Source organism: Tenrec ecaudatus, chromosome X (assembly GCF_050624435.1).
Source record: "Tenrec ecaudatus isolate mTenEca1 chromosome X, mTenEca1.hap1, whole genome shotgun sequence".
Lineage (NCBI taxonomy): Eukaryota > Metazoa > Chordata > Mammalia > Afrosoricida > Tenrecidae > Tenrec > Tenrec ecaudatus.
Genome location: NC_134548.1, coordinates 151,284,892 through 151,348,922, shown reverse-complemented (window position 1 = coordinate 151,348,922; position 64,031 = coordinate 151,284,892). Strand labels below are relative to the sequence as shown.

Below are 64,031 nucleotides of genomic sequence, written 5' to 3'. Positions count from 1 at the left end.
AGAGGGGACCACAGGAGTCCCAATCACAGAATTCCTTCACGCGTGCGTGCGTGTGTGTGTGGGTGTGTGTGTGCGTGTGTGTGTACAGCATCCGTGGGAGAAGCCGGGCTGAGAGGAACAAGCATCTATGGAGGAGGGCCTGTAGTCAACTATAGTGGGTCAGGAGAGAGGGCAGCGGGAGTGTCGTTTCTGTCGCGCAGAGCACGCACGTGAGTGTCCTGGAGTTCTTCCCTGCTCCCTCTGGACTTTCCCTCTATCTTAGGGAAGGATCCAGTTGGGAAGAGGTCCCTGGAGAAAGACTAGAGAATGCCATGCAGTGTCGGGATAAACAGGCTTCAGCCAGGCCAACTGATATGGTCCGGCCTCTGCGAAAGGACGCCAAACTTAAGAGTTTGTCATCCATCTGCATTGCGCAGTCCTATTCCAGAGTCCTATTCCGAGCACCTTTGTTAAACTTAATCAAAACGATCTCACTATTTCTCTAATGCTCTCGTGCACTACCTCCCGAACCATGTGCTATTCTGCTTGGGCCAAACTTTGAGATGCCCTGTCTGTCAAGGAAAACTGCAAGACACTGGGTGGGACTCACCTACACTGCTCTCTGGGGAGCAGGGCACCGACAAGCCCTATTCCAATTGTGAACGTTAGCAGAAGAGGCAGCAGAGTAAACGGGGTACCCCTACTACGTTGGGCTTAAGAAGTGACATCGACCGCCACTCCATCGCACATTTCTTCGGCAGGGCTAGAGGAGAACAACTGGGGAGCGATCAGGGAGGTGGGCCAAAGCTGAAGCTCTGCTTCTTTCTGAGGAGAATCAGCGTGTAGGCCCAAAGAAGGAAAGCGACAGGGCTTCGGGGCAGGCTCAGGAAGAAATCCTATCAGATTGCTTCCCCGTGAGCAGGTCAGGAGGTTCTCCTGGGCATGGCACAGCGACTGTGGGAACAAGAGAGCCAAGTGCAGAAACTCCCGCCCATGGCCTGCCCGAGAGCCTTGGGGACGGTTGCCCTCCCTAAGTTCCCTAACGCTCTTGACACGGAGAGGATAGCTCATCCGCATGTGCAGGAGACAGTTCTGCCGAGTCCGCAGCTCCACTCACTGCGGCAAAACTCTCTCAGCCACTCCCACTGGTTCTCCCTGTGCTCAGGGCAACAAGTTCGGGATCCTCGGTAAGGGCCGCCCCAGCCTCCCCTGGGGAAGCCAGGGTGTGTTTCAGGTTGCTGCTTTCGCTACCAGCCTTCACGGCCGGGAGGTACACACGCTGACCAAAAGAACCTCTAGAGAACTGGTGTGGGGAGCAATCCTCGACGTGACAGTCACTGACCAACACCGGGGTGTCTTCAAAACACAGAGCCTTCACAGAGAGCTCCAAGGCTGTGCTCTAGAATTGCATCCTAGCCCTTATTCGAAGATCATGTCATTGCGGCAAGACCAAATGCCCTTCAGAGCCGTCATCAAACCGATAGTTAAGGAGACAGGGCCAACACGGTCCCAACCCTAGAGATCATACCAATGAAAGGGGGATGAAGAGCACTTTGCAGGGCACCCATCATCATCGGTGTGCAGGTGGCGTGCAGAAGGGCGGGAATGTGACAGAACCCAAACACCCACGAATGCTGGTCGTCTTGACTGCTTTCGTTGCAAAGAAAAAGAAAGCCAGGAAAAAGGGTGGAACTCAAATATGCGGCTGCTTGCAAATCCCTGTTGGGGGGAAGGCCTGCTCTGAGCACCATTTCCTTTGTCCTGACAAGTAGGTGTGGAGTGTTGACGTTCACGGAACTGACAGAGGCTCCGCGCTCCCCGCCTGCGCGTGGTTCGCCCCAACTTTGTGAAATGCGAAGGTGTAAAACGAATCATCCGAATTCTAGCTCGCAAGCCTGGATAGAGCAGAGGTTGTACACTGGTGCAGATAGGCACTGGAGGCACATGGGATCCAGGGCGGATGACACATTCGGGACCAGGGGTGTGAGGGGTGCTGCTGGGAGAGTAGAGGGTGAGTGGGTTGGAAAGGGGGAACCGATTACAAGGATCTACACGTGACCTCCTCCCTTGGGGGACAGACAGCAGAAAAGGGGGTGAAGGGAGACCTCGGACAGGGCAAGATATGACGAAATAATAGGTTATAAATTATCAAGGGCTCATGAGGGAGGGGGGAGCGGGGAGGGAGGGGAAAAAAGAGGACTTGAGGCAAAGGGCTTAAGTGGAGAGCAAATGCTTTGAAATTGATGAGGGCAAAGAATGTACAGATGTGCTTTATACCATTGATGTATGTATATGTATGGATTGTGATAAGAGATGTATGCATCCCTAATAAAATGTTAAAAAATTTAAAATAGGATATCATAAGAAAAGAAAATTACAAACCAGTAATGCTTATGATTTTAAAAAAATCTTTAAAAAAAGAATTAAAATTATTCTGACCATCAAAAACAAAACAAAAAAAAAAAAACCAAAAACCCCAAGGAATCATCACCGTGTCGCAGTAAACCTTGAGCTTAAGGTTTGGGGTGTGAATTTCAAACCTGCGTGGGGCTGGTGACCCTCAAAAACTATGAAAGATGTCTCCTGTTACGTGAGAGACCTTGTGCACACTAAGGCTCGCTCTCTGCCTGAAGCGCTGAGGACAAAAGGGACACGTGTAAGGCATCTCCCCCGTATGGACTCTTAGGTGAACAGTGAGAGTTGTTTTCTGCCGAAAGGATTTCTCACAGTAATGACACTGAAAAGGCCGCTCATCGGTGTGCGTTCTCTGGTGTAAAGTAAGAGATGCCATTCGATTGAAAGGTCTCTCACAAACATCGCACACGTAAGGCTTTTCGCCCGTGTGAGCCTTCATGTGTCTCTGCAAACTCGATAAGTGACGTAACTGCTTCCCACACTGGCTGCAGGTATAGGTCTCTCCTGGCATGTGAGTGTTCTGGTGTCCTACAAGGTGTGACTTGCGAGAGAATCGCTTTTGACATATGCTACATTGGTGGGGCTTCTCCCCTGCGTGGACACGTAGGTGTCTGGTGAAGTCTGACTTACGGAGGAACGCTTTCCTACACTCGGGGCAGTGATGAGGTGCCGCCGAGTGGACCGCCTGGTGCCCAGTAAGATGCGACTTTCGAGCAAAACGCTTATCACAGTGGGGACACTGGAGATGTTTCTCCCCGACACTCTTCTTCTGCGAGGTTTCCCCGGCCACAGGCTGTCCCCGGCGAGGGCTTTCAGGGTTTGCTCCTGCAGGGGGCCGCTGACCCCCGGGAGGCGCCGACACGCACGGGGGGCCGACGCATCTGTTTCCCGGTCCACTGTCTGTCTGTAAAACTCGAGCGTTCGCGTCGTTCTCTTCGCGCTTCTCTTCCCTGAAGTCAAAGGGACACAGAGCCCCGCGCTCTTTCTGTTCTGCGAGATCACCTTCGTGTTCTGGACGAGTCTCTGCATCTGAGGGAAGAAATAGAGACCGCCGGCATTATCACCTTCCGAGAAGGGCAGGAGAGCTCAAGAGTGTGTGATCTCTGAGCTCTGTGTGGAACATGAAGCGTGCCTTCCCTTGGGCGCCCAATTCATTCTTTCCCCCCAGTGTAGACCCTCAGGGGGCAGTAGCTAACGCGGAGGACATCGATTCCATCTTGTTTTCATAACTGACCTCCACGAGCTCCTTTCCCAAGGACAGCCTTCAAAGAGTGACCGAGCTTTGCACAAACGTCCATCGGAGGAATTTGTAGACGTCACGTCCGCGGGATTCCAAACGTAGCGCAGCAGCCCTCTTGGCGCCGTCCAGTCGTCGTTGGACTGCTATCCCGAAGGACAGTCAGGCAGAACCATCAGCTGCTCTGCCCGGGAGGGCTGAGGCCGCCTGCTCGCCCGAAGACTCCCACAGCCCTGGCAAGCCGCTGTGAGTCGAAAGGCAAGGCTTTCTACACCCACAGAGGTTGACAGCCGCGGAAACCCACTTGCACCAAGAGGGTCGCTCAGAGTGGGAGTGGACTCCACTGTGGCCAGTATGAGTGGAAACCGACTCCATGGCACTGGGCTTGGCCTCCCAGGTTTCAAGCACCGGGTTTGGCTATTGCTTGCCGTTCACCAACGGGCATGTCGCTTCCCGTCAGTTATTAGCCGATGAGCTACACAAGATGGCTTCCTCCTTCTTTTCATGTTGGTGATGAATATTTGCACGTGCGAGTACATAGATCGTCCTACGTACTCCCTTAACTCTCATCCACGTGCGTGGTTCCAAGGCCACTGCCATCAAGTCGGTTTTGAACCCGTCTTCCAAAGCTGTCAATCTTCATGGGTGCTCAGAGACTCAACTTTCTCATGCACACCGGTTGTTGACTTTGGACCTCTAACCTTGCCGTAAGCGGCTCACTGCTTATGCAGCAGAACCGCCAGGGCTCCACACACGTATGTGTTCTGTACCTACTCACCCACAACCTAACATTCTGCTGACAGGAAACACCAGGCAAACTTTGGTAGGCAATGGGTTGGCTTCTCCCACTCTCTTTTTCACTTTTCTTTTCCCCCTTCCACTTTGGCAGCATCTTGGGCTGTCCACTCCGTCTTGAATGAGCCCTAGTGCTGGGTCAGGAGAGCCCGAAGCCCTCTCCCCAATTGCAGCTAGGAGCCTGGCCTGAGAGGTGAGACTGTTTGCTGTGCCCTTGACCACAACAGCCAGCCAGGTCCCGGGAGAGGGGGCTCAATGCTTCTCCGACTGACAGCAGGAGGGGCAGGGAGAGCTTGAGGCAAGCACGGCAACCTGGGTGACCTGCACACCCTTCTTCACACATGCAGGCAGCTTGTCCCTGCTCCTAGAGGCCTCTCCTCTCTCCAAAGCCCCACTCTTACCAGGCTAGCTCCCACACACCCACCTGACATGTTTTAGCCTCGATTGCCATGGCCTTCATTTGCCTTTCTCCTCTGAACAAGCACTGGCTAGGTGGTCTTCCAGTGCACTGTGACAGCATCCGAAGCCACCCCCAGAGCCCATACCCGTGGCACAGTGCTACACTTCCTAGTTGCCGACCGAAAGGGGATCACCGGCTTCCTCCTGGCAGTGAGCTGGTTTGGCGTGGGTCTGAAACCTGCTTGGTGTCACCTGGACGGCTGTTAAATCATATTCACTTTACTACTTTTCGGTTTCTCTTCCACCAGCCCACAGTGCCTTTGAAGTGCCACGGTGCCACAGCTGTGTCGGTAGCACTTGGGGAGAGGCTTCAGCCCCCCACCGCACCTCTGCCCCCTTGTGCTTGTGCTTTCAAAGGGAGGGTGGGGACAGGAGCTCTGGCGATGAGGCAAGAAAACCCCACAGGGAAGAGACGCACAGGGGCAATGCGACTACGCAGCCCACGGCCCAGTCTCCATCTGACCACTCGCCTTCCAGCACTAAGTCACCGTGCAGGCAGTGTGTGGGATTCTTGCAGGTTGGCCAGAACCAATACCCACTTCTTTTGGTTGAGTCTGGGGGCCCACTGGTTACGAAAGCCTCCCTCTGTCACCGGGGTTCTCTCTAAGGTGGTCTGCTGGGCAGCTGCCCAGTGTGCAAGTCAGACATTTGCATCCCGTTAGCTTGTGCAAACATTCCTCTGCGCAGCAGCTTGTTCGAAGGGCTCCTATTAACTTTCAGTCCGTCCACAGGCATAAAGCAATTGGACGTGAATATGCTTGTAGTATTTATCTATTCTTCTCGTAACCCTTGCCGTAGCTTTGAAGAGATACTTCACCGCTATCCCCTTGCCTTTGTTACTTCCATAAACAAACCGATAGCGTAAAGCAACAAGGTGACCAACAACCAGAGGTTGACACGCTGTCTGTCATCCGTTTCAGCCGATGATGCGCAGGTCAAAGAGAGGAAGACTGCCAGGGAGGGCACCAGGCCAGATGCAATATGGCAACAGCTTAAGGCACACTTGCACTGTTTGCTGGGTGTCATGTGATGGTTTCCGTTAGTTGTTAAGAACCCTTTCTTATAACATAATCTGGTTTTGTGTACCACTTCTCTCGTCCTTCTGTAAGTATTAACTCGAGAGGGTACTAACCTTCCCTGTGGTCTTTTGTTTAAATTTTTTATTTTTGAGATAAAACGGTCATTATGGCAGTGAGCCGGTTGTGATGTTATTTGAATCGCACCACTGACTGGAGGGCTGGAGACAATGTGCAGCCCAGGGGCTTTAGAGGCCAACTTTGGGGAAGCAGGGTTCTCACAGGCTTGGACGTCCTCCCACAGATAGCTCTTTCACAATTCCCTAAGCAATGAAGCCCCGTGAGAGATTTGGGGAGAATGCATGTGACTCCAAGAATGAGGCTTGAAGGTCTTTACAGAAGGGAGCAAGTGAGGAGCAGCCAGGGAGATAGAAAGCCCACAGGATCGGATCGGTAACAATGATCAGCAATGATGACCAGTAACACTGATCAGACCCCCAATGAGTACATTTTTCCCAGGGCCAAGCCAACCTTCTCCAGATTTTCTCCCTTCTCCGTTGGTTTCCTCTGTAAGTTTCTGTAGTCCATGGATTCTGAGCAGGGACACTAAGCTCAATGGCATCTTGTGTCCCATTTTTCTCTGACTTGCTTTACTATCACCCCCCCCCACCCTCTTAATCTCTTTCAAAAGAGTGGGGGCCATTTGCAGTGAATCATCAGTGTTTCTAACCCCAGGCCCTACAAAAGAGTGCTCTCCCTGTCTCAGTGCACAAGCAGCCCCACCCCGACCCCTGCCCCACGGGCCTAAGCCTTACCTGTTTCCAGGGAAGGTGAGGAGTAATCCCCAACATCCAAGAAGTCCAGGTTCTGCGGCTCAACCGGTAGGACCCTTAGCTCTGTCAGGCAGGGCTCCTGGGAAGGTCCTGAGATGGGGCCCTCCCCTGAATCTCCTTGCATGTTTGTTTCCAGGTGCTCTGCTCTCACCAATTCCTGACTTCCGCCCTGCGGGAGAGGAGAGGGCAGCATCCGTCACACTCATGACCACACTAGTACTGACCAGTGGAATCAGACTTCGAACCACACATGTAACTTTTCACTTCCTCAAGTCCATGCAGGGAGGGGGGGGATGAATGGATGGATAAACCAATGAAACAAAAAGAAACAGTGTGGATAAACCAATGAAACAAAAAGAAACAGTGAGGTTCATGCTCAGTGGCATGTATTACGTAACCCAGAATGTCCTCAGCATCCCGAATCCAACAGATGCTCAGTGTAAGTTTTAAAGGAGGCATCCTACACACTTATTTGCACGAGTCCTTTGGGTTCTGCGTTTCAAGTGACCAAGTGTAACATCCCACTAGCGGCCACAGTATCAGGTTAAACAAATCTGACCCATACAAACCTGATGTCTCATTTAATGATCAAAGTCTGGAAGAGAGAAAGAGAGAGAGAGAGAGAGAGAGAGAGAGAGAGAGAGAGAGAGAGAGAGAGAGAGAGAGAGAGAGGTGGTGAACCCCTAAATCCTCCTCTCCTAGCACAGCAGAACACTCTGGAAGGCGCCTCCCCCTTGGGGCAGGAGACCTGCATTGGGACAGACAGCTACTGCAGAGCCCCAACGAGGCACGCACTGCTGGGCCCCTGCTGCCCACATAGCAGACCTGCGTGCTTCCCCCAGATGTCCTCGACTGGCCTCAGCTCAAAGGCCCCGCAGGCAGAGGTTTCACAGAGGGGCTCTCGGCAGAGGTCAGTGGCAGCCCCAGCTCCTGCGAGGCAGGTTATGTGGGGTGGCAGCTGTTAGCAGCTGAATTCTTCTGCGAAGGCACAGATGAGGATGATGTTCTTAAGGCAGAACTGTGTCACGTCCCAAACAACTTTAAGCCGTTCCACTGAGACATCCACAGAGATAAGAAGAAGCTGCCTGGTACTAAGGAAACCCTGGTGGCGGACTGGCTATGCACCGGGCTGCTAACTGCAAGGTCAGCAGTTGAAAACCACCACTGGGCCAGGTCAACAGGATCCTTGTGAGTCATCACCATAGCCATGGTAACGGGTCTGCTTGGTGTGTGTGCGTGCACGTGTGTGCGCGCATGTGTGTGTGTGCGCGCATGTGTGTGTGTGCTTGGTCGGTTCCAGCATAACTTGAATGTTGTAGGACTGTACTACCGTGCAACGCAAAGGAGGGATTCCTTACACTTTTGCTCAGAAGGCTACAGGGGGCTGTCTGGGAAATCTCATGACCAACAGCAGTGCTCTTTGAGCTCTACCAGCCTGGATGTCTGGTTGTCCCTTTCACAATGCTTCTAGGCAGAGAGGAGGCCATCTGAGGGAGGACGCCCCCAGCCCTTCAGGCACAGGCAGGCACCCGAGGTATATACTGAAAGGCAGCTTGCTGGTGGTGGCTTCCGGGTCAGTTCCCTCTCTCAGAGATAACATCGCCACTGTCATCAAGTTGATTCTGACTCAGTGAAGCAACAGGACAGGCTACAACTGCGGCCTAGGGTTTATGAGAAGCTGGGGGTGTGGTGGGAGAGGGATAGCAACTGCTGACCCTACTGCTAGACCAGAGTCCCTGAGATACCACCAGGCCATGATAAAGTCTTTCCTGCAACAGTTGCCTTGGATTCCAGTGGCACTCTAGTGGAATCCAAGGTGGCCGGGATTATTTTTTCAATTCGTGTGTGTGTGTGTGTGTGTGTGTGTGTGTGTGTGTGTGTAGAGCGGAAGACAGGTAATGCTTTAGTGTTTGTGAGCCACGTTTGGTCGGTCAAATGTATGTGGTTTAAAAATAAATAGCCCATTCAAAAGGCCATGACAAATTCATGCTCAAACCATTACAAAGAAGAAACAAGGGAACCAAAAAAACTCACTGCCCTCCTAGTTCACGCTTAAGCAACAACATTAGTCCACGGGTGGAATTCGGGCGTCAAAACAATGGCGTACACGATCATTATCAGTTCTTAAACGTTGACGTCAGGGTAGGGGTTTACAGTATCTCTGAACTGCACTGCAGGGTGGTGAATGGGAGATAACCCCCAATTAGCCCTCGTTGGGGTCTGGGTTTGAAAGCAGAGAAGCGCTGGCTCCTAGGATGAGTCCAGCACCAGCAAAAGTAAATCAGTCAATCAAGGGAATGTGAGGCTACTCCCAAACCTGTATGACAGGAAGTGCCAGCTGCCTCTGCAGTCCCAGTTAGTCTAGTAACAGAGACCCCAGGTTCGTTTCTCACCTGCTTCTCTGGAGTGTCTAGTAGTGTCTGGAGCTTCTCCACCAGAGCCAGAGCCCTTTCTGTCTTCTCTGGGCGGTCGAGTTTCACCCATGTCTGGATCTCGGGGGGCAGCACCATTAGGAACTGCTCCCACACTAGCTGCTCCAAGATCTCCTCCTTAGAACGCACTTCTGGCTGCAACCACTGACAGCAAAGCTCCCAGAGGTTGTTGAAAGCCTCACGAGGCCCGACCTTGGGGTGGTACACGAACTGCCTGAAGCGCTGCCTGAAGACTTCACAGTCAGAGTCATACTCTTTGAACACGGAGTCATTGTTCGCCGAGGCCTGGATTGCACAGCTCAGGGCCACATCCATCGCTGGGGGAGTCACCTGGGACTGAAACACAAGGAAGGAGAAGCAGCAGTGGTCAAAAGAGGGCATACTTCCTTGCTTTTCTCCAGTGCTCCGCAGAAGACTTCCTGATTCTTTTTGGTGGCCTGCTTTCAAAGAGAAGCCCCAATCCAATTCTACAAACATCCGTGCATTTATTTATGTAAGGCTCCCCAGACCACCAAGTGACATACAGTGTGTCGTCCCAGTTGGCTGCAAGACCCACGCAGTTTTTGGAAGTTCCAGGTAGTGGCAAATAGAAACCCAGTCTTTCGGTTTCACTCCCCACATTTCAAGCGTGCATCAGGGGAAGGATCCTCTGGGCATCTATGTTCCAACATGACCGGTACCCCTGCTGGGGAACAACTGCCCGTCCAGAACGCGGGGCCCCGGATGGCAGCCCCTTTCCCCTTTTAACTCGAAGTGTGTTGTATGGCAGGGTAGAGACATGCCTCCAAAGGGATGTAGGGGGAAGGCTAACCTAACAACCCCCGTTGGTGTTTAACATGAAGGCTCATGTAGCATCAGGTACTCTTGTATCAAAGGGGCCTTCGCTGGAGCCATGCTTTGTAAGAGCAAGAAATCAACCCTTCATTCTGCCCCTCTCCACACATGTTTCCTTCCCCTGGTATCTCCATGCTGGACCCTGCAACACTAACAATTCTTAGAGCCTGTCTTCAAGATGCCCTCCTCTCCCCCTCCCCCCCACCCGCCCCCGGCCGTGGGTTGGAATGGACCGCTGACCTTTCCTTTGGAAGCCAAACACTTTATCACAGCACCTGCAGGACTCACGGCCCATGGGGGGGGCGGGGGGGTGTCATTCCGGTTCACGGAGACACTGACGGGCAGATTAGATCTGCTCCGTAAGGTTCCCGAGGCAGTGGATCCTCATGGGCAGTTACAGACAGCCTCATCTGTTCTCCCTCCAGGTGGCTGGGATGGGGGGAGGGGGTGCGGAGGAAGGGTTTAACTGGCCACCTGGTGGTGAGCAGGCAGATGTTTCACCCACCCCGCCACCAGGCTCCTTTCAAATCCACGCGCTGGTCCCACAGCAACCTTACCATGAAGGCGGCCTGAAGTTTACCTTCAGACCGATGGCAGGTTTGAGCGACCCTCTAGCCACGTGTCCGCAACTGGACTGTCTCAGGAGACCAGAAAGGTCACATGGCTTCAACAAAATTCTGCTGATTGGCCGCACCCCACCCGGAAGCAAACAGCACCATGGGTGGTGCAGAGCAAGGTTCCCAAACCAAACTCACCGCCAGTGGGTGTAGGCCGACTCCTGGCTGCCCTATCCGACGTGGGAGAAGCGCCCCCTGTGGCTTTCTGAAACCGTAACTCTTTACGGTAGCAGAACGTCCCATGGTTCCCCTGCGAGCCACTGGCGGTTTTCCAAACGCTCGTTCTATCACCCCGGGGCGTCACCAGGGCTCCTTCAGAGTACCGTTACTGGCTGTCTTTCGTTCTCCAACACCACCACTTCCCGAATCTCAGTCACCTCGCTGTCCCCTGAGGCATCTGGGGCCTCGCAGCTGGAGAGCCCTCCCCTCACTGAGCCAAGCCCAAGACCACACCCAGCAGAGGGATGGGCCACACGCGTCCCTCCCTCGCCCCCCCCCCCGCCCCCACATGGAAAGGCCTGTCCCAGCCAAGGTGGAGCCTGGCTCTTTTCAGCTCTCCACACTTCCTGATAGAATCGTCCCATCAGAGAATCATTTCAGAATTCTGAGCCGCACTGACACCCACAGATTGTGTAGAGGCCTTCCAGGGGGGTGTGCGCTGACTGAAAGGTTGGACCTGGCTCGGTGGGTACATTTGACGCCACTGGTGTGAGTTTTCCCGAATCCCTCACTGGCCATGGCCGGCTGGGTTGTTCCCGAACCCCTCACATCCGCCCCATGTGGCGGGAGCCCTCGGGTGGGCCCGGTCCTCCCGTGATTTCTTCGAGTCTGACCAGTGCCCCTCTCAGGCAGGGGGCCAGTGAGGACGTTGAGGGGACAAGGGCCAGCCTCCAAAATTAAAGCAGTTTGCCAGTTTTTCTGTCCCTCAAATGATTCTCTGATGGGACGATTCTATCAGGAAGTGTGGAGAGCTGAAAAGAGCCAGGCTCCACCTTGGCTGGGACAGGCCTTTCCATGTGGGGGCGGGGGGGGGGGGGGCGAGGGAGGGACGCGTGTGGCCCATCCCTCTGCTGGGTGTGGTCTTGGGCTTGGCTCAGTGAGGGGAGGGCTCTCCAGCTGCGAGGCCCCAGATGCCTCAGGGGACAGCGAGGTGACTGAGATTCGGGAAGTGGTGGTGTTGGAGAACGAAAGACAGCCAGTAACGGTACTCTGAAGGAGCCCTGGTGACGCCCCGGGGTGATAGAACGAGCGTTTGGAAAACCGCCAGTGGCTCGCAGGGGAACCATGGGACGTTCTGCTACCGTAAAGAGTTACGGTTTCAGAAAGCCACAGGGGGCGCTTCTCCCACGTCGGATAGGGCAGCCAGGAGTCGGCCTACACCCACTGGCGGTGAGTTTGGTTTGGGAACCTTGCTCTGCACCACCCATGGTGCTGTTTGCTTCCGGGTGGGGTGCGGCCAATCAGCAGAATTTTGTTGAAGCCATGTGACCTTTCTGGTCTCCTGAGACAGTCCAGTTGCGGACACGTGGCTAGAGGGTCGCTCAAACCTGCCATCGGTCTGAAGGTAAACTTCAGGCCGCCTTCATGGTAAGGTTGCTGTGGGACCAGCGCGTGGATTTGAAAGGAGCCTGGTGGCGGGGTGGGTGAAACATCTGCCTGCTCACCACCAGGTGGCCAGTTAAACCCTTCCTCCGCACCCCCTCCCCCCATCCCAGCCACCTGGAGGGAGAACAGATGAGGCTGTCTGTAACTGCCCATGAGGATCCACTGCCTCGGGAACCTTACGGAGCAGATCTAATCTGCCCGTCAGTGTCTCCGTGAACCGGAATGACACCCCCCCCGCCCCCCCCCATGGGCCGTGAGTCCTGCAGGTGCTGTGATAAAGTGTTTGGCTTCCAAAGGAAAGGTCAGCGGTCCATTCCAACCCACGGCCGGGGGCGGGTGGGGGGGAGGGGGAGAGGAGGGCATCTTGAAGACAGGCTCTAAGAATTGTTAGTGTTGCAGGGTCCAGCATGGAGATACCAGGGGAAGGAAACATGTGTGGAGAGGGGCAGAATGAAGGGTTGATTTCTTGCTCTTACAAAGCATGGCTCCAGCGAAGGCCCCTTTGATACAAGAGTACCTGATGCTACATGAGCCTTCATGTTAAACACCAACGGGGGTTGTTAGGTTAGCCTTCCCCCTACATCCCTTTGGAGGCATGTCTCTACCCTGCCATACAACACACTTCGAGTTAAAAGGGGAAAGGGGCTGCCATCCGGGGCCCCGCGTTCTGGACGGGCAGTTGTTCCCCAGCAGGGGTACCGGTCATGTTGGAACATAGATGCCCAGAGGATCCTTCCCCTGATGCACGCTTGAAATGTGGGGAGTGAAACCGAAAGACTGGGTTTCTATTTGCCACTACCTGGAACTTCCAAAAACTGCGTGGGTCTTGCAGCCAACTGGGACGACACACTGTATGTCACTTGGTGGTCTGGGGAGCCTTACATAAATAAATGCACGGATGTTTGTAGAATTGGATTGGGGCTTCTCTTTGAAAGCAGGCCACCAAAAAGAATCAGGAAGTCTTCTGCGGAGCACTGGAGAAAAGCAAGGAAGTATGCCCTCTTTTGACCACTGCTGCTTCTCCTTCCTTGTGTTTCAGTCCCAGGTGACTCCCCCAGCGATGGATGTGGCCCTGAGCTGTGCAATCCAGGCCTCGGCGAACAATGACTCCGTGTTCAAAGAGTATGACTCTGACTGTGAAGTCTTCAGGCAGCGCTTCAGGCAGTTCGTGTACCACCCCAAGGTCGGGCCTCGTGAGGCTTTCAACAACCTCTGGGAGCTTTGCTGTCAGTGGTTGCAGCCAGAAGTGCGTTCTAAGGAGGAGATCTTGGAGCAGCTAGTGTGGGAGCAGTTCCTAATGGTGCTGCCCCCTGAGATCCAGACATGGGTGAAACTCGACCGCCCAGAGAAGACAGAAAGGGCTCTGGCTCTGGTGGAGAAGCTCCAGACACTACTAGACACTCCAGAGAAGCAGGTGAGAAACGAACCTGGGGTCTCTGTTACTAGACTAACTGGGACTGCAGAGGCAGCTGGCACTTCCTGTCATACAGGTTTGGGAGTAGCCTCACGTTCCCTTGATTGACTGATTTACTTTTGCTGGTGCTGGACTCATCCTAGGAGCCAGCGCTTCTCTGCTTTCAAACCCAGACCCCAACGAGGGCTAATTGGGGGTTATCTCCCATTCACCACCCTGCAGTGCAGTTCAGAGATACTGTAAACCCCTACCCTGACGTCAACGTTTAAGAACTGATAATGATCGTGTACGCCATTGTTTTGACGCCCGAATTCCACCCGTGGACTAATGTTGTTGCTTAAGCGTGAACTAGGAGGGCAGTGAGTTTTTTTGGTTCCCTTGTTTCTTCTTTGTAATGGTTTGAGCATGAATTTGTCATGGCCTTTTGAATGGGCTATTTATTTTTAAACCACATACATTTGACCGACCAAACGTGGCTCACAAACACTAAAGCATTACCTGTCTTCCGCTCTACACACACACACACACACACACACACACACACACACACACGAATTGAAAAAATAATCCCGGCCACCTTGGATTCCACTAGAGTGCCACTGGAATCCAAGGCAACTGTTGCAGGAAAGACTTTATCATGGCCTGGTGGTATCTCAGGGACTCTGGTCTAGCAGTAGGGTCAGCAGTTGCTATCCCTCTCCCACCACACCCCCAGCTTCTCATAAACCCTAGGCCGCAGTTGTAGCCTGTCCTGTTGCTTCACTGAGTCAGAATCAACTTGATGACAGTGGCGATGTTATCTCTGAGAGAGGGAACTGACCCGGAAGCCACCACCAGCAAGCTGCCTTTCAGTATATACCTCGGGTGCCTGCCTGTGCCTGAAGGGCTGGGGGCGTCCTCCCTCAGATGGCCTCCTCTCTGCCTAGAAGCATTGTGAAAGGGACAACCAGACATCCAGGCTGGTAGAGCTCAAAGAGCACTGCTGTTGGTCATGAGATTTCCCAGACAGCCCCCTGTAGCCTTCTGAGCAAAAGTGTAAGGAATCCCTCCTTTGCGTTGCACGGTAGTACAGTCCTACAACATTCAAGTTATGCTGGAACCGACCAAGCACACACACACATGCGCGCACACACACACATGCGCGCACACACGTGCACGCACACACACCAAGCAGACCCGTTACCATGGCTATGGTGATGACTCACAAGGATCCTGTTGACCTGGCCCAGTGGTGGTTTTCAACTGCTGACCTTGCAGTTAGCAGCCCGGTGCATAGCCAGTCCGCCACCAGGGTTTCCTTAGTACCAGGCAGCTTCTTCTTATCTCTGTGGATGTCTCAGTGGAACGGCTTAAAGTTGTTTGGGACGTGACACAGTTCTGCCTTAAGAACATCATCCTCATCTGTGCCTTCGCAGAAGAATTCAGCTGCTAACAGCTGCCACCCCACATAACCTGCCTCGCAGGAGCTGGGGCTGGCACTGACCTCTGCCGAGAGCCCCTCTGTGAAACCTCTGCCTGCGGGGCCTTTGAGCTGAGGCCAGTCGAGGACATCTGGGGGAAGCACGCAGGTCTGCTATGTGGGCAGCAGGGGCCCAGCAGTGCGTGCCTCGTTGGGGCTCTGCAGTAGCTGTCTGTCCCAATGCAGGTCTCCTGCCCCAAGGGGGAGGCGCCTTCCAGAGTGTTCTGCTGTGCTAGGAGAGGAGGATTTAGGGGTTCACCACCTCTCTCTCTCTCTCTCTCTCTCTCTCTCTCTCTCTCTCTCTCTCTCTCTCTCTCTCTCTCTTTCTCTCTTCCAGACTTTGATCATTAAATGAGACATCAGGTTTGTATGGGTCAGATTTGTTTAACCTGATACTGTGGCCGCTAGTGGGATGTTACACTTGGTCACTTGAAACGCAGAACCCAAAGGACTCGTGCAAATAAGTGTGTAGGATGCCTCCTTTAAAACTTACACTGAGCATCTGTTGGATTCGGGATGCTGAGGACATTCTGGGTTACGTAATACATGCCACTGAGCATGAACCTCACTGTTTCTTTTTGTTTCATTGGTTTATCCACACTGTTTCTTTTTGTTTCATTGGTTTATCCATCCATTCATCCCCCCCCTCCCTGCATGGACTTGAGGAAGTGAAAAGTTACATGTGTGGTTCGAAGTCTGATTCCACTGGTCAGTACTAGTGTGGTCATGAGTGTGACGGATGCTGCCCTCTCCTCTCCCGCAGGGCGGAAGTCAGGAATTGGTGAGAGCAGAGCACCTGGAAACAAACATGCAAGGAGATTCAGGGGAGGGCCCCATCTCAGGACCTTCCCAGGAGCCCTGCCTGACAGAGCTAAGGGTCCTACCGGTTGAGCCGCAGAACCTGGACTTCTTGGATGTTGGGGATTACTCCTCACCTTCCCTGGAAACAGGTAAGGCTTAGGCCCGTGGGGCAGGGGTCGGGGTGGGGCTGCTTGTGCACTGAGACAGGGAGAGCACTCTTTTGTAGGGCCTGGGGTTAGAAACACTGATGATTCACTGCAAATGGCCCCCACTCTTTTGAAAGAGATTAAGAGGGTGGGGGGGGGTGATAGTAAAGCAAGTCAGAGAAAAATGGGACACAAGATGCCATTGAGCTTAGTGTCCCTGCTCAGAATCCATGGACTACAGAAACTTACAGAGGAAACCAACGGAGAAGGGAGAAAATCTGGAGAAGGTTGGCTTGGCCCTGGGAAAAATGTACTCATTGGGGGTCTGATCAGTGTTACTGGTCATCATTGCTGATCATTGTTACCGATCCGATCCTGTGGGCTTTCTATCTCCCTGGCTGCTCCTCACTTGCTCCCTTCTGTAAAGACCTTCAAGCCTCATTCTTGGAGTCACATGCATTCTCCCCAAATCTCTCACGGGGCTTCATTGCTTAGGGAATTGTGAAAGAGCTATCTGTGGGAGGACGTCCAAGCCTGTGAGAACCCTGCTTCCCCAAAGTTGGCCTCTAAAGCCCCTGGGCTGCACATTGTCTCCAGCCCTCCAGTCAGTGGTGCGATTCAAATAACATCACAACCGGCTCACTGCCATAATGACCGTTTTATCTCAAAAATAAAAAATTTAAACAAAAGACCACAGGGAAGGTTAGTACCCTCTCGAGTTAATACTTACAGAAGGACGAGAGAAGTGGTACACAAAACCAGATTATGTTATAAGAAAGGGTTCTTAACAACTAACGGAAACCATCACATGACACCCAGCAAACAGTGCAAGTGTGCCTTAAGCTGTTGCCATATTGCATCTGGCCTGGTGCCCTCCCTGGCAGTCTTCCTCTCTTTGACCTGCGCATCATCGGCTGAAACGGATGACAGACAGCGTGTCAACCTCTGGTTGTTGGTCACCTTGTTGCTTTACGCTATCGGTTTGTTTATGGAAGTAACAAAGGCAAGGGGATAGCGGTGAAGTATCTCTTCAAAGCTACGGCAAGGGTTACGAGAAGAATAGATAAATACTACAAGCATATTCACGTCCAATTGCTTTATGCCTGTGGACGGACTGAAAGTTAATAGGAGCCCTTCGAACAAGCTGCTGCGCAGAGGAATGTTTGCACAAGCTAACGGGATGCAAATGTCTGACTTGCACACTGGGCAGCTGCCCAGCAGACCACCTTAGAGAGAACCCCGGTGACAGAGGGAGGCTTTCGTAACCAGTGGGCCCCCAGACTCAACCAAAAGAAGTGGGTATTGGTTCTGGCCAACCTGCAAGAATCCCACACACTGCCTGCACGGTGACTTAGTGCTGGAAGGCGAGTGGTCAGATGGAGACTGGGCCGTGGGCTGCGTAGTCGCATTGCCCCTGTGCGTCTCTTCCCTGTGGGGTTTTCTTGCCTCATCGCCAGAGCTCCTGTCCCCACCCTCCCTTTGAAAGCACAAGCACAAGGGGGCAGAGGTGCGGTGGGGGGCTGAAGCCTCTCCCCAAGTGCTACCGACACAGCTGTGGCACCGTGGCACTTCAAAGGCACTGTGGGCTGGTGGAAGAGAAACCGAAAAGTAGTAAAGTGAATATGATTTAACAGCCGTCCAGGTGACACCAAGCAGGTTTCAGACCCACGCCAAACCAGCTCACTGCCAGGAGGAAGCCGGTGATCCCCTTTCGGTCGGCAACTAGGAAGTGTAGCACTGTGCCACGGGTATGGGCTCTGGGGGTGGCTTCGGATGCTGTCACAGTGCACTGGAAGACCACCTAGCCAGTGCTTGTTCAGAGGAGAAAGGCAAATGAAGGCCATGGCAATCGAGGCTAAAACATGTCAGGTGGGTGTGTGGGAGCTAGCCTGGTAAGAGTGGGGCTTTGGAGAGAGGAGAGGCCTCTAGGAGCAGGGACAAGCTGCCTGCATGTGTGAAGAAGGGTGTGCAGGTCACCCAGGTTGCCGTGCTTGCCTCAAGCTCTCCCTGCCCCTCCTGCTGTCAGTCGGAGAAGCATTGAGCCCCCTCTCCCGGGACCTGGCTGGCTGTTGTGGTCAAGGGCACAGCAAACAGTCTCACCTCTCAGGCCAGGCTCCTAGCTGCAATTGGGGAGAGGGCTTCGGGCTCTCCTGACCCAGCACTAGGGCTCATTCAAGACGGAGTGGACAGCCCAAGATGCTGCCAAAGTGGAAGGGGGAAAAGAAAAGTGAAAAAGAGAGTGGGAGAAGCCAACCCATTGCCTACCAAAGTTTGCCTGGTGTTTCCTGTCAGCAGAATGTTAGGTTGTGGGTGAGTAGGTACAGAACACATACGTGTGTGGAGCCCTGGCGGTTCTGCTGCATAAGCAGTGAGCCGCTTACGGCAAGGTTAGAGGTCCAAAGTCAACAACCGGTGTGCATGAGAAAGTTGAGTCTCTGAGCACCCATGAAGATTGACAGCTTTGGAAGACGGGTTCAAAACCGACTTGATGGCAGTGGCCTTGGAACCACGCACGTGGATGAGAGTTAAGGGAGTACGTAGGACGATCTATGTACTCGCACGTGCAAATATTCATCACCAACATGAAAAGAAGGAGGAAGCCATCTTGTGTAGCTCATCGGCTAATAACTGACGGGAAGCGACATGCCCGTTGGTGAACGGCAAGCAATAGCCAAACCCGGTGCTTGAAACCTGGGAGGCCAAGCCCAGTGCCATGGAGTCGGTTTCCACTCATACTGGCCACAGTGGAGTCCACTCCCACTCTGAGCGACCCTCTTGGTGCAAGTGGGTTTCCGCGGCTGTCAACCTCTGTGGGTGTAGAAAGCCTTGCCTTTCGACTCACAGCGGCTTGCCAGGGCTGTGGGAGTCTTCGGGCGAGCAGGCGGCCTCAGCCCTCCCGGGCAGAGCAGCTGATGGTTCTGCCTGACTGTCCTTCGGGATAGCAGTCCAACGACGACTGGACGGCGCCAAGAGGGCTGCTGCGCTACGTTTGGAATCCCGCGGACGTGACGTCTACAAATTCCTCCGATGGACGTTTGTGCAAAGCTCGGTCACTCTTTGAAGGCTGTCCTTGGGAAAGGAGCTCGTGGAGGTCAGTTATGAAAACAAGATGGAATCGATGTCCTCCGCGTTAGCTACTGCCCCCTGAGGGTCTACACTGGGGGGAAAGAATGAATTGGGCGCCCAAGGGAAGGCACGCTTCATGTTCCACACAGAGCTCAGAGATCACACACTCTTGAGCTCTCCTGCCCTTCTCGGAAGGTGATAATGCCGGCGGTCTCTATTTCTTCCCTCAGATGCAGAGACTCGTCCAGAACACGAAGGTGATCTCGCAGAACAGAAAGAGCGCGGGGCTCTGTGTCCCTTTGACTTCAGGGAAGAGAAGCGCGAAGAGAACGACGCGAACGCTCGAGTTTTACAGACAGACAGTGGACCGGGAAACAGATGCGTCGGCCCCCCGTGCGTGTCGGCGCCTCCCGGGGGTCAGCGGCCCCCTGCAGGAGCAAACCCTGAAAGCCCTCGCCGGGGACAGCCTGTGGCCGGGGAAACCTCGCAGAAGAAGAGTGTCGGGGAGAAACATCTCCAGTGTCCCCACTGTGATAAGCGTTTTGCTCGAAAGTCGCATCTTACTGGGCACCAGGCGGTCCACTCGGCGGCACCTCATCACTGCCCCGAGTGTAGGAAAGCGTTCCTCCGTAAGTCAGACTTCACCAGACACCTACGTGTCCACGCAGGGGAGAAGCCCCACCAATGTAGCATATGTCAAAAGCGATTCTCTCGCAAGTCACACCTTGTAGGACACCAGAACACTCACATGCCAGGAGAGACCTATACCTGCAGCCAGTGTGGGAAGCAGTTACGTCACTTATCGAGTTTGCAGAGACACATGAAGGCTCACACGGGCGAAAAGCCTTACGTGTGCGATGTTTGTGAGAGACCTTTCAATCGAATGGCATCTCTTACTTTACACCAGAGAACGCACACCGATGAGCGGCCTTTTCAGTGTCATTACTGTGAGAAATCCTTTCGGCAGAAAACAACTCTCACTGTTCACCTAAGAGTCCATACGGGGGAGATGCCTTACACGTGTCCCTTTTGTCCTCAGCGCTTCAGGCAGAGAGCGAGCCTTAGTGTGCACAAGGTCTCTCACGTAACAGGAGACATCTTTCATAGTTTTTGAGGGTCACCAGCCCCACGCAGGTTTGAAATTCACACCCCAAACCTTAAGCTCAAGGTTTACTGCGACACGGTGATGATTCCTTGGGGTTTTTGGTTTTTTTTTTTTTGTTTTGTTTTTGATGGTCAGAATAATTTTAATTCTTTTTTTAAAGATTTTTTTAAAATCATAAGCATTACTGGTTTGTAATTTTCTTTTCTTATGATATCCTATTTTAAATTTTTTAACATTTTATTAGGGATGCATACATCTCTTATCACAATCCATACATATACATACATCAATGGTATAAAGCACATCTGTACATTCTTTGCCCTCATCAATTTCAAAGCATTTGCTCTCCACTTAAGCCCTTTGCCTCAAGTCCTCTTTTTTCCCCTCCCTCCCCGCTCCCCCCTCCCTCATGAGCCCTTGATAATTTATAACCTATTATTTCGTCATATCTTGCCCTGTCCGAGGTCTCCCTTCACCCCCTTTTCTGCTGTCTGTCCCCCAAGGGAGGAGGTCACGTGTAGATCCTTGTAATCGGTTCCCCCTTTCCAACCCACTCACCCTCTACTCTCCCAGCAGCACCCCTCACACCCCTGGTCCCGAATGTGTCATCCGCCCTGGATCCCATGTGCCTCCAGTGCCTATCTGCACCAGTGTACAACCTCTGCTCTATCCAGGCTTGCGAGCTAGAATTCGGATGATTCGTTTTACACCTTCGCATTTCACAAAGTTGGGGCGAACCACGCGCAGGCGGGGAGCGCGGAGCCTCTGTCAGTTCCGTGAACGTCAACACTCCACACCTACTTGTCAGGACAAAGGAAATGGTGCTCAGAGCAGGCCTTCCCCCCAACAGGGATTTGCAAGCAGCCGCATATTTGAGTTCCACCCTTTTTCCTGGCTTTCTTTTTCTTTGCAACGAAAGCAGTCAAGACGACCAGCATTCGTGGGTGTTTGGGTTCTGTCACATTCCCGCCCTTCTGCACGCCACCTGCACACCGATGATGATGGGTGCCCTGCAAAGTGCTCTTCATCCCCCTTTCATTGGTATGATCTCTAGGGTTGGGACCGTGTTGGCCCTGTCTCCTTAACTATCGGTTTGATGACGGCTCTGAAGGGCATTTGGTCTTGCCGCAATGACATGATCTTCGAATAAGGGCTAGGATGCAATTCTAGAGCACAGCCTTGGAGCTCTCTGTGAAGGCTCTGTGTTTTGAAGACACCCCGGTGTTGGTCAGTGACTGTCACGTCGAGGATTGCTCCCCACACCAGTTCTCTAGAGGTTCTTTTGGTCAGCGTGTGTACCTCCCGGCCGTGAAGGCTGGTAGCGAAAGCAGCAACCTGAAACACACCCTGGCTTCCCCAGGGGAGGCTGGGGCGGCCCTTACCGAGGATCCCGAACTTGTTGCCCTGAGCACAGGGAGAACCAGTGGGAGTGGCTGAGAGAGTTTTGCCGCAGTGAGTGGAGCTGCGGACTCGGCAGAACTGTCTCCTGCACATGCGGATGAGCTATCCTCTCCGTGTCAAGAGCGTTAGGGAACTTAGGGAGGGCAACCGTCCCCAAGGCTCTCGGGCAGGCCATGGGCGGGAGTTTCTGCACTTGGCTCTCTTGTTCCCACAGTCGCTGTGCCATGCCCAGGAGAACCTCCTGACCTGCTCACGGGGAAGCAATCTGATAGGATTTCTTCCTGAGCCTGCCCCGAAGCCCTGTCGCTTTCCTTCTTTGGGCCTACACGCTGATTCTCCTCAGAAAGAAGCAGAGCTTCAGCTTTGGCCCACCTCCCTGATCGCTCCCCAGTTGTTCTCCTCTAGCCCTGCCGAAGAAATGTGCGATGGAGTGGCGGTCGATGTCACTTCTTAAGCCCAACGTAGTAGGGGTACCCCGTTTACTCTGCTGCCTCTTCTGCTAACGTTCACAATTGGAATAGGGCTTGTCGGTGCCCTGCTCCCCAGAGAGCAGTGTAGGTGAGTCCCACCCAGTGTCTTGCAGTTTTCCTTGACAGACAGGGCATCTCAAAGTTTGGCCCAAGCAGAATAGCACATGGTTCGGGAGGTAGTGCACGAGAGCATTAGAGAAATAGTGAGATCGTTTTGATTAAGTTTAACAAAGGTGCTCGGAATAGGACTCTGGAATAGGACTGCGCAATGCAGATGGATGACAAACTCTTAAGTTTGGCGTCCTTTCGCAGAGGCCGGACCATATCAGTTGGCCTGGCTGAAGCCTGTTTATCCCGACACTGCATGGCATTCTCTAGTCTTTCTCCAGGGACCTCTTCCCAACTGGATCCTTCCCTAAGATAGAGGGAAAGTCCAGAGGGAGCAGGGAAGAACTCCAGGACACTCACGTGCGTGCTCTGCGCGACAGAAACGACACTCCCGCTGCCCTCTCTCCTGACCCACTATAGTTGACTACAGGCCCTCCTCCATAGATGCTTGTTCCTCTCAGCCCGGCTTCTCCCACGGATGCTGTACACACACACGCACACACACACCCACACACACACGCACGCACGCGTGAAGGAATTCTGTGATTGGGACTCCTGTGGTCCCCTCTTCAAGCTGAGTGATGTTATGTTTTGCATTCCAAAATGCGTATAAGAAATAAACTTGAGTCAACGTCCAAGTCTTGGTGCCTTTCTCCGTCATTCTGGTTCCCAGCGGGGCTGCAAAAAATATTCTGTCCACCTGCATCACGCAGTTTGGGCACTCCAGCATAGTCATGGTCTAGATCAGGGGTCCTCAAACTACGGCCCACGGGCCACATGCGGGTGCCGAGTACATTTATCCGGCCCGCCGGGGGTTTTTGCCCCGTTTTGTTTTTTTTTTTCACTTCAAAATAAGATATGTGCAGTGTGCCTAGGAATTTGTTCATAGTTTTCTTTTTGTTTTTAAATATAGCCCGGCCCTCAACGGGTCTGACGGACAGTGAACTGGCTCTGTTTAAAAAGTTTGTGGATCCCTGGTCTAGATTGTGTTACCCTGCACGGCCAGTGGGACATTGCAGATGCGATTCACGGGCTTGTGATGAGGCAAGTAAGCGATACTGTTCAGGTGGATGCACTAACCTATATTCTTCAGGTGGATCCAAGTTAATCAAGGGACCGTATCAAGGTGAGAGTGGGGCAAGCTGCTCAGGTACCAATCCTGGCCTTCCGAACTCCAGATCGCTAAGATCAAACGCCTGTACTGCCAAACGCAGAAACATGTGGTAAGTTCTGACAGCAGCCAGGGGATTCGAATACGCCTCCCTCCAAGAGACGTGTCTAGGGACCCTCCCCTTAACTCTTTGCAGGCCTGACAACGTTGCTCAGTTTGGTATGGTGAAAAGCAGGCTCTGTTCCTTCGGAACTACTGAGAGCCAAAGAGACCATGCTGCTTCCTCTTGTTCAGTAGGAGGGAATGGAAAAGACTTTGTGCCCCAATGAACAGTTTTACATTTGTATGGTGCCATGGGTGGGTGGGAGAGTGTGGTTGTGAGTGTGTGTGTGCGTGTTCGTGTGTGTGTGTGTTCGTGTGTGTGTGTGCGTGCGTGCGGGAGTGCGCGTGCACTTAGCAGAGGGGGCTGTGCTTCCTTCACTGTTGGCTGAAAGGTCATTTAATCTGACTAGTGACACTAAACTCTTCCTAGTGCACGAATCTCGTCCATGTATTTCTCTGGAGGACCGTTCAGAGGCCACTTCCTGCAGGTTCTGCACCCCAGTGAGACAAAGAGCTCAGCCAGTGGACCTTTTAACCATTGCTGGCTACACAGGTTATGGAGAAACATACGAAAGTCTGGTTTTCATTCGGCTTCCTATCTTTGCCATAACTTCTCATTATCATGCTCTGAAACACATCTATCCATATAGATATGTTTAGTGCGATATGAAACTTACACATTCTCTTTGGGGGGAAAATCCAACTACGGAAGTCACAGTGGAAAGCACAAACGCTCCCCGTCTCCAGTCCCATCTTCACAGGAAGCCATGATGGGACTTGTGTTTTCTCCCAGGTATTGTATCATCACGTGTATTTTCCAGGTTTTACAGAAGTGGGGTTGTGCTGTATATCTTGTACTACAAGCTTGCTTTCTTGAGCTTTGCACGCCGACATACAGACATTCACCACATTATTATCAGTGGCTGCCATTCCTACAGGCCTTGGAATGGATTCCTCACTATTCGTCCCTCTAAACCCCTCCTCCTAAGAGACCTTTAGGATGCGCCCAACCTGTAAGCAATTGACGGGCGTGATAGTCAGGCCCATGTCCCAGACCAACGACCGTGATCTGAGGAAGACAGGGCCACCACAGGCAACCACACGTCCATTGACAAACAAGTAGTTGAACAGAATCCTGATATGCCTACCTGCACAACAGGGAAACAGGGAAATCGCTCCAATGATTAGGCATTTTGAATACTGAACGCCATGAATGCAAAGGCACGCATATCATCCCAATGCGTTGTGCAAAACTTTTGGGGGGGTTGGCCGCTGAGCTGGGGGTGGGGACTATCGTGCACTTAGATGTCAGGAAATCATTGTGGAACATCCAAGGGGCCAAAACCCAGTCCAGATGTAGGGGCTGATCTGGAGCAAGGAGGGGGCTAGCCTGAGATCCACTCCCCTAGTTGACCCAGGTAGACCTGAGGATTGTCTCGCTACAAGCCCCCTGAAGGCTATGCCTCCTAAGGAAAGCCCTTCATGGCCCACAGTGTGTGCTTACCATTTTACAGACAACAACGCATTTACTTATTCTTCACAGTCTCCCCTACATAGAGTTCACACATCACACCTTTCGCCAGTTCCATCACACCCGCAAGGGTTTGGGCAGCCATCGCTAAGGTCAATTCCAGGAGGTCTCTTCTTCCTTGTACTCGGGGTGGCTGCTCTCTGTTTCCCGTCCACCTCCCCTGCCATGGCCCTTTGACACAAAGCCCAGTGGCTCCCTCTATAGGCTTGCCTACCCTGGGCGTCAGATACGGGAAATCACACACAATGTGAGCAAAACACAAACTGCGGGTCTACCGGGACAGCTTGAAACCCAGAGAAACCTCTATCAAACACAAAGCGGAAAAAAGAGTAAAACCTGGAACAACCATACACTGGGACAAGAAGGAGCTCAAACGCCAAGGAGTCCCATGTTGACTGACCCTAGCACAGCGGCAGTAATCGGCCCTACAACGATCTCTGATCAGCCGCCTTCCCCGGCCCTGATCTCTGATCAGCCGCAAAGGGCAACCGCCAGAGCTTTACTGCCCATGGCGGACCCAGCAAATGGGTTGGGGCTTTCACCGTGATTCATAGACTTTGGCAAACTGTGTGCTCAGATTGTGGGCTCTCATACCCTTTCCTCGTCTGCGTTTGATTTAACAAAAAGGACAATTTTGGTTCACAAAAATGAGGGTGCCTCTTCCGTGCGTACTTTGCTGGCATCTCAGTTAGATGGCTGCTTCCTTCGAGAAAAGATTTCAAAGCAGAACGGGTACCAACTTAAGATTGCAGGCCACTCGGTCTTCTGGTGGGGGACCGGGCAGCCTGATAAAGAGCCAGACCAGTACCAACGAACCACACACCATCAGTTCCACGTAAGGATAGCGCAGGTCACTTGGCCGCAGGGTGCCTCGGTACAGCTGGGATCAAGTGGTCAGGGGTCAAGGGAGCAGATGCTGCCTGCTGAGTGGTAGCCCTGTGGATATGGGGTGAGGCCCCCTGGAGAGGGCGCTGGCCCCGTCAGACGGAGGAGGCTAGCTGGTGGGAGGGGCAGCACGGGAGAAGGGGGCCGGAAATGGACCATTTTGGAAGCGCAGAAGTGCATGTCTGTTGGGGGGAAGGGGAGGGAGGGCTGATAGGCAGGTGGGGGGAGGAGACATTGAACACGCTCTTGGGATCCTTCAGTGGGGCGGGTCTTTAGTGGCAGGCAGCAGGAGGGCAGACGTGACCTAGGGCATCTGGGGGTATCCCAGGGACCCAGGCTCGTTGCCAAGAAGACGGGGACACGGAATCCTGGATGACCGAGGTGCACGGCATGCTCCAGAGGCTGCATCAGTGGGTCCCCAAATGGGAGCTCCACGGGTAGAATTGGACTCTACCCCAGACACACGTGTGGCCTGAGGACCAAAGCCAGACAACACAGCATGTCTGGGGTAGAAGAGGACAGCTATACCAAGAGCGGTGTACCGCTAGCTGGGGACACAAACAAGGTCTCCTTGCATCAAAGCCCTGTTTGCTGTACTCAGGTAGGAATTGGCCTGGCAGTCCTGTGCTATAGTTTGGTCGTGCTCATTTATAATAGGGTGCGTCGACAGTGGCGTTCACCCTCTTGAAGCTGTGTGTCATTTGTTTCTTTAGTTTCTGGTTAAAGAAACGCTGGCATGTGGAGACTACAGCAAAAGAAGTTATGACAGGGGTCTGGGGGAAGGGGGAAAAGGTGGGGTGGGGGAGCCCAAAGAGAGATGATGTTGACACACCCAGGAAGGATAAGTGTGTTTTGGAAAGCCTGTACACTTATGAAAGAAATTGCACATTTATGTGGGACAGGATTGAACTCTGGAATGATATGACCCCAAATGATTGTCTCCCAAATTAGGGGGAAAATATACATGTATATGTGGAAAGAAATGCAAAAATCCAGGAAAGATTTGGGGGCTCACACTAAATTCCAGCTACCACTTAAGAAAAATCAATTCTTCATGTATGGTGAGGAGAGAAACCTCCGCGCTTATCTATGAACACCCAGTCTGTGGAGAGCTATGGGGGATGGTAGGAGGCCGAAACTCATCTGTGGGGTATCTGCTCAGACTCAGTCACTGGAAGATCCACTCCAGCCACAGGCAAGGGTCTCCATCAGCTGTAAGATCGTGCAGACACCATTGAGATCGTGAATATATGCCATTGAGCTCCAACCTTGGCCAGTTGTCCATCCTGGAGACGCATCCTGAATCAGTTCTAGGTGCAAGTATCTCTTACTGGTTCCAAGACAGAAATTTCTTCTCTGGCTTTAGAATAGTGTGTGTGTGTGTGTGTGTGTGTGTGTGCGTGTGTGTGTGTGTGCGTGCGCGTGTGTGTGTTTGGTCGGGGGTGGGGCTCGTCTTATCCTTCCTACACGTTATTGGTATCTTTATCTGTGTACCATTCTATTTTTATCCTTACCACTTCATCATGATTTTGTGTTTTCTGGTTTTCTGGTGGGCCTCAAGCTGTGAGGCACAGGAGGAGTGGATGCAGAGTGAGAATAAATGAAACAAGGGGACACAGGGGGCATTCAGGGCTGGGGGTGAGTGACAGGGGGCGGCAAGGGGATTTCAGGAGTAACTACTGAAGATGGGAGTGGGTTGGGAGCAGTAGAAGAGATTCTAATTGCATAACTCATCTTAAAGGCGATTTAACCATTGGGGCTCGGGAGGGAGATGCTCTAAATTCTAGTGGAGGTGATTGTGCAATTCTCCTGGATATGATTTAAAAAGTGAACGCATGCATTATATGATATGTATCTTGCATGCCAATATAACAGTAGGGGAGGGGGGAAGGAAAGGATTTAGACGCCAGTTTCTAGGCTTCCTGCTCGCTGGGCACCATCTACCTACTTGCTTCAGCCCACGTTGCTATAGCACCCACATCTTCTGTGAACACTTTCTGGGAGCAGGTATCCAGCAGGGCCATGTCCTAAGGACTAATTGTTTTTAGATGAGGGCAGAGATGACACATGCCCCCAATCCACCCTTATCTCTGCGGTTTAAATGTGTCTCTGGCTTCCCTCAAAGACACCATTCCACATTTGTCGAAGAACCTTGCACACTCTCCCCGTGGGCCAACTGGTACTTCTAGCCATGCTACCATTCATTTGTTGGATGGCGTATGATTTAAGACACTGTCGTGGCAAAGACCATTTTATTACTCTTTTCCCAAGACACCTGGATCCGTCGACATTTGAGAGTCTCCTCTCTGCAGTTTTGAGGGGTAAAGCTTCAAACGTCATCGTAAGGTTGCCATGCGGCAGCAGTTGTCTTCCTCTGCCTTCACAAGAGGAAGGAAACATCAAACTTGCCATTAGCCCAAGGCCCACATATCTAAGCAGGCGTGTCTCCAAACAAGCAGTCACCTAAGAGAGAACTCTTCAGTTGATCCGAACAGGCAGGTCACCTCAGTCTACATAGAAAAGTAGACCATCATCAGTCACCGAATTGTTTGGTTTGGATTGTGTTAGTTCACAGTAGAGTGTATCTCAGAGGGGTTATGTCAGTGGAGGGCACCCTCTTCGATCTGTGTTGTATACTTTTCCGTTTTCCGGTGTGTGAGACCCAGTGCTGATGAAACTATGGGGCAAGTGGGTACGGTATGGGGGGGGGGGGTCGAGGGGGGAAGATGATGTCTTTGAATCCATGTAGGAAGAGAATGGTTAGAGGCCCATTGTGGGAGTGATGGCACAGTTCTACTTGAGGTGATTGAAATATGGAGTGATGTGTTATAGGGATCAAATCCCAACTTTAAAAAAAAAGTGTTGACCACGAGGATGTTCCTCGGAGGATTATGTTGTGACCCAGCCAAACCGTGGTGGTTGCAATCACCTCATACAAAGGTGACGGTGACCACTGCGTAAAGATCACAGAAGAATCACTGCGTTTCAATCCGGTGCGGGTGAAGAATATCGATCGCTCCACAGACTGCCAAAAGAACAAACAAATCTTGCTCAGAAGGATACCCGATATGCAACTTAGGATCACAAGACTCCATGCCCCGTCCTACACAATCTGCTACAGGTGCGTTTAAGTTCGCTTAATGGGGTTCCTAGTCAGAGGCTTCTGGCGTGCTGCGTGCTTCAAAAGGACCGAGTCTAATGTCCCAGTGGTCTCTAGCCTGTAGCCTGGGTCACCAAGGGCTGGAACAAAACTAGGTCAAAATCGCCCAGTTAGGAGGATACTGGGAGTAGTCTCCCATTGGGGGTCCACGTAAATAATATTAAGTGGTTTTCCCCCAAGTGGTATACCCAGCCCTAGGGGTGTACCCACCGTCTCTAGGACCGACTTGCCCACCATCTCTGGACTTGAATTTCCATTAAGTTACGCTGCACAACCTTGTAGGAGTGTCTGCTAATCTGTGATGACCATTGAACAGTGGCATATATGGCAGGAACGGATTGGTCGTTTTCTTCTCCACACACCATGAGAGACTGACCCCACTTGAGGCGAGGCTCCCTCGGTCAAAGTGGTTGCTCAGCTGTACAAAGGATGGGGTCATGTCGATAATGAGCAGGAGGCAGGCACACCACCACAGTGCTTGGGAGACTGGATGAGGCAATTATATGACCTCAGAACAGATGGCTGCCTTTGCCTTGGTTTTTTTATCCTTATTGTACTGGTCTGATACAGCATGTACCCTCTTGGCATTGGCGAACATCATCCAGTATAATGGTTTCCACATCCAACCGTGTCATGAGGTATTTCATCGCTGGTGTTTAGGGGTGCCTCGTATCGCACTGAGCGTATGTACCAGAGTGCATCCATTGTTCTACTGATGGGTACTTGGGCTGCTTCTAGCTTCTTGCTACTGCGAACTGTGCTGCAATGAACATGGGAGGAGCACATGTCTGCTTGTGTCGTGTCTTTTACTGCTTGGAGGAACAGACCCGGCAGAGAGATTGTGGGTTTCTCTGGTATTTCTGTTCACGGTTGCATTAGGTAGAACCCTTTCACTTTCCACCATGACTGCACATGCTTGCAAACCCAGCAGCAGTGGTTGAGAGTTCCAGTCTCTCCACGTCCTCACCAGCGTTCGTTCTTCTCCGTTTCTTGGAACTGGGCTATCATTGTGGGTGTAAGGTGATGTCTCAGTATTCTTTCAGGTTGCATCAGCTGAATGGCTAGTGATCGTGCGCATATTTTCATGGTATTTGTTAGCCATTGGAGTGCCATCTGAGGTGAACTGTCTGTTTGTGCCTTCTGCCCACTTTTAAGTGTATTACTATTATTATTAATTATTATTATTTTACTGAGGTGCTACAGGATTCTAGGTTTTAATATGTGGTCCCTTGGCCATTGCGTCAACTTCGCTAATGATCCTGTCAATAGAATGACCATTAGCCCTAGGAGGGTGATTGTGTATCTTTAAATATATATATATATATATATATATATATATATATATATATATATATATATATATATGATTCTCTATCTCACGAAAGGATGACGTTGTATCAAAGGGGCCCAGAAGTGTATAAACCATAGATACATGCCCGACCGTTGGCAATCGGGGAGTGATTGCTGAATGTACAGGGCCGCCTTGGGAGGTGTGAAAGAATATTCTGGACGAAGGTAGTGGTGAATTTCATGTTAGTGAATTTTACACCAATTAGCACAAAAGATCTCAGGGATTTTCTCAGTTTTCTGGAATTAGGCATCCAAAAATCCCTTCTGGGAAAAGTTTTCTTTTCTAGCTGTTGACTCGTGTAGATGCACTGAGATTGAAGGCGAGCTGGTAGGGACATGGGCTGCCAAAAGAACAAACACATCTGTCTTGGAAGACATATGAACCGAATGCTCCTAAGGGGCAAGGAGGTCGTGACTTGGTCTCTCAGACTTTGGACTTGTCAGGAGAGACCAATCTCTGGAGAAGGACATCATGGTTGGTAGAGGAGGGGCCTTGAGAAAGAGAAAGGTTTTCAACAAGGTGCATTGACACAGTGGCTGCAACATTGTGCTCAAACATAAGAGCAATGATGAGGATGGCTCAGGTCAGAACAGTGTTTCATTCTGTTGTACAATGGCTCACCGTAAGTTGGCGCTTTCTCCATGGCAGCGGACAGCAACAAGATTAGGCACCTCTCTTTCACAGTACAAAAAGGTTGAGTAAGAATTTGCACTGGCTGATGGAGAAAGATCGCCCCCCAAACTGACAAGACGTCAGGCCTGGAGTACTCAATCCAATGTAAACTTTAAAAGTCACGAATCTCTATTTTGATCTGGAACATAATCTGTGAGAGGAATTTTATTTGTCAACTCTATAACCAATCCCCTCATGGAACGTCTCGCGCGACAGCCTTCCCTAAACCACTCTTTCAGGCGGGTGAAATGGGAGGGACCACCTGTTCTTTCAACCCCATCAAAACACAAAATGAAAACTAACAACAACAACAAAACCCCTGCAAAGATGCATTTCTTGCTTGGAAAAGCCCTGGCATATCTCATTCCCACACAACGAAGGTAATGTGTCCAACAATCTGTGTTCAGTGATTGCCTTTCTTAATATTTGGCCTCCCTCTTCCTGTCATTAGAAAGACTGTACCCTGGACCCGAAACCTATCCAAAATTTGCTCATCCAGCATGTCTGCAATGGAGCATCAAAAGTGTTTCTGTCTTTGTTCAACAGGGAAGGGTGATGACTTGGAAGCCAAGGAAGGAACACTCAAACGAACAAACGAGTCTCAAAGAGTAAAGACTTTTTCTTTTATTATGAATGAAAACAATTTCCCAACTTGAAGCCATTGTATAAAGACATCAATCCTCTCTATGAAATCATAAGCATCACATGCAGTAGATCAAACACTAGAATCCCTGGTGACACCAATGAACGACCCATAGAATACAAATAAGGAAGTTTGTGATTTGTATGGGAAATCATCAACACCAAGTCCCCGGTCAAGGCCAGCCACTCCTTCTCTGCAGATGTCCACCACCTATCATGAGACTACTGATTTTCCCTAATTTTCCTCGACTTACATTTGAAAGCAAATTCAGTTCTTGCCCAAAGTAGGTGAAATGTAACAAATCTGGAAACCAGTCTGATGGCCCCAAATGATGAGCCCTCGAAAAGGATGCTGCAATCTGGTTTGTGCCCCTGCCAAGCGTGACTGCACCATACCGTGGGGCAGTGCCATTGGCGCAGCTGCCGTGGGAGCAGAACCGATAGCTACAACTCAGGGAAAACGGTCACAAAGCTCATGAATACCTCCTGTCGCCCCTGGCTCCCTGGTCACAAACATAAACCAGTCTCCAAGAGACAAACGCTTACTTTACTGCACAGATTCCCATTCCCTGGCTGACTGTTGGGACTGGAAAAGTCTTACATGGGGTTTTACAGTGGTTCCTTGACTGTCTAGGGCCACAGCAGGGAAAAGACGTGAGGCTCAAAAAGCAAAGGTCCACTACTGTGTGAACGTAATTTCTCAGAAGGGTGCTGTGCCAAGAAGGGCAAGAAGCATCGCTCCTGCTGTAGATTACAACAAAGCCAAAAGAGCACCTCACTGTGACCCTTAGGCCTGACAGCAAATTCAAAGTGGAATTGTACATAGCAGCACAGAAAAGAGGTGGAACCGGTTACCAAAGCCAGACAAGGAAGGACACTGGTGCTCGGCATAGCAAGACATTAGGTCTTCTCCCATTTCAGGAGAATGCCTCCACCAAGCAGAGCTGCTGGAGTTTGCATGCCAATCATTCTGACCAATTGAAACGGGCCCGGATGACGTACTGGTAGGTGGAGAGGGGAGGACCATGAAAAGTCACCTTGAAATACAAACTCCATTGCGCAGAAAGCCGACCAATGCTTCTGCGACTTTCTCCTGAGCCCGCATGTGAAGTTAATCAGTGGACTCCAGCAACATTAATATATTAGCAGGTGACTCGGGAAAATGTCATGATATTAAAGTTAGTTGTAGAAGTGAACCAGAGAAGACAAACAGCCTCAAAGCAAAACTTCCGGATGCTAATCAGCTAGGGAACAGAGGCACCTCCAGGAGAATTCAGCACAATAGAAGGCATGTGATTCACGTGGAGGGCCTAGGATCTGGGCTTGACGGGAAAGAATGAAACGACATATTTTTCATTGGAAGTTTTCGGGTTTCCCATCCCAGGTGTAATGAGTACTCACAAGGGATGCTCACAGAGATGTTTTTGATGTGATTAATGGATGGCGGTGCACTAAGATGTTTCGTTATGGGGACCCCGTGCTGGGAACCATATTGTAACCGATTACAAGGCCAGAAGGGCCTGTACGTGTAAACCTGGACTCATCTGCTAAGCTAAAACTGGGAAGGGAGAAATTGATTACTTAATATTATGCTATTCAAAGTTGGGGCGTGTTACAGTACTTTCTCTCTACTTTGCCCTTTCGGAATCTTTGGCTGAAAATTCGCTTGGTTTATAACACTGGAAAATGTCTACAGCCGTAGAAAAGAAAATATCTAAACAGTAACATTGAAGGGACATCTAAACCTCGACTTTCCACACCTTCATGGCAAGAGGGGGGAAATGCTGATTGAAATCTTCTATCAGTTCTGGTGTCCTGGAAACAAGATGAAGGCAAGTCATGTATTTCCATCCCTGGAGCAGGTGGCATGAACTCAACTTCAATCTAACCCACGAGGCCTTGGAACAACCTGGAAGATCATAAGATAAATTATGTACATTTTTTGTTACAACTGGTTGAAATGGAATGCTATCATTTTCCCCTCAAAAAATTCTTTCTCTCTCTCTCTCTCTCTCTCTCTCTCTCTCTCTCTCTCTCTCTCTCTCTCTCTCTCTCTCTCTCTCTCTCTCTCCCCCCCTCTGTCTCCGCCACCCCCTTCTGAAAGTTCTTCTGTGTGGCTTAGTTTCCTTCGCTCCAAACATTCTCCCCTCCAAGAAGTGGCTTCGTTTGCTGTCAGCTAAGTGGCCCGAGAATTCTTGAGAAGAGATCTCAGGTCCAGGTTCCTTCTCTGGACCAACAGGAAAGATGATAAGCCTATCTGTCACTTGAATGATTTTTGTTGCACAAGACGGACAGCCAAGAACGTCGGTGGGTTTAGAGGCACAATTCTTTCTAGGCATCATAACCGGTCTTAGTTAACTAAAGGTACTGTAAGGAAACCATGCAAATGAGCAGCCTTAACAAACAAATTATTTTCTCACAGTTGAGGAAGTGACAAGACTTGGCTCATAGAGATCTCTAGGATGGAGTAGATCTGCCCCGTGGGATTCTGAGATGGGAACTTATTTGGGGAGTAGAGAGTCCCATCTTTCTCCTACACAGTGTGCGGCTGGTGGTTTTAAACTGCTGACCTTGCGGTAACAGCCCAACCCTCTATCTGCTAACCCACTAGGCCTCCTACCCGGCAGAGGAAAACTGCTCCATAGGGTTCTCGAGGCTGGATATCTTTAGGGAAGCCGATGGCTCCAGTTTTCTTAGATAGCAGACTTATGACTCACCTAGTGTGCCGGCAGGGTTCCTACTACTTACAAAGCTGTCACATATCAATTAGATCAAGTAAAATGCATCCCATTGGTTTTGTCTAAGTACTTAAACTGTTATGGGGTGGACTGCTAATTACACGGTCAGCAGTCTGAACCTATCAGCCGATCCGAGGGAGGTAGATGTGACTTTCTGGTCCCTCGAAGACTTGTGGCCTTGGAAACCCCCGAGGCAGTTCTATCTTGACCTGAAGGGCTGTTATGAGTAAGAATCGACTCGGTGGCAGTGAGATTCGTTTGTGCCTGTACCGACAGAGCTAAGGACTTCGTGAAGAATTGTTGTAGGAATTTTTAACGTTCCCTTGTTTTGCTGTAGCTGAGAAGCTGCCCAGCAAATCACACAGCAAATTCAAGTCTCCACACATTCCATTTTAGTGTCATTGTTTGCATCCTTTCGGTTGTCCTCCCGTTCTCATCCTCCTACTCTGAGTGGCGCCTCTTTCACGAACAGAAGCTCACTGCTCCCTACGGTTCCTAACGTTTCTGTCAATTTGCGGTTGCCAATTTGACCCAGGAGAAAGTAAAACCCATCTCAGGCCATCACTTTGACTCCCACTCACCGTGACCCTGCCGGACCGGGGAGAACTGCGCTGGCCTCTGCACTTCTGAGACTGCAACTCTTCACCCGAGGTGGAAGCCCCTTCTTTCTCCTGAGGAGAGCTGGCAGTTTCCACTTGCTGCCCTTGTGCTTAGCAGCCCAACCCCTGACCTGTCCGTCACCAGGGTTTCTCTGGATCCCATAGAACAACACAAACTCACTGCTCCCGACTGCATTCTAACTCTGAGCAACCCCGTGGGACTGGGTAGAACGAGCTCTGTGTGATTCTGAGACTGTAACCCTCTGCCGGAACAGGAAGCCCGGTCTTTCTCCAGAGGAGCAGGTTTCAAACAGGTGACCTTGGCGTTTGCAGCCCACGATGCAACCATTATGCTACCAGGGCTGGATCTTTGTCCCATATCGTTAGTCCTTGAAAGACCCCAATGCCCAAAGCAGAGCTTTTGCTATTTAAGCTACACTATCGTTTGAGGTTAGCATGACTTCACTGTGTGTGTTTGTGTGTGTGTGTGTGCGCGTGCGTGCACGCCCACACGCGTGTGCATGTGAGTTTGAAGGATTATCTCAGGATGATAATCTCAGGGGTTCTTTTACCCTCTGCGGCTTCAGAATGTCTGGACTCATGATTATTGTTTCAGATTCTGTGATGAGTTTTTCCCCTTCTGATCAGGAATCTTCGATGGACTCTTTCCCCAAAATGTTCGGTACTGAAAGGTGAGGGAGTTTTAAGTTTTGGCTGTGGGGATAGTATGCTGTCTTCATTTTAAAGCATTCCATTTAAAAGTATACCCATTAGCATGTTCTAACTATGTTTTCATCCATGATACTGGTTTCACGTAATGCTTTCCCACTAAAGGAATCAGGGATTCTAAGCGTTGTAATCCCTTGATCCCAAGTCTGGGGCAAGGAAGTACAAGAGGAGTTCACGGAAACATTTTGCCTCAGAAAACAAGTTGTCAGGTGTTGGGCTGCGATCTGCAAGGTCAGCAGTTCAAAACCACCAGGGGCTCCTTAGGAGACAGATGAGGCTTTCTAACCCTGTAAAGAGTCACAGTCTCAGAAACCCACACAGGCATTTCCACTTGTCCTATAGAGTCTCTATGAGTTGGCATTGACTTGATGATAGTGAATTTCATTTGGTACTATTCAACAGGGAGATGACTTTCAACAAATATATGATTCTGTATAGATATTGACTAGAAAGTGAGAGGTGTGTGTGAGAGAGAGACAGAGAGACAGAGAGACAGAGAGACAGAGAGAGAGAGAGAGAGAGAGAGAGAGAGAGAGAGAGAGAGAGAGAGAGAGAGAGAGAACACATGAAAGACAGAATCATAGTGTTCTGAAAAGAATACCCAAGGCGTCCACTACCAGCTAGTGGCTTCTGGCTTCCAAAAAGCCTGTAGGAGAGAAAAGAACTGCCCCCTTGGGTTTCTGAGACTGCAAATCTTCGTGGGAGCACACAGTCTCAGCTTTCATCTCTGCAGAAACGGGTGGGTTCAAAAAACGGACTTTCTAGTTACCAGCTGCACACATGACCCATGATGCCACCGGAACTCCATTAAAATCAGAATAGCCCGGGAACATGGGGTGGAATCCAACTCATACTTACCCTACCTGGGGTTTCTGAGGCTGTGAATCTCTATAGCAATGGATAGCCTCTTGTTCCTACTGTGAAGTGGCCATTGCGTGGGCACTAACAACCTTGTGGCTAGCAGTCCGATGCTTCCTCAACAGGGCCACCGCGCCTCTTTGAGAGGAATGAAGAACTCCAAGCTCACAGCCATGCAGGGGCTTCTGACTCAGAGCAATCCTATAGCAAGGCGTGCACCGGCCCCTGTGTGTCCCAGTGCTGCTCATTTTCACAGGGCAGAAAGCGTCACCTTTCCCCCAAAGAGCAGCTGCTGGTTTCAGCCAGCCCTCAGCCGCCAAAGGCACGATCCACTGCCACCAGGGCTCCTCGCCCAGCCCATGAACACAGGGCAGGAGACATCCCCCGGGAAGCACTGCGGCCCACATGACCCTAAGCCATAAGGATTTTATTCCTTTTTAGATAAACAGCGGCCAAGGGGACAGAAGAAATGATTTATAGAAAACAATCAGAGGGCTCTGCAGGGTGGGGCGATCTACAAAAGATCATTTACAAAATTCAGGGTCTGGGCAAGGAAAGGGTAGAGGGCAGAACTGTCCTAGCGTATGATAACCTGGAGAGACATATGGGCTAGAGCCTCACCATTTCAGCACGTAGAGCCGACTGCTGTCTCTAAAAGTCATTTGAGGCATGACGTAGAATTGAATATGGAATGGATACATGTGATATCATTCCATCCCCGTTACTTTTGGAGATGTGGTCCTATAGTGCGTTTCTGTAGACATTTTCCCTTCATTTTAGGATATGTGAATGGAAGCACTCAGGGCTGCAAGGATCACAATGTCTGCACTCGCTTTCATGTGGTTCACAAGGAACAGAGAAAGTGAGGCACAGTGGTGGAAAGGGAAGAGGGGAGGGAGAGATGGAGTTCAGAATAGACAAGGAAGACATGCCAGCCATTTCATTCATACCAAGGCTCTATGGTGGTGCCAGGCACACCATGGTGGTATGCCTTCAACTTTCCAGTCTACGGAGGCGGGGAGGCGGGTGGCACGGAGACAGTAAAAATCAATTGGGCATTTAATATAAAATACATGTACTTCCAGATGTGGTATGGGTTTCCTTTACATATAATGTCACACAAATGAGTAATGCCTTTCAAGAAGCACCATATTCGTTATTAGCTCATGATAATACAAAATTAATTATCATATTATAATTGGATATCAATACAATGATTTAAAATATGATTGCCGTGGTGTTAATATTATGATTGATTCATTACGATGAGTGCGTTCTGGTGGAAGCACCAAAGGGACTGTGTCTGAGGACATTGTGGATATACTCACAAATTGTAGCAGGGGGAGGTGGAATCGGCAAAATGCTTATAAGGGTTTTCGCCAGAGAGAGGATTCAGGCAAATCCAGCAGAAGTACTGCATGCAGTTAGTACATGTCATCTTGTTACACCCATCAAGTTTCTGGAGGAGGGAGAAAAAGAAAAACTCCCAGGCTCTAAAATCAGAGAGAAAGGCACAGCCCCAACCCCTGCTCCACGCCAGGGTCACCGCTCGCTCTGCCCGGACTGGCAGATGCACAGGAAATAGGTCAAACACTCTTTATTTGATGCTTACTATTTTGTGCGCTTAAGAACACAAACAAAATATTTAGCAGGCAACCCTACCAGGTAATGCAGACGTTTTCTGCCCAGCAGGAGGTACAAACCAAGCATATAGGCTCAAAGTGGCCGATGTGGTTCTTGGCTTCGGGTTGAAGAAGAAATCACTTATATTTGACGCATGGCTTTACAATCACTTTAGCATGGTAAGTGGTTACGAAATCGCGTGGACACCTGGCTCCAAATCCACTGTTCGGATCACGCCTCTGGTATCTTTAGGCTAATGGCAGCTGCCTCAGTTTAATGATAAGAGAAGGCAAAACAAAAGACAAGCCCCATTACGTTTGGATTGAAGAGTTAAGATTCTTCTTTTAAGCAGCACGGATTTACCTGCTGGGGTTCACAGGAAATTTTCCGCATTTCCAGACCCTCAGGGGTGCTATGTCTTAAAATGAAAAAGGTCTAAAGGAAAATGAAAAACAAACAAACCAACCAACAGTTGTGTGTGTGCGCGCACACGTGTGCGTACGCATGCACCCTCCTGCCTGCACTTAAATAGCCATTGAGCTGAGTTAAGAAGGGACCAGGGTTACCATTCGGCCTCCCTTTAAGACAATGACGTTCCAAATCAGGGGTGTGGGAAACACCTGGCCCTTGGGCAGTAGAAGGCCCGGGAGATCGGCAATATCTGCCAACATCGCAGGCCCTACTCAAAAGAAGAAGTTCCTGCCATCCCATTTGGAGTGATTGGGTTAAATGTCTGACCAAATATAAAACCAAACCAAACATGCTGCCATCCACACCATGCTGACTCATGGCGACCCCCTCTGGGTTTCTGAGAGGTCCCGCTTTATGGCAGTCGAAAGCTCAGTCTTTCTCCAGTGGAGCTGCTGGTGGTTTGCAAGTGACATGCTTGGGGATAGCAGCCCAATACGTAACCACTCCACCAAATATAACAGGCTAATTATTGCATTGTTACATTTGTATGGGCCACGAATGGCCTTACAACTATCGAATGGGTTGGGCAGAAACCGTTTCCCTACCACCCCGGTTCTCAATATCCAATAGCATATTACACGACGATGACAATGCTACCGCTGTTGCGGCTGCAGATTTTGAGCACCTTGATCAGGTGAGGCCACAGACCCGTGGGGTAGGAAAATATGCTGCAGTGGGGAATTTCCATCTTCGAGGAAATAAGTCTCAGTAAAACACTGACCCACTGTCCTCAAGTTAATCCCAACTCGTCGCGGCCCCACATAGGGTTTGTCCAAGACCGAAGTCTTTACAGGAGCACAGAGCCTCATCTTTCTCACAAAATGCCTTCTCAATAAGGCCCACCCGTTGTAGCCCCGCTTAGCATAAAGGACTCCATTTTGTTCAAAACGGCCTTCTTAATCCCTGCTCAGGCCGGCCAGCAGCTGGCTGCCCCAACCCCGCTCCTGATATCCTGAGGGACCTGACTCTCTGGGCATGTCTCTGGGCCCTCCTGACAACCTGCTTGCCCAATGGAATCTGTCCTGCCAGAGCCTGATGTTCCTGCTGGTACCCCCCCGCTCCTGTCTACCCTCTGAGCAAAGAATGCCACTGCATAGTCCCCCTTCAGCCAGCCCTTTGCTTGAACTACAGAGATCCAGTGCTTCCTTTGTTCAGGCTCCGGAGTGAATTAGACCTTCGTTGACTCTCGTCCAGCTATAATAAAGAGGGCTGGCACCTTTCCTGAAGTAGTGTGTGCGTGTGCCGTGTGTTCGTGTAGGCGTGCGTGTGTGTATAGGCGTGCGTGCGTGTGCGTGAGTGTATATGCGTGCGTGCTTGTGCGGGTGGTAATCTGTGGTGCGTTAGAACAGTAACACTGACGAAAGGGCTCCTACGGGTCAAGGACAGGGAAACAGGCTTGTGCATCTAGGCACGAGCTCCTTCCAAAAGCCTGACTTACTTCTATGTGAGTTCCACAACATGGGCAGCGCTTCGAGTTCCTTTCCAGCCACGTCCTGCTTTGCATCTCTTCCATTGCCATCTGAATGATCCTCTTCCCATACTTCCTCTCCATAAGCAGTCTTCCATTGGTATCGGCACACTGATACTCCTTTTGTATCTGCATTAGCTTCTCTAGAACATCACGTACAAAATGAACTTTCATAAGGGTTTGCAAAGAGGACTAAAAGCCAATGAAAAGAACAGACCCTTTCCCTCGACGAGACCATCAGGCACTTTATCACAAAGGAAAAAAAAAAACCTCTCCATAATGAATGTTCATAGCTCTATGCGCCTCCACGCCTACGAATGGGACGAAAGCATCATTCCGTGGAGCTGAGTCATGCAGCAGGATAGTACTCATTCTCAGAACGCTTTTGATTTGGAATGCTATAGCCAAAGTATGATGAAAATGAGGAAAAAATTCTAACCAACACCCGCATTTGTATTTTAATCAGTGAAGAACAACGGGGGCACACGTGACAAAGGAAATCAGCGATGCCGCCAATTGGTAAACTTTGACTCTCCACCACAAACTCACTGCCAGCAAGTCAGGGGCGACTCCTACCCACCCCGGTATGGGTTTCTGAGACTGTGAGCGGTTTCTGAGAGTAGGAAGCCCCGTCGCTCTCCTCAGGAGGGGCTGGGGGCTGCAAACTGCCTGCCTTCGGGGGGATTGACTACACTGGATCCTCTAGGTAGCCCTCTTTGGGGCGGCTGGACTCCCCTGCCCCATTAGAAAAATGGAGAGTGTGGGTTTGTGCCTACCTGGTTTCAGAAAAGGGGTTGAGACAGACTCCTATGGAATAAGGCATCCCCCTTCCCCCACCCATGTCTTGCCGGTGAGGTGGCCTGGCCATGGAAATCTCAAGGTACATCAGGTGCCGAGAGCGGTAGGGCCCCTATCTGAGGTGCCTGTAGGCTGCCAACTCTTCCCTGGTGACAAACCTAGCCTGGTGCCCTTCCTCTGTGGTGCTAAAATTGACCAGAGCACAAGGCCACCTCCAGAAGACTCTTTTGTGATGTAGCCTAGGTACATCCAAAGGGGAAGGCGACATGGAGTCTTGAATCCAGAGCGGATACTTTCAAACAGCACAGCACACCTAAACTATCGTCTCATCTCTGAGATTCCAGGGGAACCAGAAGGACAACATCTTTTGCTTCAGCAGTCACCGCCAAGCCCTCGTCTACCCCTGAGGCTCAGCTGCTCTTTTTCGTCCGGAGTTAAACTCTCGCCCTCACCAAAATACGTCCTCACCACCTAAAATGAAGACATTCTCAGAGGAGGCCTGAACCCGGTTGGACGCCTTCTAGCTCAGGAACTAGAGAATCTTTTACTAGAGCATCTCGGCAGAAAAGAGACGGGCCTATCTCGGCCCATCAGCCTGGACTGCCCAGAAAAAATGAGCCTAGGGCCAGCACCCGGGGACTCAGAAGGGATCCGCAGGAGAGCCCAATCTGCTGCTGTCTGCCCATTAGGGATCCAATAGGGGAAGAAATCTTCCCAGGGATCCAGCCACAAGATGGGAGAGCACTCTCAGAGCAGGTTAGATGGCTGGGACGAGCCATTCTCCAGGTGCCCGACCTTTTCCTGTGGGGCACGTTCCCTGACTTAGGGTGAACCGGTCCCTTTACAGAGGGCGCAGGGATGGGAGTCTGCAATGACTAAGGAAGTGGGGCTTTGGTCTGCGCTCTCGTGTATGTCTCCCTTCTTTCCCTACAGACCTTGCAACCCTGGGACAGATTCAGTCTCACACGCAGCCCCCAGCGATCCCGTTGCATGACACCCTGAAGAACTGCACTGCGTTGTGCCTCCCGCCAGACTCCCTGAGGGGAAACACTGGCATTTTCCTGTAGCCCCCATGCAGAATGCAGAGTCCAGGCTGCCAGGTGCCTCTGTAGAATACAATACCATCTGGTGGTTAGTTCTCTTCGGCTGTTCTGAAGGGAAGTGGCCCAAGGTCCCAGAAAGGCAGGCTTTTTCTGGTTCTGTGGGATCACTTGGACATTGGCTGGGCTTGTTCCCTGACTGTCCTACCCGAGCCCATGCAAATCTTCCCAGCCACGCCGATGGTGAAAAAGTTGACCCAGAAAAACCGGAAGGGACCCCCGAACCTCCACCCTAAGTGTGACCCAGTTCAGAAGTTGGCCAAAGCCCTCCCGTCCCCCCAGAGCCTGACCCCTTGTCTATAGAGGAGACTTGCCAGGTGCCCACGCCTGGAAAGGTCCCTCTACCCTGCCCTGTGTCCTGTATAGGACAAGACCAGAGGCAACAGCCAAGAGGCCCGAGTTCACGTCCCCTTTAGCATGGGAGACCTAAAACTGTGAAAACAGAAGTGATCGCCCCTTCACAGGAGACCCTGATAGGCATACGGCGTGTGGCAGGGCTTGCTGACCATCTCGGACATGACCTGGAAGGACTTGCCAGCTACCCTGGCATACACTTGGTCTCCTGTTGAAAGAGGCCGAATACTTGACGGGGCGGGTCGCCCGGCTGGCAATAGGAGGGTCACTAACCGCCGATTATCTCACGGCCCGGTAAATATCCACGATGGAATTTCCAATTAGATCAGGCTGGTAATGCTGGTTCGAGCAGGCGGGGTTCTATGCCTTATGGAGGGAATAAGGCAAATTGAGATTAAGCCACGGCACTTTCTAAACCAGCAGAAATACTCCAGACCCACGGAGAAAACCCAGTTGTTTTCCAAAACTGGCTTGTCCCGAACAGGGCCAGGGTCACATACCTAGACCCCAAATCACCTTAGGGCAAGATAGCTTTTCTTTCCTATATTCATTTTATGGAGACCTCAAACAAGTCTTATCACAATGGGCTAAGACATTTTTAAATACTCATCTCATCAACCAAACTCCGCAAGATATTAGGCCAAAACTCCTGGGAAAAAGCCTGGGAGTGCAGCCAGAGTGATTGATGCCGGAGCCCCTATTGAATCGGAGCCCTGTCTCTCGGAGTAGGGACAGATAAGGACAGGGAAAACCACATGGCCGGTCTAGCAATGAGTCTCACCCCATCGGGACCCACTGCTTGAGTCCCCGCCAGCCAGGAACAACCAGCTTTGGATGAACGCCCCCACGCCTGAGCTCAATGGCCCTCACCAGACTTAAAAAAAAAAAAAGGGCCCTAGCATCTCTGGGCAGGGTTTCACTTCCCTCACCCTTTCGGCAGGTCAGACCGGCTGGAGACCTCTCCCCAGTGGATCCTGACTTCACTGCTTAATAAACCTGCAGAGCTGCCACCTCCTAAAAACAAAGAAACCAATCAGAGAGGCACTGCACGTATGGTGTCCATGGGATAGCTGTGCATCTCTTGGGACCAGGCGCAGGCTTTATCAGAGAGGCCCCGGGCTGACCCCCACATGCACACCCTTTACAGTTGGATGACTTGAGTGTTGGTGGGACCTGTGACTTGCTCACAACGTACAGAATATGGAAAAGGAGGCGGGGTATCACTCCCGCCTTTGCGTGATTTGGCGAAAGTGCTGGGAGCACACTCCTATGATCATTTTGCCGATAAAAGATTCTGTCCTAGCAGACTGAGACACAGACTCTCCTTGCAGAGTTTGCAGACAACGCTGCCATCCTATGTGAATACCCCTGAATCCTGAAATCTCAGAAAGGGTCTCTCCCTGCCATGGAGTTGATGCCAATGCATAGCGACCCTAGAAGGGAGGGTTCGGGTTGCTCCACGTCTTTCAGAGACTACGGGGGCAGAAAGCTTTGTCTGTCTCCCGAGGAACACCTGGTGGTTTTGACCCAATGACCTTGCAGTCAGCAGCCCAGCCTGTAATCCCTATGCCACCAGGGTTAGGCATACAAGTATCTTCCAAACTAAAATGAACACTGAACGAAAAGGCTTCTTATTTTCAGAGCTCGAGGTCACACTTCCCAACGTACCCGTTGTTATCTTGCACGAAGAAATGCCGTGGTAGGTGTGGCGGCACACGGTACAGAAGGCGTAAGTGCAGCTGCCACATACTCCCAACCTGGATTCTTCGTCCTCGACCACAGGCCGCTGACAGAACGACCGGGGGCAAGTCACCACATCCCCCATCAGGTCCAAGGTGGACTGGAGGAGAAGGTGGTCATACCGTTCAAATAGCTCCTTTTCCACGAGTTCTCTCACCTGGAGGGAAACAGAAACGGTCTGACTCTAATTCTATACCACCAGGAAATGCTGAGGCTTCTTGCCCAATTCAGCTGCACAGACATTTCACACTCCGACTTCCAGCCAAGGATGGCAGTCCTTTGCTTCCAACCAGGTAGCAAAACAGCCAGGTGAACTCTTGGAAGGGGTGTGGGCCACAGACACCAAACTCAGATAAGAAAGGTTAGAGCAGGGGTTCTCAATCGGTGTGTCTCACCCCCTTTAGGGATTGGACGACCTTTTCTCAGGGGCCGTCCAATTTATAACAGCAGCATAATGACAGGGACGAAGTTGCAACAAAAAGAATTTTATGGTTGGTGGGTCACCACCACATGAGGAACTGTATGAAAGGGTCGCGGCGCGAGGAAGGTTGAGAACGACTGGGTTACAGCGTCCTCAAGTAGGACGGTGTGTTAGCAGGCTTACAAAGTTTCTAAGTCCCAGCATTTAAAACAACCCTTGTTCCTCCTACAGCCTCCTTCCTCCTTCCCAGGACAGCGGAGGGGAGCTGAGATTTTCCTACATCCCAATGTGAGCAAAAGCCACATTCTCCATGGCAGTGAGAGCCAGCAAACACTGACTGCTGGCCTGGGAAGGTCCTGCGGAGCTCCCAGCAAAGGAAGTGCTTGAGCAGCAGGCTCCCAGTAGAAACAGAATTGGGATGGAAGATGGCCATGGGGTAAGCAGTTACCTGATTGGGGATGGCCTCTGAAGAGCACTTTGGTTCTGGACAGGTGAGGCAATGGACCCGTCCCTCCTTGATCTGGATCTCAAAGTACTCCTTCATACAGCCCTTGCAGTATACATGCTTGCAGTTCAAGAAGTACATGCAGTCGCTGCCCAGCTTGGTACTGAAGCATATCGTGCAGGAGTATACTTTTTTGTTAAAGACTCTTTTCTGCTGAATTTCATCGAACTCCAAGACTTCCCAGAGCAGGCTCAACGATTCCACATCCTGCTGAGCTCGCTCATCCACAGGCTCCTCTGGGTCTGCCTCAAAGCCAGCTGCTCCTGTGAGACAGAACTCTCCTTCGTGGGTAGCTGGGTCGGCTCGATCCATGCTCCCCTGAAAGCCACATTTGAGCTCAAAGGGAGAGGCGATGTTCAGGCAGGAGAGAGCCTCTTCCTTAAGAAATTGGATCCATGTAAACAGGATTGCACTGCCACGGTGTTCTTCCCAGACATTGCCCAAGCACTTGCAGAGAGCGGTTAGCTAGGAGAAACAAAGAAGACAGCGGAGAGTTTGCAAAAGGAATCGTATTTGGACCTCAAGATGGGCTTACTGCAGCATCTCTCTTTCCCCTCTGTTTCTCATAACCTGCTCACTGAAAGCCTGAAACACATAAAACACAGGCTGTCACTTCAGCGACATACTGTGCTTTTGACAACATGCAGTCATTTTATTCCTAATCCAGGGGTATTGAACAGAGCAGAAAGTCAGGAGCGATGAGCAAGAAGCACCATAAAAACCAGTGCAATTACAGAAAGCCTCTGCAGGTGCAAATGTAGAACTATTCCAATAACAAGACTGCCAATGAGCAAGAAAATGGAAGCACCCTAATGTCCCACCGGAAACAAAAAAGAAATGCTGGTCTCCTACAGTGGAATACTATGCATGCCTAGAAAACAGTGACGACCCCATGAAGCACCGCATTACACGGGTAGACTTGAGGAATGTTATGCCGCATCACGGTAGTCATCAAAGGACAAGTAATATATGAGACCAGTAGTATAAGCGAAAAAAATCACCTAACAGAAAGACACTCATACCGAAGGAAAAAAGACTTAGGAGACTGTCCAAGGCGGACGGGAAGGTAGGGAAGAGAAAGCAGCGGGCTTGACAGGGGATGGGTGTGAGCTACCTCCAGGGTAATGATACAGAAAAGTCACCAAGGACCAGGTTAAGGGTAAAATGTTGGGACACTGAGTACAAAGTTAAGGATCTGGATTGTAACATTCCTCCTGGTTTACAACAGCAGCAGCACAGGAATACTGCTACTTGGGTTTCCGTCTTCATTTCCTTGTTTATTTCAACATCTGCATGCGCCTGAAGTAGATCCAGAAATAAAATGATTTTACGATGGAGTGCTTCGGCTCGTGGGCTGTCTAGGGCCTTGGGACTAACGATCTGAAATAGAATTGTTTGAAAGTATTGCTCTCATCTTTTGACCCATTACAGGGGCCCAAAGAGTGGGATTGTCTTAAGGCAAAGCTGTCAGGTTTCTGTTACCCACATCTCCAACACATTTATCATTGTTTTAGAAACAAGGCATTGTGAAGGAGGGGGGACGTGAGGCAGGGTAAAGTGTGGAAGAGAAGAGTAACACAAACATCAGCTGTTTGCCACATGCTTTAGAACCATAACAAACGGGTAGCGTGGAGGTCCTCTACCAAACACCACACAAAGGTCAAAGATGCAGGTGTTCAAAGTCTTTGCAAGCCTGAAATGTCCAGTCTCTGGGATTAGGAACTGAGGTGGTGGGCCTTGGCTCTGGATGGAACACTGGGTGTTGGACATCATCCATGCTTTCACCAGGTATGAACAGAGGCTGGCCGCTTGGCCCAGGAAGACGTAGGTAAAGTGTTTGCTCTCGTGTGCCACATTACGCACAAAGCTTCTGTCCATGGTGCAGTGCCTGGTGGGGCTGCACTTCTTGTCAAACGCCTTCGTGATATGGGCTGCAATGCTGCTCCCTATGCTGTGTTTCTCCAGTGCCCGAGCCGCTCCCCGCACGGAGCCCTGTTGCATCTACTCTGACATATGGGCATTTCTGATCACGGACTTTCAGGCACAGGAGCAGCAACGAGGCCCCTGACGTGGTCTCCTGGGGAAGAGCTTAGAGCAGCTCTATGCCAGGCACAGGAGCCGCTGCTGAAGTCTCGGCACAACTCACAGAGCTCCCGTTGCTAACGCTAACGAAGCAGAGGGGGAAGGCATTTGGCCGTCGCTACTGAAGAGCCTGCCCTAGGCCATGGCATTTTCCACCACCTCACATGCATGGCAAAGTTGGACATTTGTCTAGGAAGACCAAAGATGAACCATGCTTATGAATTACGCAGCTGGCAAAGGATATGGCCATGCACTGCCCAACGAACTAACAAACCTGTCTTGGAAGAAGTACAGTCAGAATGCTCCCTGAAGATAAGTAGGCTGAGACCCGTTCTCTTGTCCTTTGGGACATGTTGTCAGGAGAGACCAGTCCCTGGAGAAGGTCATCATGTTTGGTAAAGTGGACACGTGGCAAAAAAGAGGACTGCCTTCAAGGAGATGGGTGACCCATGGCTGCTCCCATGGGCTCAAGCATGGGAGCCATTGCAAGGATGGCACAGGACTGAGAAGTGTTTCCATTGCTAGGAGTCACAACCCACTCAACGACACCTACCAGCAACGACAACACAACAGGGTTCAAAAATAGGAGGAATAGTGGATTCTAACCTGGATTGGTGATAGCCACTTTCCACATAGCGTGAACGCAGGTGGGGAGTTAGATGGATAATCTGGTGGCAGTTCAAAGGTCAGCACGAGAGGAGGCAGAAACTGAATCACATATTCATTGCCATTTTTCTGGCGACCATCTGCTGGATTTCCTGAGACAAACATAAAAGGCCTTGTTCAACGGGTGCGTGTCGGGCAGTGCTCAGGAATGGCTGGCCTCTGCTAGTAGGTTCTAAAGACGTTCCATGAAAATGTAATCCACCCTCCCATTTCCAGCGCACTGCCAACCCCTTAGCGGGGAAAGCTGTTTTCTTGGAAGCACTGGAAAATAAGCTAAGGCATCTAAAGCACATACTATAGATACATCACATTTCCTTTGTTTTGACACCGAGCTCTATTCCACAGAGGCTCTAAAGCATAGCGTGTCCTTGTAAAGTGTATATTTCACTGAGTTTTAGCCTCTTCACAGAATTGTGCACCACGAATTTGAGGATATTTTCTCATGACCCTGTTCCTTCGTCCGAAGCCTCTCCCCGAGCCCCCGCCCCCTACAAATCTAAATGCATTAGCACAAAAAACAACTTCCTCTTCTCAACACTCAGTAAACCTCGTCTGGATGGTTCATTGAAACGGAATCACAGTTCTGCCAATGTTCATAATCGCTGCAGCACACCTTCCATTCCTTTCCATGGCTGAAGAATACTTCATTGTATGAATGAACCACATTTTAGTTATCCATTAATCAACTGAGGTACCTTTAAATTGTGTCCATATGTTTTGGCTATTATGAATAGCACTGATGGGATCATTTGCATGGGAATTTCTGTTATTGGTGCAAACTTTCATTATGTCTTGAGTATATACGAAGGGACTTCAAACTTTTGGTATACAATTTCCGTTTTCCCTTGGGTCCATTTTTCCCCTACAAACTCTCTGAAGTCCACTTTTATGTAAGTGTAGAATTATAGGGCCCTATGGCAACTCCACATTAAAGTGCTGAATTTGGGGGCACCGGCTACACATGTCTGTCAATTTATTAAAAATCTGTGAATTATATAAGTCAAGAGGTGAATTGTATGCTCTGTTAATTATATCTCTATAAAGCTATTATAGATAAATACATATATATCTATAATTGACTCACTGTTCACGAAGACCTTGAAATCTTCTGGCAAATCCAAATAGATTCTAGCTTCTCCACCCTGGGAACTTTCTGATTTTCTAAATTCATCTTCATTGTAAATACTTGATAATGCCATGAATTTATCCACCTGAGCTTCTATGTCTTGAGTTGACATCATTTAAGTATAAGTGGGCTAAAGGCAGGAAAGACAATCATTCAAAAAGTGTGGAACAGAAGCATGGTAAAGGATCTCTAACAAAAATAAACCAGATAATGGTAATTAAATAAACAAAAATGATTTTAATCAAGGCTACCAATAGAGGAAAAAAACCAAAACTAAGTCTGATCCCTGATCCCTTCAACACCTCGTGATCACACAGTCTGGTGCGCTTCTTTCAGTTGGAGGTTTTTGCTCCTGAGCTAGATGGCCACTTTTTTTTTAACTTCTAGCCTTTAGGACCCCAGAGGCTGTATGTTTTGATAGCCAGGCACCATCAGCTTTCTTCACCACACTTGCTTCTGGACATATTTGTCTTCAGAGATCGTGTAGGGAAGGGTAGGTGAACATTATGGAATGTCAGTTTAATAGAACAAATTGTTCTTGTATTGAGGGAGTACATGGGTGGAGGCCCAATGTCCATCTGCTACCTTAATACTAAACCTGTAAATATATGCACATAAATCTAGTAATACTAAACCTATAAATATATGCATGCAGAATATTTCCCCATAATCATATTTAAATATATTTATATAGTTACATGTCTGTATTTAGGCATCTATAATTGCTCTTTGCCTCCTTGTTCTGCGCTCTATTTCCTTTCCTCTTGTTCCACTATCATGCTCAGCCTTCATTTGGATTTCAGCAATTCCTCTCACGATGGACAACAGAAAAGTGGGTGGAGGGAGACGTCGGGCAGTGTAAGATATGATAAAATAATAATAATTAATAAATTATCAAGGGTTCATGAGGGAGGTAGTAATTGGGAAGGAGGGGGAAAATGAGGAGCTGACACCAAGGATTCAAGTAGAAAGCAAATGTTTTGAGAATAATGACATGAACAAATGTACAAATGTGCTTGACACCATGGATGTATATATGCATTGTGATAAGAGATTTATGATCCCCCAATGAAATAATTTAAATAAAAATCAAAACAGAACAAAACAAAAAAACTACGTTTGAACTCATATCTTCCAAGGCAGAAGGCAGGAGGATTTTAAGGATTAGAATGAACTAATGGAAAAGTACTAGGGAACATTAATATTTGGCTAAGCAACCATATGAAAGGTACAGATTTCTTGGGATTCTGTAAGACTCAGGGCCAGGGGGAGATACATAGCCTAGAGTCACACACAAGTCTGTTTCAAGTTTAGTCAATCTGACAGAAGCATAATGGAACTGAAAGAAAGAAAGAAGGAAAACACACCCAAACACACATAATTCATCAATATTCTCACTATTTAGCTAAAGTGAAAATAGAAGATTTATTTAGCATTCCATTTTTATTCAATAGTAACAGTTCCCTAGTAAAGCATGTACTGTGTTATTGCAAATAACATTCCTACATAAGTAGTGGGCCCAAACAGTGATGTGCATAGAATACCTAGGGAAATAATTGGGGAGGGGTTTACAGAGTTGGCATAGACGTTTGATGGCATGTTATTTCCATAAAAGGAAGATGCATGACTCTTTAAATTATCTAGTTATATAAAAAATTGAAATATACACTTTAAAAACATTTTTGTATTCAGTTTTGCAAGGTTTGCAGAGTATGCCATCATTTTTATACTTAACAATTCATATACATTTTGTTTCATTTAATTCATTGCAATCCCCTCAGTGTACCATCAGCTAGCCCACTACCTTCCTGTGATTCCTCTTCCCATTCCAAGATTCACACTCACCAAAAGATGTCTATCAATGAAGAGTGAAGACGAAGACTTCAATGGTGTGCACCTGGAGTCTGGGGTGAGAAGTGTGAGTGTCCACTTATAAATCCAATACTATGAAAGTCACAGCACTAGTACTGTGGAAGGAAATTGTACTAGACAATGTCAAACAAACAATGATGACTTTATTCAAGGGTACTGGAACATCAAACAGAGATGGAAGAAATACAGTCATTGTACCAAAAAAGGAAAGAAAACTGGTCCAAATTCAAGCATTTCAAAAGGTAGCAATAATAAATAACGATGGTAATGAATTATGCATTTACTGAAGGCACTAGCATAAAAGAACTCACCAGGAATTGACAGAATCATTTGAGATATTTCAACAAACAGAAGCATGTATGCATCCACCCCCAAAATGGGAAGACAACTACTTACTCAAAGAGAAGTAAATTTATACCCATTCTGAAAACAGACAAGGTGAGCCAATAGAAAGTGAAAAATATGAAACTATGTCATACTCAAGTAAAATTCTGCTGAAGATCATTAAACATTATTGTAGCAGTACACCAACAGAAAATTACCAGAAATACAAGCCAGCTACAGAAGTCAACATGGAATGAGGAATGTCATTGCTGATGTCAGATGGATCCTGACTAAAAATAGAGAACACTAGTGTTTTATTGAATATGTAAAGGTACTCGACTGTGAGGGTTGTAAAAATTTGTAGATAACATTGTGAAGAATAAGAATTCCAGGGGATTTGGGTCAAGATGGCTCCAGGTGAGCGGCACATACTGAGGGTTCTTTCATGCATGGCAGGTCTAGTGTCCAGAGGTCCAGTGTAAGGATTCTGGTGAGTGAGAGAACCCCATGGGACAACACCCCCACCCTATACATCTGACCTGAGCCAGAGCTCCTGAGATCTAGGATATGATCCTTGGAACATCTTGGATCAGCAGGCTGAGCTGTCCCAGCAAGTCACCACTGCTGCTGCTGACAGTGATTGACCAACCCCACCTCCAGGCCAGGTTCCACACCAGGATGTGCTTGACTGCCCCGTTGAGACACATGCAGCTGTGGCAGGACCCCCTGAAGCAGCTGCCCACTCGTGGTGCTCCACTAGGAGAGGTTTCGCTTTTCCACATTTCGCCTCTTCCCACATGGCAGCGATCCACCCCAGCGCAGGCAGGTCTCTGCTTTCATTCACCCAGGGCCCTGTAACTGACCTGAAGTCTACCTGTAGCTAGTTAGGTGACTTGCGACTGGGGGCGATCCACCCCCATTCCTGAGAGACCTCCATTGGCACCCCCGCCTGACTGCCTTCTCCTGCCAGCTTCATTCTGCTCCCCACCTGGGAGTTTTATTTGATGACCTGGCAGCCCAGGGCACTCCCAGGTTCACCTGCTGGTGACATGCCTGGTTCCTAAGCCCACGCCACTGCAACACCATGCAGTGTGTTCCCAGTGCCTGCTGCCCTGAACACCCTGCCTTGCTGCCCCAGCCCATTCCTGTGGGTGCAGGAGGTTTGCTGTTGCCTTTTGCTTCCAGGGGAAGCTTCTGACTACCAGCTCAGCACTCCAGGCTTGCAGGGAGCAAGGGGGAGTGCATGCTTGATCTGATGAGCAGACATTTCCCACACATAGCCTGGCTTCGGAACCCTAGATTAGCACCACCTCCTGTGGCAGCGAGGCCTCCTTAACCTTTGCCTTCTCTTAGGCATCTTTAAAGGTTGGAGGGAAAAGAACAAAAATTTTTAATTAAACAAGAAAAAGGCTGCTAAGCGTGGCCTGTCAGACCAGGTCAAAGCAGCCCAGGGGCATACATATAGGCCCCAGACCCACTCCAGTCACTGAAATTCCTCACCACTGTTGGCCACTCAACCATTGAGGAACTATGCTTACAAGGCAGTCTGACCCACCTCTATAGTAGGTCATAAACAGCCCCCTGAAACCACCCTAACCAGTAACACGGAAAAAGATCTAAGGTCCCCTGGTCTCCCAGAAAAAAGGGGTCTACAAAAGGATCAAGGAAAAGTCAACAGTCCACATCACCCTCAACAAAAAAACCCAGAGAGACAAAACACAGAAGCAGACTTAATGATGTTCATAGAAGAATCAGACACAGATCTGTCACAAAAAGAAATATTCAGAAGACTGCTTGGAGTAATACAGGAGCTAAGGGAAGCTATATAGAATAAGGATGAAATGATAGAGAAGATGAAGTCCACAATAGAGGGGAAGAAGTCAACACAACAAGGGGAAATATAGGTGCTAACGGATGAGGTAGCAGAAGCCACACACACAATTACAGAATTTATGATTAGGCTTGAGAAGGCAGAGAACCATATCAGTGATCTAGAAGACACTTAAACAGACCTCAGCAAGTTAGAAAGACAAGCAGAAGAGAAAAATTGAAGAAGCAGAAGATAATCTGAGATCAATGACAAATGCTATGAAGAGGAATAATATTTGAACAATTGGTCTACCAGAGCAGGACACACCACACAAATCAACACCCAAGAAATCGAAGGGATTTCTGGAAGAAAACTTTCCCACCTTAATAAGTGAGAACCAGGCACTCATACAGGAAGGAGAAAGGACACTAACCACACTAAACCCCCCAAAGAACTCGTCAAGACATATAAGAGTAAAAATATCCAACTTCGAGGAAAATCAGAAAATGTTAAGAGCAGCAAGAGAAAAGGAGACAGTCACATACAAAGGAGCTTAGGTAAAAAAAAGGTCAGATCTATCAGTAGACACCATGAAGAGGAGGAGAGTGTGGAACAACATCTTCCAAAAGCAGAAAGAATAAAACACCTTACCAAGAATCCTTTACCCTGTCAAGTTATCCATTAAGATACATAGGGAGATACGGATCTTCCAGGACAAGGAAAAACTTATAGAATATGCTGCAAGTCACCCGACTCTGCAGAATATACTGACTGACTCACTATGGCTAGAGGATCAACCTCCACCAAGCACAAGCAGGAGACCACCACATAGCCAACACGCCAAAGATTACCTAGATAACAGGTCCTCAGAGGGAAAAGAAGACAAGAAAGAAGGCCCACAAAGAAAGAAGGCCCACGGCACACTGATATGAAGAGAGATACGAAAACACCCAAAGCGCAAGACACGACATGACAGCAATGAATCCACAGATGGTGATAATAACTCTGAATTCCAGTGGCTTCAATCCATACTTTAAAAGAAAAAGTTTGAGGACTGGCTCAGAAAACATAACCCAACAGTCTGTTGCCTGCAAGAGACACATCTTAAGCACTCAGACAAAAATAAACTAAGAATAAATAGCTGGCGGAATGTATACCAGGCAAAAGGCAACTAAAACAGCGGAGTTGGCAATCCTAATCTCTGACAAAATGGACCTCAAGGTTCAAACCATAAAAAGAGACAAGAAGGGGCATTATATAATGCTCAATGGATCAGTAATCCAGGAACTAGTTAGCATATTGAATATTTATGACAGCCCAAAATCATAGTAGGCAACCTTAATACTCCACTATCAGAGAAAGACAGATCACTGAGAAAGAAGCTCTGCAAAGAGGCTATAGAGCTAAACAATGCAATTATGCAACTGGGCCTGATGACACTTATAGAGTTTTCCATCCAAATGCAAATAAAATTCACATTCTTCTCAAGTCTACATGGCTCATTTTCATTAATAGACTACATGCTGGGACACAAGTCAAACACATAGAGATAATTCAGATGTCTTCTCGAATCACCATGCCATAAAACTGGAGATTAATTAAAGGACGACCAGAAAAGCAAGGGCAATCAATTGGAGGATGAACAACAATCTTCTGCGACATGAATGGGTACAGGCCCAGATTAGAGAGGATGTCAGGAAGTTTCTATAAACTAATGAGAATGAGAACACAATGTATCAAAAAATATGGGATGCTGTGAAGGCAGTTATCAGAGGTAGCTTTATATCAATAAATATGCATATGAGCAAAGAGAGGCTATGACTGATACGTTATCCCAAAACCCCCAACAACTAGAACAGAGTCAACAGAACAACCCTCTCCAAAAGCAAAAGAAAAGAAATAGTAAAAATCAGGGAAGAGTTAAACGAATGGGAGACAAGAGAATGATGCAAAAGATAAATGCAGCAAAAAGCTGGTTCTATGAAAGGATCAACAGAATTGACTGACTGCTGGAGAACCTATCAATGGAAAGGAAGGAGCAAACATCAATAGCCAGGATGAGGGTTGAAATGGGGGTAATTACAAGAGCCCCAATGAGATTAAAAGTATAATCACAAAGTACTATGAAGGACTATATTCTAATGAATTCAGAAATGTGGAAGACATGAATAAATACTTGGAAAAACAGTTACTCTCTAGATTATCTAAGACAGTGGTCAAGAACCTTAACAAACCCATATCAAAAGAAGAAATAGAGAGGGTTATCAAGAAGCTACCAAAGAAAAATCACCTGGGCCAGATGGCTTCACAGCAGAATTCTACCAAGCATTCAGGGAAACGTTGACACCGATCCTCCACAAAGTATTCCAGAGCATAGAAAAGGATGGCAAATCCCCAAACTCATTCTACTAAGTCAGTATAATTTTGATACCCAAAGAGGGCAAAAACCCCACACGTATAGAGAACTACAAACCCATATTACTAATGTACATAGATGCAAAAAATCCTCAACAAACTATTGGCCAATAGAATGCAAAGTATATAAAACATATGCACCATGACCAGGTAGAATTCATCCCTGGGATGCAGGCATCGTTAACATCAGAAAATCCATCAATATTGTACAACATATCAATAAGAAAATGCATAAGAACCACATAATAATATCCATAGATGCAGAAAAAGCATTTGACAACATCCAACACCCATTCTTATTTAAGACACTCATGAAGATAGGAATGGAAAGTGAATTCCTCAAGCTAATGCAAGCTATCTACAAAAAGCCAACTGCCAACTTCATTGTCAATGGAGAAAAGAAAAAAATCTCACTGAAAAAGGGTACAAGACAAGATGCCCCCTTTCCCCACTTCTATTCGTCATTGTATTGGAGGTCCTAGATAACAACATAAGACAGTGAAAGGACATTAAAGGTATCAAATTGGAGAGGGGGAGGTGAAACTATCACTATTTGCAGACGACATGATCATGTACATTTAAAACCCCAAAAGATCCACAATGGGAGTACTTACAGTGACAGAGGAATATGGAAGAGTGGCAGGATACAAGATCAACAAACAGAAGTCGATAGGTTTGCTATACACATTGGAAAGGACCATGGTGGAGGAGATCAAAAAGGCAGTACCCTTCATAGTAGCCAAGAACAAACTGAAATGCCTAGGAAAATACTTAACAACAACAACAACACAAAAACCCCACTAAAGACCTATACAAGGGAAAATACAAGATACTACTACAGGAAATCAAAAGCAACCTCCACAAATGGAAGAACATCCCATGCTCGTGGATCGAAAGGCTCAACATAGTAAACATGTTAATCTTACACAAAGCACTTTATAAGTTTAATGCTATTCTGATTCAAATGCCAACAAACTTCTTCAAAGAATTGGAAAAACTGACCACCAATTTCATATGAAGAGGGAAGAACCCCCGAATTAGCAGAGAACTCCTCAAGAAGAAAGACAAAGTTGGAGGACCCGCTTTACCTGATTTTAACACCCATTGTACAGCTATAGTGATCAAAACAGAGTGGTACTGGCACAATGACAGATACTCAGACCAGTGGAAAAGAACAGAAAGCCCAGAAGTAAAACCATCAGCATATAGACAACTGATCTTCAATAAGTGTCCCCAAAACATCAAGAAGCGGATGCCCTTTTGAGCAAGTGGTGCTGGAATCATGTAGAAAAATAAAACAAGACGTTTACCTCATCTCAGGCACAAGAAAAAACTCAAGTTGGATCACAGACCTAGAAATAAAACCCCAAACCATCAGGACCATCCAGGAAGGAATCAGGACAAACCTAAGATCACTAGCCCAGTGATTTCATAGGCTCATTGCAATAGGGAAGAGAACATACACAGGTGAACTGGAAATCAACAAATGGGATTTAATAAGAATAAAAATACCTGTGTGCCTCGAAAGACTTCACCAAGAGGGTGACAAGACAACCCACAGACAGGGAGAGGATTTTTAGGAATGATACATCAGACAAAGAGTTTATTACTAAAATCTACAACACCCTCCTGGCCTGCAAAAAGAGGAAAATTGTTAACCCCCTAAAGAAGTGGGCAAAATAACTGAAAAGAAATTTCACTAGGGAGGAGACATGTATGACCAACAAACACATGAGACAGTGTTCCTATTCATTAGACATGAGAAATGCAAATTAAAACACCCATGAGACACCATCTAACTCCCCTGCGGTTAGCCCAAATCAGAAAATCAGAGAGCAACAAATGTTGGAGGGGATGTGGTGAAATAGGTACCCTCCTTGTATTGGACAGGGTTCTCTAGAGAGACAAACCAGATTGCTGGTAATTATATATAAATGTATTTATAAAGATAGATATATAATTTGAGAAATAAACCGTTAAATAATATACAGATAGGTAATACAAGAAATTTAACAGTTAAATTATAAAGCAGTGAGACACTAGCAGTCCTTCAAGTTTTGAGAGCTGCCAGGTGCCGGTGCCCTTCTATAGAGAGAGCTGGGCTATATATACCCAGGCAGCAAACAGCAAGGCAGGTCCCCAACTGTCATCAACTCTCAGTCCCCAGCTCCAGAGATGAACATTCCAATCGTGTGGGCTTAAAGGGACCTCAACTTACAGCGACACAGTCCACAGGCTAGACATCCCACAGGTAGTGTACCCCTTTAAACTGAGGCACAGAACAACCAAGGTGAGGCTCATCGAGCCATTTATCCCTCTGCCTTTCAGTTAATCCTACTTGTGTTTATCGGCCAGGCTGGCACAATAAACTATAGCACTCCTCCACTGCTGGAATTGTGTAGATATGTAAAGCCACTGTGGAAAGCGATCTTGTGATACTTAAAAAAATAGAATTGATCTACCTTATGATTCAGCCATCCCTCTACTGGGCATATACCCAGAGGAGGTAAGAAATAAAACACAAGCAGTCATCTGTGTTCCAATGTTTATTGCAGTGCAATTCAAAATCGCAAAGAGTTGGAAACAACCTAAATTTCCATTGATAGTCAGGTGGATTAGTATACTCTGGCACATACACACAATGGAGTACTATGCAAGCACTAAAAAGCATGGATAATCAGATGAAACATGTCATTTCATGGGAAGAGTTGGAAGGAATTATGTTAAGCGAGGTAAGTCAATCTCAAAAGGACAAGTATAACAAGTCCCCTGGGATAAATACAATCAGTACAGCAGGAATAGAAGAAAAGACTTATCTCAATATACAGATGGAAGCATAGGCAGTCGGGGGAGGTCAGACCAAACCCAGGGAGGTACATGTGAATCCAACAGAACGAAGGGGGAAGGGGCAGGAAGAATGGGGGTGGGGAGAAACTGAGGTGATGACATGGGGGGACAAGGCACTAACCCACCCAGGGGAAAATATTGGTTGTGTCTCCAAAAAATTGGAACGTGCATAGAGACCTCACCATGGCACACCAAACTAGGAGGGAAAGGTCACACGTGGAAGAATCCATGAGAAGACTGGACTACAGGGCCAGCCCCAACCAGATCTAGCCTGACCCTCATCCTGGAAGTGTGTGCCACAGAGAACAACACTAGATCTTCTGTTGGAGAAAAGGAACCGACCTACCATACCCAGATGGAAGCAAACCAAGAAGGAAAAAGAGAAAGGGGAAGTCGGCCTAGACTCCATATGGGCACCCCAAGCCCAGAGGATGAGGTCCCTGCATGGAGCTGCTGGGGCACAGAGAGGATGTGGGACTGCCAACAGCTCAAGACATATTGTCCTCTAACTGGAATATACAGAGACAGAGGACAACAATGGAGACATGTGGCAGGGAAGACAGTGGGGGAATAGAGCATAACAGATCAGCAATTGGAGTATAGCCAATCCACAGAGTCCCTGAGGAGCCCCAAGAATGGACTTTGGTTGAGGAGGGGCAGTCCCTGGATCTCCCTCAGGACCGGAGTCGAGGAGGGTCTCATGGGGACCAGCAAACAGACCTGGATCTAAGTAGGTTTTTCTTTTTCTTTTCTCTAATCTTTTCTTCTTTCTTTTTATTTCTTCAACTGGAAGGTTTTTTTTTTTTTATTGTTCGGACTAGGACATGGATGGTTTGCCTAATTATATGGGTTATACCATGGACCAACAGTGAAGCAACAAACCCACATGGGAGAAAAACACCAACCAGTGCAATTGTGAAGTGTCATTGAGACTGGGCAGTGGGCATCAGAAGATTCACAACAAAAAGTAAACAAACAAACAAACAAACAAAAACACATTGATGAGAATAGAGGTGGTTTGGGGGGGAGACCCAAAACCCATCTATGGACAATAGAACATTCCACCACAGAGGGGTCGTAGGGAGGGGCTGAATCAATCAGGGTGCAGTAGAGCACTAATGGGTCACACAATATACCTCTGTTCCCTGGAGGCCTCCTCACCCCCCACTATTATGACCTCAGTGCTGCCTCCCAGGAGCATGAATGGCAATAGAGATCCCAAAAGGTTAGGGGGAAGAGGGGGAGAGGAGGGAAGGGGACACTGATCGCAATGAATGGCACATAACCACGCAACCCCAGCCAGGGAAAAGAACAACAGAAACCGGAGGGGAAAGAAGACAGTGGTGAGTGTGAGATTTGAAAATAATTAACAATCTACAATCTATCAAGGGGTCACGAGGTTTGGGAGGAGGGGGAGGGAGGGGGAAAAAGAGGAGCTGATCCCATGGTCTCAATGGAAAGTAAATGTGTAGAAAAGAACGATGGAATACATGTACGAATATGTATGGTTTGTAACAAGAGTTGTACGAGCCATCAATAAAATTATTTTTTTACAGTGGCGGACTTGGGTATGCCTGACCTAAGTCATGGTATTTTTAATTGCTCCATATGCATTCAAAAGTTGAACAATGAATAAGGGATACTGAAAAATAATCACTGTATTTAAATGGCAGTGCTGGAGAAGAATACTAAATATACCAAGAATTGCAAGAAGAGTGAAAAAAATGTCTTGAATGAAGTACAACCCAAACGCTTCACAGAAGAGAAGATGCTAAGATTTTTGTCTCATGGACATAGGGCATGTTATCAAGGTAGACCAGGCCATGCAGAAGGACATCATTCTTAGTAAATTAGAGGGTCAGTGCATAAGATGAAATGATATAGTGACTCCAATAATGGGCTCTGAAGATGACACAGGACTAGGCACTGTTGTATTCTATTGTACACAGGATCACTATGATCTAACAAGCACCTCCAATGAAACAAGGAAGAGAGGATAGAACTAACTTTGAACTCAAGTCCACTGAGGCAAGATGAAGGGTGGTTTTAAATGACGGGTAAAGAAGTTGAAAGGGACTGGAGCACATTAGGGGGAGTTTAAGTAATATGCATGCATTGATCCCATGACAGTTCAAAGCCAGATGTAATATGTCTCCTCCGGATTTGTAAGGGCCAGGGAGATAGGCACTTATGGGGGCTAGTATCATGACAAAGTCTGCCTAAAACTTAGTTAAGATGAGGGGAATATTAAGGTACTGCAAATCCAACCAACAGCTCTTTGAGAAAGAGGTCTGGCAATCTCTTTCAATAAATATACAGGCAAGGCAATTCCATGGAGCTCAGTTCTGTTCTGTAAGACACCAAGAGTTGGAATCATGTTGAAAGCATGAGTGTCTTTTAGTTTTTTGAGGTTAAAGCCTGAACATATATGAAAAAAAAGAAATTTCACAATTATACAAAGGGACTAATCAATCATCAATCTTTGCTAAGGTGGAAATGCCAAGTTTACCCAGCATTCCCTATTTCGTGTGATATCAATGGCTCTCTCTCTCTCACTTTCTGTTTGTTGCTGCTATTGTTTTTCCTTTTAAAGCTACTTATGTGTCCCTTCAATATGAATAACACCTCTCATTAAAACAAAACCAAAAATTATCCCCATTGTCGAGAAATGATTAAAATTGTCGAGGTTTTCATTTTACTTGGATCTACAACCAATGAACATGGAAGCACCAATCAAGAAATCAAATTACACATTTCACTGAGCAAATCTGCTACAAAAGATATCTGTAAAGTGTTCAAAAGAAAATATTTCACTTTGAGGACTATGGTGCTCCCCACTCAAACCAGGGTATTTTCAGTCTCTTCGTGTGCATGAGAAAGATGAACTATCACTAAAGAAAGGCAAATAAGTGAGGACTTTGAAATAATGGTGTTGGCAAGAATATTGAATATACCAAAGACTGCTAACAGAATCTTCCAAGGCAAAGATAGTCATGTATTTGGGGCATGTTGTCAGGAGAGACCACTCCCTGGCGCAGGACATCATCCTTGGTAAAGTGGAAGGGTAGCAGGAAAGAGGATGGGCCTCAACAAGTTGGGCTGACGCAGTGGGTGCAATAATTGGTGCAGGTATAGGAACAATTGTGAGGATGGGCAGGACTGGGCAGTGTTTTTTTCCATTGTACATAGGGTCATTGAGTCAGAACCACATCACCTAACAACAATAATAGCGATTGATATAGGACAGAGAGGCCAGACTAAGTTTGAACTCAACTCCACTGAAGAAGAATGAGGGACAGTTTTACATTTAATGTACTGGCGGGCATTAGGGAAAGTTGAGCTATGGTAGTTATTGATTACCTGGAGTTATCTACTAAGTTTACTGTTATGGCCAGATGGAACATGTCCCATCCAGATTCCCTAAGGTCTACAGGAAAAGAATCAGGATGAGACCAATTTAAAGTTTAGTCAAGATGAGGGAAACATTAAGGCCATCTAAACTAAGATCCCTCAGAGAGGAGCAAATGGTTTATGTTCACCTACTAATCCAAAGATGAGCTGTTCAGGCTCAAACAACAGCACCATGGAAGAAAGGCCTAGGAATCTATTTTCATAAAGACATAACCAAGTAAAAACTGCGAAGTTCAGTTTTACACTCTAGCACATGAAGTCACCATTATTTGGAAAGAACTCAACAGCAGTGGATGTAGATTTAGTTTTTAGAAGACAAGGGACAGAGAACTAAGAAAGACATCTCACAATTAACCATTAGAAAATAATTCTATCTCATGCTAAACTGAAAGCACAAGGTTAAACTAACTTTCCATTTGTGTACAACTAATTCCCTGCCATTGAATCAATGACTTTTCCCTTTTTCTTTTCTGCTTTTAGAGATCCTTAAGTGTCCTTCAATTTGAATGACCCCTCTCATAAAAAAAAGAAAAAGGAAAGAAATTCTCACCATTGGACCAATAAACAGCATCATGGTAAGCATAAAAACAATGGAAACTGTCAACGTTTTTATTTTACTTGGACCCACAATCAATGCTTAAGGAAGCAACACTCAAGAATCAAACTTTGTATTTGATTGGTCAAATTTGCTGCACAAGCCTCTTGAAAGTGTTGAAGAGCAAGGATGCCACTTGGAGGACTAAAGTGCACCTGATCCAATCCATGGTGTTTTCGGTCACTTCATATGTATTTGAAAGTTTGATAATGACTAAGGAATGCCAAAGAACAATTGATGCCTTTGAATTATGATGTTCACAAAAATATTGAGTAAATCAGGAACTTCTGAAATAACAAATATGCCCTGGAAAAACTACAGCCACAAGGTTACTTAGACAAAAGGACAGCAAAACATACTTGGACATGTTAATAGGAGGAAACAGTGTTTCAAGAAGGACAATATGCTTGGCAAAGTATAATATGAGGGGTCTCAAAGAGTTCATAATAAAATAGTATCATGAACAAAATGATGCATTTTTAAAAACTGTATCCAAAATAAACTAGTATTAATTTCTTATGTTTGAGGAGGTTCCAGTTTTAGGAACTAAGAAGACAAGGACATGAGTTTGAAAAGAGCCCCTATCAGACAACATGAATTCTGCTAAACCTGAAGAAAAATCAAATGTAAAACTAATGGTGAAGTTTGGGTGGAAAAATGGTGAAATCATTGATGCTTTATGAAAATTTATGGGAACCATGTCCCCCACAAATCAGCACTTTACAAAATGGATAATTTGTTTTCAGAAAGTAAAAAGCAATGCTAAAGATGCAGCACATAGTGACAGACCATTCACATTAATTTGTGAAGAAACAATTTTGTCAATGCCCTAATTGAAAATTACAAATGATTAACAGCAGAAACAAAACCAACACCATAAGCATCTCCAGTAGTTCAGCTTATATATTGCTGACTGAAAATTAGAAGTTGAATGAATGTTCTGCTTGATGGGTATCAAAACTGTTATCAGCTGCAGAGAAGAGCAGCACTTTCCCATTTTTTGCAATTTTAAAAATTAAAAGATAATTTCATTGGGGCTCATACAACTCTTATGACAATCCAGACATTGCTTCAATCAGGCATGTTTGTAAATATGTTGCCATCATCCTTTTCTAGACATTTACTTTCTTTTTCTTAAATCACTTTATTGGGGGCTCATACAACTTTTATCACATTCCATACATATATCCATTCTGTCAAACACATCTGTACATTTGTTTCCATCATTATTCTCAAAACATTTGCTTTCTGTTTGAGCCCTTGGTATCAGCTCGTCATTTTTTCCCTCCCTTTCCACTTCCCCCTCCCTCATGAACCCTTGAGAATTTATAAAATATTATTATTTTGTCATATTTTACACACTCCCTTCACCCACTTTTCTGTTGTGCATCTCCCAGGGAGGAGGTTATATGTAGATCCTTGTAATCAGTTCCGCCTTGCCATCCCATCTTCCCTCCACCCTCCCAGTATCACCACTCTCAGCACTGGTCCTGAAAGGACAATCTGTCCTGGATTCCCTGTGCTTCCAGTTCCTATCTGTATCAGTGTATATCATCTGGTCTAGCCAGAATTGCAAGGTAGAATTGGGATCATGATAGTGGGGTGGAGAGGAAGCATTTAGGAACTACAGGAAAGTTGTATGCTTCATCATTGCTACACTATACTCTGACTGGCTCATCTCATCTTCCCGACCCTTCTATAAAGGGATGTCCAGTTGCCCACAGATGGGTCTTGGGTCCCCAATCTGCATTTCCCCTCATTCACAATGATTTGATTTTTTGTTCTTTGATGCCTGATACCTGATCTCTTCGACACCTCGTGATCACACAGGCT

The 64,031-nt window shown here is 48.4% G+C and overlaps 2 protein-coding genes across 2 annotated transcripts; both read right to left on the bottom strand.

Moving 5' to 3' along the window:
- Positions 1-2,539: 2,539 nt before the first annotated feature.
- Positions 2,540-9,481, bottom strand: LOC142433792 (zinc finger protein 449-like). Its single transcript, XM_075538480.1, has 3 exons — positions 9,128-9,481; positions 6,717-6,903; positions 2,540-3,423 (listed from the first exon to the last, which is right to left on the bottom strand). Exons 1-3 carry the CDS (start codon positions 9,479-9,481, stop codon positions 2,540-2,542), a joined length of 1,425 nt encoding a protein of 474 aa, XP_075394595.1.
- Positions 9,482-37,894: 28,413 nt separating this feature from the next.
- On the bottom strand, positions 37,895-49,036 carry LOC142433791 (E3 ubiquitin-protein ligase RNF14-like). Its single transcript, XM_075538479.1, has 6 exons — positions 48,883-49,036; positions 47,739-47,890; positions 44,994-45,515; positions 44,053-44,281; positions 40,103-40,275; positions 37,895-38,029 (listed from the first exon to the last, which is right to left on the bottom strand). Exons 1-6 carry the CDS (start codon positions 49,034-49,036, stop codon positions 37,895-37,897), a joined length of 1,365 nt encoding a protein of 454 aa, XP_075394594.1.
- Between the last annotated feature and the right edge of the window lie 14,995 nt (positions 49,037-64,031).

What these genes read in the sequence shown, in the direction of transcription:
- LOC142433792 (XM_075538480.1), bottom strand. Translation starts at nt 9,481, where the DNA reads ATGGATGTGGCCCTGAGCTGTGCAATCCAGGCCTCGGCGAACAATGAC. An exon ending in TAGACACTCCAGAGAAGCAG is followed by an intron (nt 6,904 to 9,127) that starts GTGAGAAACGAA and finishes CCTCTCCCGCAG; the next exon opens with GGCGGAAGTCAGGAATTGGT. An exon ending in CTCACCTTCCCTGGAAACAG is followed by an intron (nt 3,424 to 6,716) that starts GTAAGGCTTAGG and finishes TTCTTCCCTCAG; the next exon opens with ATGCAGAGACTCGTCCAGAA.
- LOC142433791 (XM_075538479.1), bottom strand. Translation starts at nt 49,036, where the DNA reads ATGTCAACTCAAGACATAGAAGCTCAGGTGGATAAATTCATGGCATTA. An exon ending in CAGAGGCCATCCCCAATCAG is followed by an intron (nt 44,282 to 44,993) that starts GTAACTGCTTAC and finishes GTTTCCCTCCAG; the next exon opens with GTGAGAGAACTCGTGGAAAA. An exon ending in TTCGTGCAAGATAACAACGG is followed by an intron (nt 40,276 to 44,052) that starts GTACGTTGGGAA and finishes GTGATGTTCTAG; the next exon opens with AGAAGCTAATGCAGATACAA.